Below are 63,150 nucleotides of genomic sequence, written 5' to 3' on the forward strand. Positions count from 1 at the left end.
TATGCAAAATATAATAATTAAAAAATTTTAACTAAAATGGTATATAGTAAATATAAATTATAAGTTATCAGAATATAAATATAAAAGGAAAGTTATAGATGTAGAATATAAATAGAAAAGGAAATTTTTATATTTGAGCTATATCTCAGCATTTAATATTGAATTTATGTATAGAACATTTTGTTTATTTATATGCATAATGTAGAATTATGAGAACAATTACTTAAAATATTAGCTTAATTATACAATTAAAGCACGTTACTACATTATTTTATTTCTATTTCTATTCTTATAAAACCTATTCTAAACGTATGTTTTATTGCATTAGAGAACTTGTTTATTATGAAGGCGATGTTCTTTTAAACATGGCATAGAACAGAAATAATTTGAACTGTAATTAAAAGGCACCTGATTTGTAATGTCTGTAGCACATTGAAAACATCGGACAGTATGATTTTCTTTTGTAATATTTTCTGCAACTAATGCCCTCTATAATAATAATAAAAAGAGAACAAAATTTTTTTAGTTTTATATTTTCATTTCCAAAATGTTAATATAAAATAAGATATACCTTTTCCTTATCATTCAAATTTAAAAATCGTTGCTTTGCTTCTTCTTCCCGCTTTTTTACTTCAAATTCTCGTTTTTTAATTTTTTCTTTTTCACGTTTCACTTTTCTTTGTTGTCTCTTTTTTTCCGTTTCTTCTTGTTCTATTTCATCATTAAGTGGTCCAGGTATTTGTGACTAACAAAAATATTAGATTTTTTTTATATGTATGTAAATAATTAGAACTATTTAATAATTTATAAAAATAATACCTTACTATAATCGAACTTATCAGGGTAATCAGCCATAAATCTTCTAAACGTATTTCTAGTTTCTTTATTTTTTGAAGCTGCATAAGGTGTTTGTAATTTTTTATTTTTGTTGCAAGGATTCGACCCAATTTCTAACAACGCCCTATAATAATAAAAACAAATTCTTAACAGATAATATTTGACATATTAGATTTTGATATTTTAAATGATAAAAAGAAAGTTTCTACATTATTTATAATATTTCGTAAATATATTACCATATTAATTTTAAATGTCCTCCAATAGCTGCTAAATGAAGCATTGTATTACCATCTTCATTTCCATCATTTAACAATTTGATCACACTTTCCATATTGAAAGAAGTTCGAGTATCTACGTTGCTTTCTTCTCCTAATGTTGACTCGAATTTTTTAATTTCAGTTAATAAAATATCTATTGTAGAAGTTAACAATTCATTATCACCCAATTTACATGCATTCCATAATTGATATTTAGCATTATGTAATACTTCATTTACTATAGACTCTAAAACAAATTAACCTTTCATAGAGAAATGTTTTTTTACATAATATACAAATCATTCTACGATTGAATAGATTAATAAAATAAATGTATGTTATCAAGTATATTGTTATAAAAATTACACTACCATCAGTGTGATTTTTTTTCACTTTTTTTTTTTGTTTACGTGCTTTCTTATTTTTCATATATCGTGGTACAGTATCCTGAAAAGCGAGTAAATGTTCTCGGAATTCAATTTCCATATTATGTTCAACTAGAGGCATATTTACTTGATCATTAGTGTAATCATTGTTTTCGCTTGTTTCAGACTCTGTAGATGTCAAAGCTAATTTGATAACAATATCTAAAATACAATTAAAAATCTATAAATTCTTTATTTTCATTACATATTTGATGGTAATTGTAAGCTATTATTTGACGATAAAAAAATAAAATACCAGGCAAAGGACGGCATGGACTTTTACGTGGTTTGGCTCTGTCTATGTTTCCACGAGAACCTCTATGTTGCCTTTCTGGAGATGATTGCATTATCATTTTAATGTCTTCATTATTTTTCAAACTATTGACATTGTTTGTGAATTTTACATTAGAACTTGAATTTGTTTCTTCTTCAGGTACTTCAACTACTAAATCAATTTTTGAAATCTTTTTTCGTGGTGGTTGTCGTGGTGAAATAGGGAAACAATCAGTAAAATTTGCTGCAGAACCTAAATTATATTAATATGTAAAATATTGTACTATAAAATTTATTATAAAGTCTAAAATAAATATTTACCATATATTTCTATTGTACTTAATATATCATACACACGCTTAACTTCACTAAATGTAGCTCTTCGAGTAGGAAATGGTAATGGCCTTAGTCTAGAATCATTTTTATTTAAAGGTGGATTTTTACCACCAAATAGTATAGTACGATTATATGGCCCCACAGCTCTATACAAAATTAATGATGAATTGTTGATATAATTCGTCCATAATTCCAATATTTCTTGCACATGCTAAATCATATATGAGTATATATATATATTTATACAAATGAAAATATATTATATGTAAAATTTATTTTTCACTATAAACCTGTATAAAAGATGCTTCATTATAACGACGCAAACTTGCTCCAGCACTTTTTGTATGACTGCCTAATGAACGACTGTCACGAGAAGTTTGTGCAGAACCTTGTTTGGCTCGAACAGTATAAGAATGAAAGGTTTTATGCACAATTGATTCTCCATCTGTAATTTATAAAATTAAAATACAAAATTTAAATCCCTTTTCTTTTGAAGACTGTTTATTAAATATTTCCATTTAAATTAAGAAACTTCAATTATTATATTTTTACAGATTTAAAAAAAGAACAAGCAATTTAATATTTATTTTAAATGCTTTATTATAAATCAATGTATCCGTCAATGATTTGCTAAAAATAAAGCTAAAAATAAAAAGTTAGTATAACAGCATAGTAATTAGAAAATAGAAATATATTAAAAAACGCCTACCATTAGGTAACTTCTTTAATGTATACTTTTATATATATATTACATAATTGATTAGAAACCTTGAAAAACTGCTGCTGCAAAATGTCCACCTCCAACCATGATAATGGTCCATGATGTTTTCTTCCCACTATTCATTGCCTGAGCTATCATCTCATCGTCCACCTCAGGAATTTCCTAAAACGTAAGTGCATCTCTCCTGATCTGGCAAGTATAGACACGCCAAGTGATTCTAACAAAGTAGATCAAGTTACAAGATACAATTTTTGCATTTTTACATGCAAAATTATATGTATTTAACTTAAATCTATGCTTTGTATAATAAATGAACAAATAGCTAACAAACCTTTTTGTTATGAAGTAAACATCTATATATACTAAATATATTTCCATCATCATTTTCAAAAAATACTTTGGAATGACGACTAGCAATAGCAAGTAATTCTTGAATCTTTTTTTTTTTAGATATTTCTTCATTGTACTCTGTGTCTGAACTATCAGATACTACTTCTTGAGATTTTCCCTTTCTTTCGTGTTTTTTATTTTTTATAATAGATGAATTTTCATTCTTACTCATTGATTCGTTATTTTTCGTAGATAGACTTGATGATCCTCCTGTTTCCGAAGTACCTGTATCGTCTTCATTTTCAGAATCTACTTCACTACCAGAAAGACTGGATACATCTCCTGGTACAAAGTATGGTATATAATATATATCAAAATTTATATCTTTTATAAAAATAGATAATTTTAAATAAATATTTAAATACCTTTATCTGCTAAAAGATTGAAGTTATCTTCATTAATTGACTTTAGACCATTCAAATGTTGTTTCAGATTATAACGATGCCAATCTAATTTATAATGTAATCTTTGATGCGTTTTATCCTCAAATACAGTATTACAAAAAGAACAGCTCAACGAATCTGATACAGATAATTCCTCTAGTTGAGTTAATATATTTTCTATTTCTGGAACTAAAAAATCATTTTTAATTAAAGTATCTATACAAATGTATAATTTATACGTCAATATCACATAAACATTAATGAAAGAAACATTAATATATTATGTTATTATAATTTACATTAATAAATAATAAATCTCCATGCTATAAAAAATTGTACTAAAAATAATATTCTGTATATTGATATTATTCTTATTTTAAAGTAAATATAATAAAATCTTATCATTAAGTATTTATTTTAAATACCTTAACAATTTGGAAAACTGCTAATTTATGTTAAATAAAATGTCTTAACAAAGAATCGATCTCATTAACGCTAATTCATAATCACAGATATTTCAACAAGAAATCGATTTTATTTAAAGTAAATAACAGCAACTGTAAAATGAAATATTGAATATACAAACCAGAAGATGATCGTGATTGCATGCATTGTGCTACTTTAATGCCTTTAGTAATCCGATCAAAATCTTCTTTATTGTAAATTTTAAACATTCGATGATCCATTTTTTCTGCACTCCAATTGAATTTACCTTAAAAATTTTATTTGCAATAGTTTAATTAAATGCGAAATTAATAGGTTATACTTTCTTAATAACTTTAAATACCTTAAATAGAACTGTGCAAGTTTTGGAATGTGATATAAAGAATAAATTGGAAAGGTGATCAATGGCAAATCGATATCAAAAATTACTAATCTTTTCACACGTATTTTCTACGTAACGTTTCGTATGAGAATGAAAGATTACATCAAGTTACATCATATCACCGTGTATGTACCATCTTATACAAAAAGGATTAGGAGGGAATTTTAAATGTTGACTTTCCTCCAATATATATTAATGATTTAAACATTTTTATGCTAAGAATAACATATTTTTACAATAACCGATGTACAAATTATATTATTATTTTATAAATGCACAACTATTAATTATAAAAGAAAACTACATTATATATATTTTATATATTATTATACATTATATAATATTATATTATTAGACATTAATAGTATATATTATTACGTACGTAATAATAATACAAATACTACGAGTACGTATATATATATATATTTCTATAATTGCAAAAACGAATAAATTTTTATTTATTTTTTTATAAATGATAATAGAAATGAATGATATTGCAAATAAACAAAAAGAATTAATTACTTCATGTGCTCTTTAGAAGCTACATTCATTAAGTTATACTGCTAAGGGATTTCGCATTTAATAATTGTTTTTAATCATATATGTACTCTCTTTCTTTCTCTCTCTCTCTCTATCTATCTATCTCTATCTCTATCTCTATTTATTTTATTACTATGTAATATAGACTTATATGCTATTTACATAATAGCTATAATAATTTAAATGAATGTGATATAAGATTGAAAGACTTGTAACCTCTTTTACAAATACCTCAACAAATTAACAAGTTGCACTTGTCATATTTTTATTGTAGTAAAAGAAAAATATGGTAATTACAATGAAAAATTTATTATTATATAAATATCAATCAATATTTAATCGCATTTCTCTTTTGGAACAGTTTAAAAATACTACAAGAAAGCTTAACTATGGAATATCTACCACGTGCTATCATGTTAGGCAATTATTAGTACATGATAATTCAGGTAAAAATCAAATATTTGATTCAAATACCCCAAATCCCAAACCAGTCATTTTACCTGATCAGGAACCACCTAACCAGTCTCCAAAAGGCCCACCTATGCAACCTATAATTATAGAAATACCAGGTTTTCTAGAATCTATCTATCTTTATTAACATTAACAATTATATTGTATATTTGTAATGAAGAATCAGTATAATATTATGGTCATATATTGAATCATGCTAGGTCCTATAATTGAACCTGTCCTTCCTAAAATTCAGCCAGATTCTAAACCTCCTAATGAAATTCCAGCACTTAATAAAAATACAGGAAAGAACAGAATGATGAATACAAGTACCGATAATGATGAAGTTCTCATTAAAGAGGTAAGTTAAGAATCAAATATATATTTGGTAGTTTACATAAACATTTTTTTATAAAATGTAGATAAAGGATAAGGGTATAATAACGCTGAATCGACCAAAAGCTCTCAATGCATTAAATCTTTCCATGGTACAAAAAATATATCCAATTCTGAAAGAATGGGAATCTACCAAAAAGTTTGTTATAATAGAAGGTGCTGGAAATAAAGCATTTTGTGCAGGTGGAGATGTTAAAGCCATAATTACTTCTCTAAATAAACCAAACGGAAGTTTCTTGGGTGAAAATTTCTTTAGAGATGAATACACGTATGTTTTGAAATTTTAATATCAATTTAAGTTGACTAAAACATTTGTTTAGTATCAAATTTATATTTTTGAAAATGTAAAATATTGATACAGATTAAATTATTTAATCGGCACATATAAAAAGCCTTACATAGCAATAATACATGGAATAACAATGGGAGGTGGTGCTGGCTTATCTGTACATGGAAAATACAGAATAGCAACTGAAAATACTTTATTTGCCATGCCTGAAACTGCAATAGGATTATTCCCAGACGTGGGAGGAAGTTACTTCCTTTCTAGATTAAAAGGAAAATTAGGACTTTATTTAGGGCTCACAGGACATAGATTGCAAGGTAGTAAAATAAGATCTAACAATAAAATTTAAATGATTTGAGTAAAATATACAAAAAGTCTGCTTTTAGGCATTGATGTACTTCATGCTGGCATTGCTACTCATTTTATTCCATCTGCTAGACTTCAGGATTTAAAAGATGATTTATTAAAATTGAATTTTAATGACATTGAACAAGTTTTAAATAAATATCAACCTAAAGATTTAATGAATGAATTCTCTTTATCACCTTATATACACAAAATTGAAAAATGCTTTTCTTCATCTTCTGTTGAAGAAATAATTAAAAGGTATGATAAAATAAGTATTATTATTTTCCTACCTTTACATTATTTATTCTCTTGTTTTTTTTTCTACGATTAAGATTAAATAAAGATAATTCAGAATGGGCAAGTCAAATAGTACAAATACTACTAAAAATGTCACCGACATCTCTGAAAGTTACAAAAAAATGTATAGAAGAAGGTAGTAAACTTACTTTAAGAGAATGTTTAAGAATGGAATACAGGTTAAGCTGTGCCTGTTTGCACAAAAATAGTGATTTCTATGAAGGTATGCATATACGTTTTAGCATATATATATATATATATATATATATACACTCCGCGTCCAAAAAGATATATATATTTTGAGAGCACATTGTTTTGATATTATTCATTCCAGACGTAAAATATTACATGTGCTATTGAGAAATAAAAAATGACATACCTGGGCTGTCTTTTTAATGAGGAGTGTATATATAATTGTATCAATATTATATATAAAAATGAAAAAATCATAACTATCTGATATTTTTATTAAAGGTGTTACAACTTTACTTATTACAAAAAATAAAAATCCAACGTGGAATCCAAAATCCTTATGTGAAACTACAGATGAATATATTAATCAACGATTTCAAAACCTACCAGATGATAAAGAATTGCAAATTTGATAATACTGTATTGTTTATCAATTATATCGTTGCATTAATTACATTATGATGTTTATTTTTTTATATAAATATATATTTTTATACTTTACTTAAAAATTAATAAACAAGAATATTATTAAAATAAATAATTGTTATGAACAATCTAAAATTTAAATTCTTATACATTGTACGCGCTTCTCGTATTTAAAAGCGAAACTAGCGCCAATACTTCGATTAATTGATTTAGCTATTATTAACTTTATTCTTCTTACATGAGTAATAATAGACATTGTAACATGTATAATGTATTATATAAATATATTTAACATATTATAATGTCTTAAGATAAAATTGTTCATACATATATGAGTTTATATATTGTAATGATAAATATATCAATGAGTCATTTTTGAATAAAATAAATGTGTGTGTGTATGTGTGTGTGTTGTGAAAAAATAATTAAAACAAATAGAATTGATGAAACTTTAAGAATTATTATGTGACTGGTCTCCTACAGTTAAATGCCTTGTTGCATTCGATGGCGGTTGATGGCAATGCCGTATAGTGTCGCATGTGATCGTGCATTGCATGAGTGCGCTACGTTTCACCGATATCTCTTTGAAACCATGAGCATTTCCGTGATATGAGAGTGATTCAGTGTCGACGCATCTCTGCCTGAGAAGTCATCGTGGGGTGAAAGCATGATGGTCGCGCGTGAAAGGACGTACGAACAGCAAAAGCAACGTGAGTCTAATAAAGTTTCCAAAAAATATATTTAACGAAGAATATATGTATAATAAGAGCTATTATGGCTTACACAAGCAGCTATATAATTAGTCTTCCTTCTTCCTAAGAGTTTACAAATTGCGTAGTTTTACGAATCTTATATTCTATAATGCCGTGAAATTTATCATATTTTATTTAAGTATCTTTTTTGTTAGACAGTTATGTCGTTTTCTTTGCGAATAGAAAGTTCCATTCAATGATGCACGATATGTGGGCTGCGTTCAGAGTATTGGGTGAATGCATTCCTAAGAATGCATTCACGTCCGCTCTATGTCGCGTTCCTTTTCTGCTTTATGTAATTTTCCTAGAGACACCTGCCTTTTGAAGATGTAGGACGCTCGATGTTCTCTCTTATCGGAAACATTTGCGCCAACATCAATATTCTTATTTATTAAGTATCGTACTTTTCTTCTACGAAAGTCCTTACAATAAATTTAATACGACTATATCGTTTTTAAATTTGTCCTCGAGAAATGGGGTGTGTATATACTAAGATTATAATTATGTATATATATATGTATATATGCGCGTTATCGTGATAAACATGACGAATCTGTAATACGATAATGTTCGAGTAGTGCATATGATGGACGATTGCTGTAGCTATTGTTGTCCTCGTTAACGCGCCTGACAGCCTCAATAAGAAGGAAATATCTGTTCTATTTTTGTATATCCCTTGATCACTCTCGTGTGTTCTTTATTAATTATACGATAAATACATACATGTATATTTAAGAGTTATTAAATAAATTATATATCACTAAACATTTCTCTTCTTTGTATCATCTTAGGGTACTGAGGTGGTATTAAATAGCCTTTTAAAATGGCTACAAAAACAGATGATGCAGCATCCGTTGACAATCCAAATGATGGTAAGATTAATAAGTTATATTGAATTTAATTATTTATTTAATTAAATATTAAAATCTATCATATTTTTGATTTTGTAAGGAGAAAGCATGGATAAAGAAATATTAACTCTTGCCAATAATGATGAAAGGAATCACCGTATCCCACCAACGTATATGTATAATACAAGATCTGAACAAAGTACTGGTACCTTGGATCAAGAACAAGGTGGTATTAACCGTAATCAAGCTACAGAAGATCAACTTGGACCTTTGCCACCAAATTGGGAAAAGGCTTTTACGGATACTGGAGAAGTATATTTTATAGAGTATGTATACATAGATCACTAATTAATTAAGTAAGAAAATACACAAATATGTGAAAAATACATATATTTTTAATATGTTTTAGTCATAATACAGGAACATCTCATTGGTTGGATCCACGATTATCAAAATTTCAAAAAAGATCTTTAGAAGAGTGCCTAGATGATGAATTACCCTATGGATGGGAAAAGATAGACGATACCCTCTATGGGACATATTTTATTGATCATGTAAATCGTAGGACACAATACGAAAATCCGGTTTTGCAAGCAAAGCGAGCGCAACAGAATTTAATTGATAGGAAAAGTCCAAATTTTACGAGAAATCCAGATAAATTAAAGGGTCAAAGAATAAGAACTACTTTAATAAAAAGTGCAAGAGGGTTAGGTTTTACTATTGTTGGTGGAGATGATACTGTAGAAGAATTTCTTCAAATAAAAAGTGTTGTTCCAAATGGTCCAGCATGGTTGGATGGAAAACTTCAAACTGGTATAATTTTGTGGTTCATTTATTTTAAACATATTATATATTTTTTCGTATGTTAATCAAATTATACAATAAAACGAATTTTATTTGATAGGTGATGTATTGGTATATGTAAATAATACATGCGTGTTGGGATTCACTCATAATGAAATGGTAAATGTATTTAAATCAATTGGAAGTGGTGAAACTGTTACATTAGAAGTATGTAGGGGTTATCCACTACCATTTGATCCGAATGATCCAAATACTGAAGTTGTTACTACAATAGCAGTTAATCCACCAGGTAAATTAAATTTAGAATTAATAATTAATTTACAAGTTCATAATTTTTTTGCTACATGAAATTTCTTTTATTTTAATAATTTCTTTTAGATGTTTTGACCGAAGAGCCAGGCATGTACATGGATTTAGGACCTCCTTTACAATCAAATTCACGTTTCAATTTTCTAGATTCTACATTTTTGCCAGTACATAATTTGCAAAATGGTGAAAATCTTGCTACAACGTCTGTGAATTCTATGCCTGACCTTTGCATTTCAGACAAAATAAACACAATTAAGAGACCAAGCAGTACAGATATTCTTTTATCAGAAAATAGTGAAATTAATGAATGTAAAGACTCTCCTGTGTCTTCCAAATCAGAATTTCTGAGTATTGCTATAGTAAAAGGAACAATGGGATTTGGATTTACTATAGCAGATTCTGCACATGGTCAAAAAGTTAAAAAGATATTAGATCGTCAACGTTGTAAGAATTTAATAGAAGGTGATATATTGGTTAGCATAAACGATATCAATGTAAGAAATATGTGTCACTCAGAGGTTGTCCAAGTATTAAAGGATTGTCCACGTAACGAAGAAGCGCTTGTGCACGTTCAAAGGACCACAATGAAATCTAAAGAAAATAAGGAAAAAAACACTCCAGATTTTTTCAGAAGTAAGACTCCTACTGCAGATATTTATAGTACTCAATCTAAAACAGTAATACCTAGCAGACCAAAAACGCCATTAATAGATACAAGAAGTCATCCTAAATCTCCTACAGCAGCAAATAGACCAAACTGGAATGAAGTACAAAGTGAAAATGAATTGAATCCACTTGATACTCGATATAAATATTCTGAATATAGTCATAGTATGTATTATACTGATCCATATAAAGCAAACATTACGAACTTAACAGACAACTTTGCTACCATGGCCAATATGGATGATGAATTATTAAGAAATGTTACTAAGCATGATTGGGTGACAAATGATAAACTGAATATAAATAATGATTTATATTCTATTAACATTTCGCATCATGAAAATATATTAAAACAAAATGGAAGTATACATTCCGATTATTATAAAGATTTGTATGCCGTTCAATCGCATTCCCAATATAATGAAACAGATTATAATGTTTATTCAATTGGTCAAGAACAAAATGTTGACACTGGCGAAATATGGGATAAGCGAAAGGAAACTACTAGTTTTGAACATGAACAACCACATTCCAGTTCTATAGCACGGTATGTTAATATTTTAGTCTTATTCAGCTTTTTAAAATTAATTTTTTTATAATCAATTTCACATTCTCAATCGATTTATGTTTATTTGATTAAAAGGTATCCACAGTACAGTAATGAATTGGTTTGTCCAATTGTACCTGATATAGAATGGATTGAGACACTTGTGACATTAGTCAGACAAGATACAGGGTTTGGATTTAGAATAGTAGGTGGTACAGAAGAAGGATCTCAGGTTAGTTCTAATAAACATTACAATTTATATATATGTGGATATGAAAAGGAAACTGGAACTAATAGTATGTAATGGTTAGCAGGTTTCTGTTGGTCATATTGTACCTGGTGGTGCAGCAGATCTTGATAACAGATTAAATACCGGTGATTTGATTATGTCCGTTGATGGAGAAAGTGTAATGAATTCTTCACACCATCATGTAGTACAATTAATGATAGCTGCAGCTCAAAATGGTCGAGTTACTTTGGGAATACGTCGCCGTATTAATACTCAAGAACATTTACAAGATAATCTCCAAGCTTCAAATGATATAATAATTCATAGTAGACAAATGAATCTTCAATATCCTTATGACGTGACAGTTACTAGAATGGAAAATGAAGGATTTGGTTTTGTAATTATATCGTCAGTCAATAAAGCTGGTTCTACAATTGGTAGAATAATTGAGGGATCTCCAGCGGAACGATGTGGTCGACTAAATGTTGGAGATCATATATTAGCCGTTAATCACGTTGATATAACAAATGTATGTCATAAAGATATCGTGAATTTAATCAAAGATTCTGGATATTCTGTAACGTTAACCATTGGTTATCCTCTTGATGATTGTTGTAGCAGTACATCATTATCTCAAAAGGTATTCATTGTTATTATATTAGTTTAAAATACATATTACTTATATAATATAATATATGTCTTCATTTATTGAGGTTTTTTATAATCATGAATTATTTTATATAACTTAGGATGAACCAACAGGAGAAGGAGATGGAGGCCAGTATCATGCTGTTGAATTAACGCGTGGAACTCGAGGCTTTGGATTTAGTATACGTGGTGGACGGGAATTTCAGAATATGCCATTGTTTGTACTGCAAATTGCTGAAAATGGACCTGCATCTATCGATAATCGATTGAGGGTAAGTATCTATTTTACTTAAAATATGTAACTAAATCTATAATTTATCATTTTTTTTGCAATAATTCTTAGGTTGGGGATCAAATAATCGAAATAAATGGTATCAATACTAAAAATATGACACACACAGAAGCAATAGAAATCATTCGCAATGGTGGTCCTTCAGTTCGTCTATTAGTACGACGTGGCTGCCAAATGCCATCAGTGGTAGGTGCTCCTCCACATCTCTACGATATGAACATTTGAGATTAACCATTTCAATAATAACATATTAATCATAAATTAACGAAACATCTTTTATGATGATGCTAATGCTAATTTTGCCTTTGTATAACTTCTGATGACTTGGAATCAAGCTTCAGGGTATAACATTAGGTAATGTGTTAAGTAGATAAGACAGGCAATAGACAATACAAAAAATAAGAAGAAATTCCAAAAAAAAAAAAAAAAAAAAAAAAAGAAAAGATGAAACATATCTTCTGGCACTCCGTAGATCAAATGTAAACCAGGTATATACTTGGTTTTACTTTTATAAAAAAGGAAGGGAAAAAAACCAAAACATATGTCATTATGTATAATATTTTATAACAATGATTTTCAATGATTGATATCGTATGCAATTGTCAGCGAAGGAAGAAAAAGATCTTTTGTGTCAACTTATTATCTATATTTATATTGGATAATATTGTTAGATATTAACATATATATGATCAGTGTGAAATTGTTTCATATATACATGCGCTCTTTATAACGTATTTTATATATCTACACCAAAATTTTGATCTATTTTATATCCATTTAAACTAAGTGGGTAAATTATGACGGAATTTTAAATATTAACTTATATTGAAAATTACGTATATATTAGTATTTTTCTTTTTTTAATTACATTCATTATATTTATAAATAAATAGAAAGGTTCTTTTATTTTTCGTACTTATAAAATCGTATCAAAATGATAGCTAATGTGGCTTTTATCCTGCAGCTATTATTTTAGCTTGCAAGGAGTTTAATTTTTAGATACTATGACATTTGCTCATCTTAACTAAATTGGTGCTAGTTTTATATTTTGATTGTTTGGTTTCGTAATTGATCCTAACACGTGTGATAGCTTGAAAGTATTGTGCCTTGCGCGTGTTCCGTATTTAATAACAACTACTAAGTGAATGCTTGGGCCTTCAAAATGATTATAAATTTGTATTAAAATTCATTGTAGAGTAATCTCACACTCGACCAAATAAGTATTCGACCAATTGGTGAGGGCACCCCACAAAGGCATTTATTGAAATTACACAAGATGGGTGTGCACTCTAAAAAACATCCGAAAGTTCGATTTTCCATTTTATTGAACTGTTGTTCATCTAAAAAGAGATATCTATAGTAAGCATACTTGGTATAAATATAATTGATACTTTAAATGTTTATACAATAAGTGAATATTTAATAACGCTAATATTGAGAAATTCATAAAAAGAAATTCAGACTTAAAAATTATAGTTGATAATTACTATACATATTTTTATTACAATTGCATACTTTTTAAAAAAAATTCTTAACCACGCAATTAAGATAAAGTAGTATATGCTACAGTAAATATCATAAAAGTTATAAAATATGAAGTTTCAGATTTACATTTACCAATATTATTTTTTGGCAATAGGTAGTATTTTGTGTGAATAATAATTAGAAATTAATATCAAATTTTCTAACTCTGTTTCATAAAACAATAATTTTGACACATCTTATTTAAGAGAAATTAGACTGTAAAGGTAATATTTAAAGTTTCTCTTTGTGGGTGTTTTTCTATAAATCTTGTTGTTTTTTAATAAGAATTTATCGAGACACCAACATAAGCGTGGCCTTGATAAAAAAAAACTCTTCAACTGAACATAAGGAATTTTTTAGTATCGTCTATAATTATTTAGCGATCTTTGTGACCATTTCATGTCTTAATAGCATTTAAAAGTTGAGAGGGAGTACTATTTCCTTAAGTATTTATTAAGACGTATCTGAGGTGTATATGTATGTCCATTAATATGTAAGTGCTCGTACAACCAAAGAAGCAAATGCTCTTATCCATCATTTTGTTTTGACGTACAGTTTAGAATAATAATATTAATTGTTTATTAATAACATTATTTAAAGAGCTTTAAAGTAAAAAATAGAAAATTTTTGAATGTGGGATGAGATTGAATAAAATTCTTTTTACATCAGTTTCTTCCTATCGTTTTGCGATAATTAAAAGCGTGAATGTTTAAAACAACAAAATATATATTTTTTTACTATCGATTTAGCAAGAGATAAAGAAACTTGTTTGGCCCAAATTATTGATAAAGTAAGAATAACATATTAGATTGTATTTTTAGATCTCAGCATTGATGTAAGAAACAACATGTATGCATCCAGACACGTATGTGGAAAAAATCACCGTAATTCATTATATGTTTGAATAACTAATTTCTGCCGCATATCATATATGTGATAAGAAGCAGCAGTCTATTGAATGGATCACATTTATTCACTTCATGACCATCGTTTATTTTTTATAATTATATATAAATATATATATATAGGTATACATATTTGTATATTATGTAGGATATCATATATATATCTATATATGGTATAATTGTAAATATATCTATGCATTTTTAAAGACTAAATGATAATGTTGACTATTGTTGACTTAATATCTAAAATAATAGTGTGTTAATTAAAATATGATAGATCTTCTTTACTTTGCTAAAACAATTCAGTTTATATTAAATATTGCCAAAACATTGCTTATATATTTTGAAATGTTTTTATCCACTTTAGTAATATGATTATGTATAATAAAAATATTTTCTAGCCTCATATAGTATATACATATCTTTTTGAGTAGAATGATTATAAGATGTTTTAGTCTGTTTATATTTGGAATGGGTTTACGTTTTATTATGATGTAAAAGTTATATTTTATGCATTTCCATTATAGATTAATAATAAAACAGGCAGTTATTCATTCTTTTGCTCGAAATTTATAATAAGATTTCTCTCTCTCTTTACCATAGGATTATTATATGTACGCTTTTCTCTTATATTTATTAAACGACGCTATACTTTTTTATTCTATAAATGCATTTAAAAAAATATCAATAATCGTTAAAAATAATGCGCAAAATTGAATGCAGAAAAATTGTTATTATGAAAATATTATGTCATCATTATATTGTTGTTGAAACATACTGGTATAATAAATAATACATTTAATATTCTGAAGTAACGTTACCCTTACCAATGCTTTTAAATTAAATCATACGAAGTCATGATCTTATCTTTCAGCAATCACGCAATAGAGGAAGTAAAATAATAAAAATCTAGAATTTCCAACAAATAGATAAACTGCAAGCGTTGTTGAAAGATAATTTAAAAAATAGCGCTTTCGCTTGATCAGTTCTAACAACGAAACCTATGCCTTCGTTTCTAAGAATATGGCCTTTGATGTTAAATTGTGACGTCAATCATGTAGCAATTCTTGAACGCGGTAAGTTGGTGTATCGTTAAAAGAAACTATAATTATAAGATATTATTAAGATAAATTTCTTGAATTCGTGTCTTTTATCGATTATCAAACGATGATTGGAAGTATTAATATTTCTTAATCCCTCCTAAACCGACCTATTAACTAAATGCATTTACCAGCCGTTAGATTGGCAACCCTGTTGATTGATCGCTATACTTTTACCCAGAATGTGGTATCACATATATATGTTCTCTTATTCTTGGGCCACTCTCGGGGAATGTAAACAGAATTTTTTCGTAGAAATTTAGTGACCCGGTCGATTTACACGATTACGACGTGTGTAGGAATTACGACCTGTGATAATTGCGTCCGATAAGGTTTGAACTTTTAATTAAAAAACAATAATACATTTGGGTAAGGCGTTTACTATACATCGAAGAAAGTATTAATACCCAGCGGGTAAAACGAGTTTGCTCCTTTCGTCTCTCTTACTCGTGCGCTTTGTCTGTGTACGTTTGTGTGTGTGCGCGCCTTTCAAGAAGTATAATACACGGCAAAATGGAGTGTAGCACGAAAACGGATTATTTAGATTTCATAGAATTGCAATGAGAGATAGAGAGAGATTTGACAGCGTCGAGTCGAGGGTGAGTTACTCTCTTGCTCTTGTTCCATCCAAGTTCTTGGACTTTCCCATGAGCGTGAGGTTTCACCTCCCCCTCTATTCAGTTTAACAAACCTTCCTTCTAGTATTTATACCTTCATCTCTTCCCTTCCTTCTCAATCATTTTCCTTATATTTGAATCTTTTCTTGTAATAGCATGCGTCAAATGACAAAGATAAAATAGTATAATTAGTAGATTTTTCTTTTGTTAGTAAGAAACCATCAATGGAGGCATATCTTTCCTTTACCATGAGACTCAACGCTCCTACATATGTGGTTGTGTCTATATGTGTATATGTACACGCTCGTGCAAATATGCGTACTTGAGAACGTACGCATTGTTGATCTCACGTTGTGTTCTCTTTCTCTAATGTACAACCGTATGTGCTCGTGTTTATAATATCCTCGTATTCTTCGCAGATCGGACAATTTTTTTAACCAGTTAATGTTCGCGGAAGCACGCACAATACTACGCGTCTGCCCGTACATAATACTCACGAGCGTGTAGTATTACATTGATACACAATTACTTAACATTCATATACACATACAAATATGTTTGATAAAACATGCATTACATCTACGTATATATTCATTCATTTAGATTATAAATTAAAATCATTCGTAATTTAAAAATAATGAATCGGACATCTAGCAACTCTCCATTTTCTTTTCATTTTTCTCTTTCACAATGCAATACTTAATGCAAATTATACTTCAAATATTTATTCCTTCCGTAACATGCAATGTTTATGTTAATGAATTTTAATCACTAGATGCATGCTTATAGTAATCAATTCATAATATTAATTAAATTTATTTTTACCTCATATATAGAGCAATTGTCATTATACTTGATATTATAGTAATATGAATTTATTAATACGAACGCTAATGTGTGTGTGTGTGTGTGTGTATAAATTAATTTATAATCAGATTTATAATTTAAATCTTCGGTATTTTTTATATTTTACCTTCTTCACAAACGATTCCAGTAAATAAAATGAATGAATCATTGTTTTGTGTGTTGATGGATTATGAATTTTTTTAAATTTCTTTTGATTCTTTATTTGATCTCTTATCCTATCATGTGGTAGTTGCATGCAAGCTTTCATGCATAACACATCTTTTACCATTCATAAGTTCATATTATGATAGTGGTATGACTTTCCTTGAAAGTTCTTATACAAAATTATATCATTAACTAAAAGTTCAGGTACATTTTCATTATGTTTTTTAAAATACATTTAATATAAATCAAGAATTTATTTTATAAGATCTTTCTGAGATAATTTATTTATTTTTTAGTGATGGGAGCTAAATATGTCTTCAAATACAGCATATTTTGGAAGACATCCTCAAGAAATGAATCGAGTTTCGTTAGTAAAATCAAAAACTATATTGAATCATGATAAATGTCAGTTTGCAGATGCACATAGTATGTCTAAAATTTGTAAAGACTACGTAGACCCAACAAATCATGGTTGCACAGACAGAACTTATTTGTTGTACCATAAGGACAGAACACATTTAAAAAATGAATCAACTGATTGTCCGATATACGGCAAATGTGAAAGTAAAATGTGCTCCATTTGTCAGTGTTCATTGGAAAAAGAAGTTAAATGTTTTACGTGTAAATGTGAAATAAGGCAAAGTGATCATTATGATTTAACGAAGAATTATTTGTGCACGTGCAGCTATTTCAATTTGTTAAATAGATCTTCAATAACAAGAGATTATTCCGATTATAGTTTAGATTTATCAGTTTCAAAATCAACAGATATTCAATGGAAGAGCTATACTTGGAGAGGAATTTTTATAATTATTATTGCTATGTTATGTACAAATATTTGCAATGCAGATCCCAGTAAGTGTGCAGTTGGCATAAGGACTCCTGGGTGTGAGTTTTATATATTTTTATAATACTTTTTATATTATTTTATTTCCTATTATATCATAGAGATATCTAAATAATAGAATATTACTAATTATTTTATGTATATTTCTAATAATAAGATTATCTACATATTAGTACAGTATATTTTATATATAATAGAAGAATTATATATATACAGTATATTTTCTAGCTAATATATTTAATTGATTAGTAATATTAAAAAGATATTAAAAACTATTAAATTACAATATATTAAATTATCCACTATATAAATTCATAGTCAAATTATTGATTAAGTTACAGTTTTTTTAAAGCATTACTACGATCCTGTATTTTTAGTCTTCTAGAATTATAAATAAAATATGCTTCTTATTTTCTCTTTTGGAATTCCAAAGTTGAGCCAAATGCATATATCTATATTTAATGCAGGGAAAATACAGTTCCAGATTCAGACTAAAATGTGGTACTGTTAAGCTTAAATAAATATTAATTGTAAACATTATTTTTTGTTAGGATTATGCTTATTACAATTTATATATTAAAAGCAAGCTTTGAAATTTTGAACATGTTTAAAATTTCAAAGTGATTATTGCATATCAAATAAATATTTATTTTTTCAATAAACTAATTTTTAAAATGATTATATATAAAATATATTTTTATTTTCAATAATAATATTTAAAGCATCATGCAATGAATTATTTTATTTTATTTTATATTTATAAATTTTATAGGATAATATTAACACTTTGTATTGTCATTTGATACGTGAAGCTTCGTGTCAATATCGATTTTATATTTCTTATTTCTTTTGTTTTTCCCGAAAGGTTTGTCACGAGTAGGATTAATGTTTATCATATTTGTTTATAATAAATAATATTTTTGTATTTTCTAGGGACTTGGCCACATGGTGATATTGTTCTTGAACATGGTCATTCTCTGAAAATTCTTTGTGTATTAAATAAAACATATATAGACCTTGAATATCCTGGAAAGAATTCTTCTGATTTGGTATTCTTTCGCAACATGAAAGAAATGGAACCAGAATATATTACTATTATCAATGAAACTACAATATCAATGTATGTACAGCGACCATCACCTGCAGAAGATATGTACTATTGTAAATTGAGACTATCTAATGATGATAATCAACATTTAGCAGTCTGTTTGAATAAAGTTGTTATTGGTTGTAAGTATTTATTTTATTATTATCTTCTCATATACTATAAATGCTACATAACAGTTAGAAGTTTTTCAATATGTTTCTTATTTACTTTAAATTGATTATCTTTAAAAATTTTAATAGATACTTTATTTAGTTATAAGATAAATTTTATATCTGCAATGAGTTTCCTACGAAAATGCGTCATTCATATAAGGTTATCACTCTGGGTCAAAAGATAGATAGAAACAAGACTGAGTATTGAATTCCCCCACTTATTAGTTTCCTGAACCTTGGCGCAATCCTGACACTTGACATGAGTATATCTTGGAAAATTTGAGATATCATCTTTTAAGATATCAACTTAAATGTATCTAAGAGAATAAAAAATTAAATGTATCTAGGAATTCAAATTTTATTATACATACAAATGTGGGATGAGCACCTCCATGCCAAATACTTAAGTTAGGCATTCGTGAAGAGATTGGACGGTGGGCCCTGGATAGCTCAATGGATAAAGAGCAGTCGCCCGAAAAGCGGAAGATCCGGGTTCGAGTCCCGGTCCAGTCAGTCCACAACGGCCCAATTTTTTTCACGAATCCTACACAAATATTTCTAGGAAATATTTGATTTAATATTTAATTCAGTAATGTTATGTAAGATTCAATATATTTCTATATGTCATTATTTAATTGATTAGCAATAATGAACATGTTTATTATAAAATGAATTTTTTTTGTGATTACATTTTAAGTTTGTTTATTATATTTTACTTGACAGTTAAACCCAAAGAGCCAGAAAACTTCACTTGTATATCTCACAATTGGGAAAATTTGATTTGCTCTTGGGATCCAGTGAAAAATTTTGTTACTACGAGATTTACATTATTATTTAAGTTACCTGGGAGAGCAGGAGGCCGGAAATTATTTCCTTGCCCGAAACAAAATAAACCAAATACTTGTTTATGGGATGCATCTACAAATCCAATATACAGACAACCATACGAGTATTACTTATTCATATTAAATATAGAAAATATGCTGGGAAATTTTAATGTATCATATAAATTTCACCATTTTGCTCATGGTTTGTAACTATACATTTATTTTATATAATCATTTTTAATAATAATTTCAATTAGTAAGAGTTTTTTTACTACCTACTAGGTACAGACAGTAGACATTCTAAGATCTCTATTATCTGCCTATTCATATTTTACAGTTATACCGGCAAAACCAGCAAATTTATCAGTAGTTAATAAAACAGAAAAAAGTGCAATGTTGCACTGGAGTGTGCCATTTCCGATGCAAAATTTTCCACCTGGTTTGCATCACAGAATTACTTATCAGAATCAATGGGAAAATGAAGAAGATTGGAAAGTACGATTATACATTATAAATAAACATAAAGTATTATATACAGTATTACGTTATATATTTTTGTAATTATGATGTTTCCAGGTTATCAATATTACAAATGATATACATGCGGCCAAAAGATATTACAATCTTACTGAGCTGAATTATTCTAATACTGGTTATGATATTCGTGTTTACATGAAAAGTGCACTAGCAGTAGGAGAAGATAAATGGAGTGAATTCAGTGGTATTACATTTAGAACACCAGCTGAATGTAAGATAATGTTCAGTTATTAGTTTTGTAGATTATGTATTCTTTAGAATATATTTTATATAATTATACATATATATATATATATATTTATATATAATATTATTAGTGCCTGCATTACCACCACGTACTGATATTGGAAGTTTTGAAATAGCAGAGAATACATTATATAGAGATATATATCTGTATTGGCAAACTATACCATCGCATTTGGAAAATGGTAAAAATTTTAGATATCAGATTTATTCTGTTGAAGAAAATGGACGAAAAGTAGAACTTTTACCAAATGAAACAACCAAAACATATGCAAAATACAAAGGGATAAATTTATACAGTACTTATCGCTTTGAACTTGTTTCAATGAATTTAGTGGGTATGAGTAAAGGGAGATCTCAAATAATTGTGCCAAGCAAATATGACAGTAAGAATATAAAAATATATTTTATATACAAGTAGAGCTTAATACAAAAATATTAATATTGAATTAATTTTAGCTCCACCTGAACCTATAGCATTTACTAAAATTGCATTTGACGGAGGTTTATATGAATTATCATGGAAACCACCTGTTACGAATACAGAAATTACAAATTACACTATATTTTGGTGCAATAATGAACGCGATCGACCTTATCAATGCACTGTATGTACCGTTTTTTATATTATAAATATATTAAAAAACAATTCTTTATAGCTAATAATTTAATAACATATATAGGGTTATTTGGATTGGGTCCATGTATCAAAGAATACTACAGTTTATAATATGACTGTACCTAATGCAAAACTAGTGTATCAGTTTGCAATTTCGGTAAATACAAAAAAAGGCAGTAGTGGAATGGTTTGGTCATCGTGTACAGTGATTCATAATAAAGTTGTAGGTAAAATGAAATCTGTATGGATAAATCATATTGATTCTGACTTTATTGATGCTGGATGGAAAATGGATTGTTCTGATCGTATTGGCATTATAGAAAAATATACTATTTATTACTGTCCTATAGTATCTCCATTAAACATTAATTGTAAAGGTCCTAAATTAAATAAAACAATTAAAGCAGATCCACAAACAATACGTGGCTCAGTGCATGGATTAAAACCTTATACTACATATATGATAGCTGTATCTGTAACAACAAAAAATGGAGAAAGTCTACATAGTGATCCTTTATACAACACAACTCTTGAAGCTGCACCAAGTACACCGCCAAAAGATGTTACAATTGTTAATGTTACAAACACAACAATGTTTATAACATGGAAACCACCTGATGCGATGAATGGTGTACTTAGATATTATAAAGTTTATTACAATGGTTATGTGCAGAAAGTTGAAGAAGCTAATCATATTGAATTAAAAGAACTTTTAGCATACAAAAATTACAGTGTTAATGTTGTTGCTTGTACTGTGGCTTGTAGTGTAAAATCTCCAACAATTTATAAAGTCACGGAAATAGGTGTACCTGGAAAAATTTTTATACCAAATGTACGATTTATGAATTCGAGTCAAGTTATGATAAAATGGTCTAAACCACAAAATTCAGCTGGTCATTTAGATTATTACGAAATATCTTCTAGTGATGGTGAAATTCAAAATAGTACAAAAACTGGTAAGATAAATTTAATATACTTATATAAATTAAACAAAATATCATATTGTATAAATTAATCATATAATAATCAATACAAATTGCAGAAGCCCAGTTACCTATTCCTAATTGTAAAACTGTAGGTAAAGAAAAACTTTACCAATTTCGTGTAAGAGCAGTTAATATAGCTCCAAGTAACACTTATTTGAAAGGACCTTGGTCAGATCCCGGAGAAGGAAATTGTTACAGTGATGGTAATTATTATTTCTACTATATTATCAATCTATTGTTCGACGTTTTTAATGTTATCTAATGTACTTCTTTATGTTACAGGACCATCGTTTAAAGTTTGGGTAGTTATATGGATGATTGGTATTATAAGTGCTGTAGCTTTTATTTTTGGTATCGTATATACAACTAAGATGTAAGTAAAAATTCTTGTTTGTTGTTTATATAATTATTCTATTTTTAGTTTATCTATATTTTTTTATACGATGTAGGTTACTTTTTTTTTAATATATTGCATTTCTTAAACTTTTAATTATAGAATGTGGCGTAAATGTAAGGCTATGCAAGATGTTGAAGTCCAATTACCACCAGGACTTGCACCAAATATGGTAAGGCATATTTCAAATATATGGTAATATTGATATAATTAACTTTTCTTTATAATAATCTTTATTATTACAGAAATTACTTCAAAAAGGAGGAGAGCAACATATACGACAATCTTCTGCCGATTCAAGTGGATGTTCAAGTGGACAAGAATCTGTTACATCTTCTCTTACATCAAATTCGCGAGTTTCTAGTGACAGTGGAACAGAAATAGATCCAATACCAATCACACCTAACAAATTACTTGAAACCTTACCAGTTTGGGAAGGTTCATCTAGCCTTCGTCAGAGAAATATTAGTGTTACTAGACCTGCGCTAGTAACAGAAACTGCTCGTTGGGATTCTTATGTGGCAAAATCTGGAGAACCAATAATAGGAGACACATCATCTTTAGCAAGATCAACTCCTAATTTAACTGATACTACAGGTTACACTACTTCTCAGCATACGTGGTCCTCAACAGGGTATATTAGCATGCCTTCATCTGAAGAATTATCCAGTAATCCAAGCTTGGTTCCCAAAGAACCTTTTAATGCTAACAGTTACATTACAAATGAAGGAGCTTCTAAACCCATGATATCTGAATCAGAAGAAAATGCAGAAATGATTGAAACTGTTAGTAATAAACCGGAGAAAAAACTCATTAATCCTTATACAGCTTTAGCTTATCTAGAACAGATAGAAAAAGATAAAAAAGTTACAGACTCATTTCGTGATCTCGACAACATGGAATTTACGGAACGAAACAAATTAACATCTGAAACTATAACGCCACTTACTATTTCAGATAAAACTTATAAACCATATGTACAAACAGGTATAATAGATATGTTAAGACAACCTCTTAATATAAGTAATACGGATCCTAAAAGAAGTACGATATCTACTTCATTTGCTACGACATCTTTAACAGATTCTTGTAATAAACCATTTGTTTCTTCTTTTATAAGTCCAACCATGTTAACACAAACTCTGATTGATTCATCATCAAAATCATATGTTGCTGTGGCATCAGTATCTGAAATTATAAAAAAGTCAAATACTGCAATTAGTTCATTAAATTCCTCGAAAAAATCATGTGCTCCGTGTACTACCACAGATGGAACATCAAAACCATATGTTCTTGCAACATCTGTTCTTCAAATGCTACAACGGCAAAAAGAAAAAATAGAAACTCCAAAATCAGAAATACACGAAAATAAAAATGATGATTCTTTGGCATCATTTCCTATATACTGGCGATCAAGTGAAAATTTAAAACCAAGTAAAGAGTTGGGTACTGATAAAATGATACTTGAAACTAATAAAAGCTCTGGATACGTAACCATAGCAGAAAATCCTAAATTAGATCAACAAATAGTACCATCTACAACATCGTCATCTTATATACAACATGACAGATTTAATAAGCCATTGCCACAAAATATTGTTGGCCAGTCATCAGACGAACAATATTGTAAAGTGACAGTTGTGCCAAGTACAATGCAATGAGAAGAAGTAAATTAACTTTTGATGGTTATAAAATGTATACTTTGTGTTTCAAGACTTCCTTTATAGTGGAGATAAAATGAAATTAATCATATGGTACAATAAAACAATGTATTCATAGGTACTTGAAGAATGCAGTTGAACATAGTTTATTTATAATTTAAAAAATGCAGTAATTTTTATGACTGGTTAGCACTCGAGGAAGCATTTTTAAATTTCCGTCAAAGATGAAGATGGAAATATTGTGCGTCCTGATAAAGATCCTGATAGGAAGCACAATATTTTGTATAAATAACACAATATTAGTGATTCATGTACATATTAATTCTTTTTACCACAAAAGAATAATGCAGTGCGTGGGTCAAAACAAACAACGCAATGGCTCGCGAAACAAGTTCAAGCTATTAGCGTATCTGAATGTTTGCCTGTAATTTGGTTCATGTATCAGATTCCTTGTTCTTATGCTTGGCCTGTAATTTGTACCATGAATTAAACTCGTGGTTTTCACATTTGGTACCTCATCGATACCACAAGTCAGATTCGTGGTAATAGCAGAAAGGATTAAATACTAAGTGCCCTCACTTGTGAAAATATGTACAAAATGTATTACTTTTGTATCATATATTTTCTGATGAAAGGGTCTTTTAGATATAAGACATAATAATATGAATAAATTAAGTAAATTATGTGACACAATTTTATTGATAGTTTACTGCTATCACAGTAATCAAATTGTTATTTAAGCGTCAATATATTATCATAAGAATGATGTTTTTCAAGTAAATTAGATTAATAACATTAATCAGTATATTTTAAAGAACTATACAATTTTAACAGAAAAATTACTTTGATGTTACATGAAATTAATCGAAAATAATTAATCACAGATTTATATTATCCTTGTTATGGATAGTAATGTGCATACTAATATTCTTCTTGAATCATATACTTCCAACAAATACTGAAGCAAGCAAATATGTAAAAAATATTTTACTTATTCTTCAACAGTGCAATCCATATATAGAGATGTTATTTTAGAATAAAAGTTAACAATTTTTTATTCGTATTATTGTCCATCAAATAAATTATATTAAAACTCACATTACATGCTATTTACATATGTAAATTGTTCAATTGTAGATATAACTTTTATTGTTTTTCTATGATATTTTATTATCATTAATAGCAATTAGCAAAGTTAACAAAACAAATAAGTAAATATCTTATATAAATAAGAACTAATTCAAAATAAATGAAAAAATCAATTATACACTGTTAATCATGAAAAAAATCATTTAGTAGAGATTTTATACATTATAATCAGCAATGTGATAAGAACTCTATTCTAACAAAGTTTTAAATAACGCAATGCCATTAAAAGTCATACAAAACGAGCAAGAATATATGTATGCATACTTTAAACTAGTCATTGACAGAGTACGCGAGTTTTTACAACCAGGTCTTTTTTTATGTCATTATATATATTACTATTACTGCTTTTCAAGAAAAACGTATTATCAGTAAATACTTTGCTTTGTATATTATTTACATAATGATACGAATATTGGAAAAATAATTATTACATATATATATATAATTATTTATATATAGTATATTATATTATATATAAATACATTCAAAAAATTGGTAATATTTTATTAAGACTTACTTTGCATAAATATTTATTTTTTATATTCATTGATATCATTACAAGTTTGAAATATAAATTTATTCCTATTGGGCACTGTATAAAATATAATTAGCACAAAATCATATTTGAATAAAAAAAGGCCTGGAACTTTTATAGTTGAGCAATTTTACAAGTTCAAACAGTATAATATTTTACAAAAATATTGTTGTGACTGTTAAATATATTTGAACTTGAGAAATATATTGTTTGTACTTGTGAAATATGATCTACTTAATTACATAGATGAGTTATCCATTTATGTAATTCTGACAAAAACGAGCTTATGTGCACTCGTATGTTGGTATTATTAACGAGCTGCGAATGTGTAATTCAATATGTGTATTACGCAAATGCTACTTAGTTTTTAATCATGTTAAGTGTATAGAATATAATGCCCGACTTTTAAATCAAAGAATGTATGTTTCTATATGGTTAATGAAAAATTGGAAAATTACAGCATTGGACATGAGCTATAAATGAGAAAAAAAATCATAAAAAAACATTTGACTTTCGATACAAGTGGATTATAAAGATTTGTACATTTTTATAAACATCGAATGGTTTATTATATTATAATTAATACTATGCTGTCCGCATGTTTAATCGAAATTGTTTTGTTTGGCGCAGGTAGGACTGACTCAGATCATTTCGCTTGTCACCGACGGTTTTTGAAATTAAATTTCTTTTTAATGTTTGTCATGTGTAATTTAATTATTTATTTTGTTTGTAAAAGACTTTCTCGCTATTTCGTACATCTTTGACATATTTTCTAAGTGGACTGTTTTTTTATGCGGTCTCTCATGGCACCATAATGGTGTCATCAAAGCTTGCCCAATTGTTTTGTGCATGGCCCCAATATGGGACTACCGGACGGCATAGTATTAATATAAAAATGATATACAGTATAATTAAAAATCGATAAATGATATTTATGTATCACATGTAAAATTAATTAATTCTACATTAAAACCTTAGGAAACGATTTTATATATAAAATGTGTATAAAGAAAATTAAAAATGTATGCTGTTAGCATAGTAATTTTACAATATTTTAATAAGCAATTTGTGTGTGCAAATTATAGATTTATTTCTCTACAAAAATTGATCAATAATCTTTTTGAGAAAAAAAACCAGACAAGAGATTATATAATGAGCTATTTAAAAGAAGGTATATGCATAATATTGCAAATACCTACAGATATTAAATTAAATAAGTATTTTTTGCTGTCTGGGGTTATAGATTAAGGACATATTCAAGCTTATATATTAATACGTTTCACATATCCGCTCTGTACATATAAATATCTATTATTATCTATTTTTGTTACATATTTATAAAAAAGAAAATAGTACATTATTACACAGTAAAAATATACACATTAGGCTAAATTGAAAAATGTTTGGACTAAACAAAATATAGAACTACTGACATGCTATACATTTTTATAAGATGTATTTGTGTCAATGTTTTTATTTTTATTAATTTGCCTTTAACAAATCAGGCATGTATACAATGTCTATTATAATATTTTATTTTTGTATGTAATAATACGATTTTTCTAGAATTTAGTTAAATACTGAATAGATCTTTAAGATTTTTAATGTTTCTTTTCATTGTCTTATGGGGAGCTCCGTGTTATGAGAAAAAAATTAATTATAGCAAAATTGAATAGTTCTATGACTTCAATCATGATAATTTATAACTGCTATATATATATGACACATTTTCTAATATGAAAATGATGATAATTAAATCTTTGTGTAATCACCAGTGAAAGAATCTATTTATGTAAATATTATATATCTTTTACACTGTAAGTAAATCGCGCGCGCGACGCGTCACGCGACAAAAAATAACAGAATTTATAAATATTGTTGAGCTCCCTATATATAAAGGAGTCGAAATGATAGTGCGTTGGATTGTTGGATTGTTGAATTAATTAACCAGATATTATATATATTGTATACACATATATAAGTATATATATATAATATATATATATATATATATATATTGTATATTATATATTATATTGTATACATATATACGTATATATATATAATATCTATATGTGTTTAAACTATTTGCCATTTCTTTTATAAAGTATTCTAAATTTTCTGAATTGCTCATCTTAAAATTAATCTTATATCATTTTTTATTCAGATAATTCTAATGAGGTCTTGTACAGAGTACTGTAAAATATATTTTTACTACTTTTTTGGTTTTATTATTTATTTCTTATTACATAGATTGTGGTTATATTTAGTTTAATGTACTACAAAATAACAATTATGCCATTGTCTGTATGCCATGCCGTTAGAACTTGCCATTTTATGTTCTTTTAGTGTGTATATTCCAAAGTTATTTTATTTTCAATACTCGTACAGGAATTGTTTTAAATATTTACAAGAATTCTTGTAACTTATCTTTAAATATAATGCTGTCAATATGTGCTTCGAAAATAGTTACTTTATAATGATTATGCTGAAATATATCGACTATAATATTTGAACATTACGCTTTTGTTTTTGATTGCATATTGATTACCTCAAAGTAACAACTTGCTTGTGTATATTCACTGTGCTAATTTTTATAACTTTTAGTGAAGCAACAATTTTGATTCGTATCATTTTTTAGCATTTCAAATTTACATATCATAATGATATATATCTATTCAAGGTAATAATTTAGGTATCTTTTTAATAGCGTAAATGTTAAAAAAATATCAATAATGGTATTATAATCAGGATGTTTAATAATTTGAAAGTATGTACTTTTATTGCATGACACTACGAGATGTCTATTGTCAAAAATGTAATCACAGATGCTTTCTTGCTTATTGCTGAGATACTGTAAATTTATATTTTATATTATATTTTTATTTTCTATTATTTTTTTGGTATGTATTATAATATTGGGATGGTTAGCAACTATTATTTTATTCTATTTTTTACAGTGTTCATACATATATGTATATATGAGGTACTTCCGTGCCTTTCCTATTGTGGTGTGAACATTATATATTACTTATTATTTTTTTAATTTAATTGAAGTTAATTATCTATTCTAAGACTTCACTTATTATTAACAATATTGAATATTATTGTTTTTAATTTACTATAATATTAATATAGCAAATTTTCAATTGTCCATTTCATCGCCTAATGATCAATATATCTTTCTATTCCGATTTTTGGCAAAGAATAAATGAGTACATAATTTATAATTTATTACATAAGTTGCTGTCATTGTATCTATGCGTGTATAAAAATTTATTTGCAGATCATACAATTTTATAATAGACTTAGACCATTCTAGAAAATTTTAGTAATACTGTTACTTACATGTTCCACAATGATATTACTAATTATTGAGTTATTGTATTGCATATCGATCGTTTAATTGCTTATTTCTATTAAATTTCACGTAAAATTACCTAAAGTAATAATATAAATAATGAACAATTATATTCGTGCATAAATGAGGTATACATCAATCATTAGACCAATAACATTAAGTATTTTTAAATACATTTATCATGATACATTATTACTTACATATAGAATAATGTACCATGTATCGTGTACATGTAAAAACTGATAATAATATTGCATATTATTTGTTCTATTTTTTTTAATATTATAGCTCTAAGATATATCAGAAAAATTTAGCCATTTTATTTTTACAAATTCTAACAACCGGCAGTTGTATATAAGAACATGTTCTATGTTCTTTTTTAATAATTTAATATCATTTTCTAAGCAGTTGAAATACAAACATTTATATATGTAATAAGAAAATAATTCAAGAACAAACGATAAAAATAATTAATGTATTAAATATGATATTCATTCATGAATCAAAGAATATATTAATTGTAAGACTGTAACTTCATAATCGTTCATAATAATATTTTAGCTCTGTTAACTAACCCTTCTGCATATATGAAACTAATTTTACATTTTGTTTTTACAATAATTTAATAATTAAAATTATGAATTCGATAAGTTTTTCAATATTCAAATGAAGGGCTTTCTTATATTATAAATTTAAAAATTGTAGTTTATCTGATATACTTAATTTTATTTCTATTATTATTACATCAATCGATAAAAGCAAATTAATTTTTTCATGCATATCTTTGCTTATTAAAATTATATCTTTATAAAATCATTATAATAACGATTTTCACTGCATTTACTGATTGAAATAAATAGTTAATAAGATCCAATTGAATTATTATTATTGGAAATGTTGACAGAGCTACAAAAATTCTGATAATACATTAAAATTTGCGAAATTTACATCTTTACAACAATTTCACAATGTATACTAAACAATTTTTTCCATTTGTAAAGAAAAATTTACACTATAGTGTATTGTTAGACAACATGAACCTTCATATTAAATTAAACAAAATTAAAAACAGTAAAAGAAGATAGTTTCAGTAACTTCAAGTCTAATTTCTTAAATAGTTAGTAAATACTGCACGTATTTTCCAAAGAGAAATTCTTAATTCATTTTTAGTAGCTGAAACAAATAAATTACAAAAATCAAATATTAATTTTAATATGATTGATTACAAAAACATATTTTCTCTAAACAAACTTAAGTTTGTAAAAAGGAAAGAAAAAAAGAACTTTCTTTTAAAATTACATCTTTATAAAACTACGAACCGGTAATAACTGGGCTTGAAAGGTCCAGCCTTATTCAAACCCATGTATTTTGCTTGTTCATCCGTCAATTCTGTTAAATGTGCATCGAATGTTGGTAAATGTAATGAAGCAACGTATTCATCTGCAAAATAATATTTTTTTCATTAATTATTTTTTCTACTAGAAAAGTCACTTCATATTATAGTGTATCTGAGTGTACATATTTAAATTTTTACAATACTAACTGCTTTTTAAATTGTAATATATTTTTCATAAATACCCATTTTTTTAGGAAGCAAGTAAACATCACTCTTATAACGGCCTGGTGGAGCATTAAATAGTTCGATGAGAGCCAGTGCTTGTGTAGCAGCTGTAATGGAGACTACAAAAGAAGGAATGCTGGAACAAGACAAGTTGACCAAACGACCTTCCGCTAGGAGGACGATACGCTTTCCATCTGGCCAGATTACATGGTCCACTTGAGATCTTACTTTTTCCCAAGTTAAATCAGGGGTGCGTAAACTGTTCTGTTAAGAACATATTAAAGGGATCTTAATCTTTTACCAATATATTTCTTTTTTGTTCTGAAATAGAAGAAATACGAGTTCTTCCTCCAAAAAAGCCAAGATCAAAGCATTTTGAACAATATAATTTTACATTACTATTAGTTAAGAAAAGAACTAAAACATACAATATCTATTTCTGTATTACTATGTCCCATATTGCATACTACGCATCCATTTTTCATCTTATCCATGTGTTCCCGAGTGACTACATTTTTGTTGCCTGTTGCAGTAATAACAATGTCAACATTTCTAATCACTTCATTTAGTTTCATTACTCTAAATCCATCCATACTGTAAAACAGAAAATGCATATATATTAGAAATATATTTATATAGTCAGGTGTGAAATTAAGTTTACTTACCTAGCTTGCAATGCACAAATTGGATCAATTTCAGTAATGTATACAATACAACCCAATCCTTTAAGAGCTTGACAACATCCTTTGCCAACTTCTCCATAACCACAAATTACAACTTGTTTTCCTCCAAACATAACGTCTGTGGATCTCTTTAAACTATATAAAGCGAGCTTACAAAAAGAATTTATAGCAGCATATATATAAATATAATGCTGTTTTTACAATAATTCTATCATAATTAATATTAACATACCTATCAATAATACTTTCCCGGCAACTATAAAGATTGTCAAATTTGGTCTTTGTAACACTATCATTTACATTCATTGCAGGGACGGATAATTTGCCTGCCTTGGACAATTGATACAATCTATGGACACCCGTAACACTTTCTTCGACAATACCTACAATTCGTTTATATAATGTAAAAATATTATTTCCCATAATTTCAAAAAATATTTTAATGAGGACAATAGAATAAAAAATTCTATCCTTAAAAAAACAAATATTACCTTGAATCATTTTAAACATAGCATTATATTTTTTAAGCATTAAATGTGTTGCATCTCCTCCATCATCCAATATCATATTTGGTTGCCAATTTTCAGCTGCCACACACTTATCGATACACCACCAAAAGTCCTCTTCTGTTTCACCCCGCCAAGCAAAAATTGGATATCCAGTATGGGCTAAAGCAGCTGCTACTTCATTCTGTGTAGAATAAATATTACATGCAGCCCATCGTACTTGTGCTCCAAGTTCTACTAAGGTTTCAATCAAAACTGCTGTTTGAGCATTGATATGAGTACATCCCACAATTTTGGCATTCTTCAATGGCTGTTAAAATTATTTAAACATCAGAATTTTATCTTATAATTAAAAAATATATAAATTAATACATGGATAAAAATATGTTAATAAATTATATAAATAAATAAAACAAAATAGTGTGTGAAATACCCTATCTTCTGCTGCACGCTTACGAAGTGCCATGATCCCTGGCATTTCTTGTTCTGCGATTTCAATTTCTCTGCGCCCAAAAGCATGTTGATTGATGTTCCGCACACAAAAGTCAGTAAAACCTCTTTCCGTCTTTTGAATTTTCTCACGTGGTGATACATCATCTTCATCTGATGAACTTCCTGTATAAGATGCTAAGATAGAACCAAAATACCATAACATTAACAGTTAGTGCCACAAAAAATGCAAGTGTGAAGTTATCATGTTCTATATAGTTTTGAAAGTAAAAGTAAATGAGTTATACTTGAATAGATAAATCATGCATAATAATGAAACACATTTGCATTAATTATAATCAGTTATTATTTTTTTTTTAATATATAGACACTGTAGACTACATATATATTTTAAGTAAATTAATAATGGAAATATTAACACAAAAGCATATATATATATAAAGGATGTTTCGTAATACGAGAGGCTTATTTTTAGTAATGAACAGGAAATATAAAAGCAATCTAACAAAATTCATACAAAGATGTATCCTATTTGACCTTGTCTGAAAGTTATACTTACTTTCATGTTTCAATAATTCGAGATAGCTTATATTACAATATATATTACGAAACGCTCTGCATTTATATATATGTGTGCCCATAATTATGAAAGTGGTCTAAATCATATATCTCTCGTTTCGAGATATTTAAAGGATTACATTTGAACACTAAAAATGAATTCTATATAATATTGAAATAACAAACACTATCTAACGGTTCATTTTTGACAATATCGTGAAAATTACATTGAATTAATTTAGTTTAAAATAATGTGGTTTGAAATAACTGTTAAACCCATTTTTTTTTATTTTGACTTAGACCAGATCATAATTATGGGCACATATGAGACATTTACTTGTTCAAAAAATGAATTTGAAGAAAGCTTAACAAGCACAAAAGCAACAAATAATCATTATATCCATACCAGAACTATAACTGTCAGTGCTGCTAGCAGACAAGGACCGGCTGCGATACCGACTAGATTTCTTTAAAGCCCCAGATTTAGAATCCTAGAAATGTTAAGCAGATTAAATATCTTTAACATTCATAGATACTTAATAGATTGCTATGAATTAAACAATATTACGAACTCAATGGTGCGAATGAAGTTATTTTGTTTAATATAGATACAGATTAATATAGACGATTTATACCAGTATATAAATATTTTAAACGATCTCTATATATATATATATATATATATATAACTAAATCTAAAAAATTTATGATATATGATTTATCTACGTGAATACTTTCTGCATCAAAAAATTTGGAGAAAATGAAGATAAGTAAATCATCTCTTTATTAGTCTGTATTCACTGATAAGGAGATAAAAAATGACAATTCCATTGGCGTGGACCACCTTTAAACAGTTGGAAGGAATTAAAGCAATCCTGAGGAAGTGACAAGAGATTGTTTATGGCAGAGGGTACAATTTACTTTGTCTTTGATACACATATTCTTACTTACTAATTTTGTTCTCGGGCCGTGAAAGGCATTATTTGATGCCTCAAGGCTCTGAAATCACAACAATCACCATTTCATGATTCAAATGCATTAGATTTTCATAATACAGTCCGTAGCTTGGTACAAAGCTCCCAAAGGTTATACTTTATATGTAAAACAAATAAAGCATCAATCAATGTTTATGTGTGTAATGCAAAAATTATTTCATAATAATGTCTTCTAAATGACATTATCTAAAATATATTTCAAAATTATATAAAATAATGCAATAAAAATGATTACAATTCTAAAAATAATACAATATATTTCAAAATTATATAAAATATAATAATATAATTTATAAAATATAAATTATTTTATTATATCATTGCAATTATACTTAATATATGTGAAGTACAAGTTCTATTCAATAATATAATGAATTAATGGATGGTACTGATTAATTAAATTTTTTGTTATACATACATTAGTAATAAAACCTTTAAATATTCCACAATTATTTTAATTATACTTGAAAAAGATTCATTCAGAGTTAACTGTGCCACGCCCATGTAGTGTATTTAGGCTTATAAATGAGCGATGGATGAGTGATTGGTACCGAACCTACGGACTACTGTGAAAATAACACTATATATATATAAAACAACAAAAGCAGTTTAATGATAGACTACAAATATATAATAATTAACATGCTTTTAAATTTATAAATTCTATTCATAGATAAATAAATAATAATAATAATAATATATTAAAATGTTGAAATAAATTTATATTTAATATATAAATCAACTTAATGATACACACAGATAATATAATGTTAAATTAATGTTATCATAAATAAATAAAATAAAAAACAGAGAAACTTGGATTTTATAAATATAATTAAAAAGTTGTCTTTTCCTATCTTTTAATTACAGGAAATAATATCTATATCAGTTACTAATATATTTAAGAGTTATTAAACTGAAAAAATCAAACGGTTCCACTAAAGATAAATATACTTATTATATATGCATTAAAATTTTGTACAATAATGAATCATTTTATAAAAAAGTTATATTGAAATAATAATAGAAAAAATATATCTATATAAATGGAGTAAAAGAGAATTCATATTGTAATAAGAAGTATAATATAGAAAAAGTATTTACATACAATTTTTAAATCCTGTTTAGATTCTGACAATTCCTTCTCTGACAATTCCTTCTCTGACATTTCTATTTTTAATAAAAACACAAAATTCTGAACGTATAATTGTAGTTAGATCTATCACTTTATACTTAATAGTATAATAGAGACAACTTATGTGCTTGAAAGCATTCGAAGAACTGTTAGAATAGAATTATAGAAGCTGTATAGCAGCTGTACCAAGACAGTCTTTTTCCAAACCAAATGTCTTCTATTTCAATTTAGATTATCAAACCCACTATACAAAATGCGTTTCCATGTTGCATAACATTAATAGATAGTACATCTGCATCCTTCTTATTGTGTAAACATTTGTCATTATCATAGAAATTCATGTATATTGCATTAAAACACTTACAAATACGTAGTAATTCTATATATATATATATATATATACCTATTTGCAAAGTAATTTGTTTAACAAATGAACTTTATATAAATGATAATATCATATATTGCTAATATGTATTTACAAAGTCCTTTTAGATTAACATTTAAATATAAATAAAAGCTGTAAAAAGTATTTATAAGCAATTTTTTTAAAGGTAATTAAATATATTATATATATTTAAGTATTCAAATATATTATTCTACTAAATAGTTTGGTATTAAATATAAAAATATAATAAGCACTATTATAAAAATAACAAATTTTATATATCACATATTATCTTGTATTTTATTGCTTCGTTTAACATAACTTTAAAAGTTTAACTAAGAGTAAACAAATTAACATAAAGTTACATTTTTGTGTCAATATTTGATACAAAATTATATAAATTATAAAAAATTAAATAAAACTAAAAAGAATTACTTCAATAATGAAACAACGAACAATTCAAACATAAGATATGAAGAAACACAAATATAGATATATAGAACAAAAATAAATGACAAAAAAGAAACTAAGCACACACACACGTATATACAATACACGCTTTATAATTATACAGGTTTTTTGAAGGATTTTTTTTACCCTTATATACACATATACATACACACAAATCATATACACACATAATGTTAAAAAAATATATCTTTCAGACATAATATAATATTAAAATGAGATTCTAAAAAAGTTGTAAAAATAAGATACCAAAAATATCCCTATAAGACTAGTCATTAAATTTGAGTATGACCATGAATGGTATATAAATGATGATATTTTCAATGACATATCGTTCTAAATATAATTTACCTTAGTACTTGAAGCAGGATCAGTAACTGGACCATCGCTGACGGTATTTCTAGCTTCTTTTCCTGATAAAGTATTTAATGCATCTCCCCCGTCAGCCATTTTTCAATCAGATACATCTATATACAAGAAGACCAAAGCATAGACTAACTATAGATACTGCAACTACAGTGTACTGTGCTGACAATTTACCAGAAGTGAATTACAGCGCTAATACTTATATGAACTAATAACTGTCAATTATGTTATTAAGGTTTTGTTCAAAATAATGTGTCTATCGAATGCATACAATGAATTAGATGTAACTAATTTGTTCAAAAATATTTATATTTTACTATGTATACACAATAATTATAAAGTATTCATATCCCATTGTTATTAATAATATTGAGTTAATATACGACACATGCAATTAAAAATGACTTTATTAGAAGGTCACGTAATTTAATTAAACTTGATAATCATATTATTAGACAAATTTTACAAATTTATCGTTCAATCAAATTGTTAAAGTTTGTTAATTAAATGCCAAAAAAGTGTTGATATTCTACAAAAAGTATTTTAATTCTACTACCTGAGACTTCTTTGTATACGATTATAATAAAAATTATAAGATATCAATAATCGAGAAGTAAAAAATACAGAAATGATTATAATCATTTATCAAATTTGAATGCTGCGCAAATGAAAGTAGCGAACAATGTGACTATAATGCGATTGGATACCTAATTACCCGCGGTGATCACGTGATTTTAAATGCATTTGTCGTATATAGTGTGTAAATATTTTAACTTATTACAAAAAAACATTTTAAATATACTATATATTTTATATAAACTTACAAACTTTTTTCTTATAATGTGAAAAATTGATTTAATGTCCATTTAAAGAAATATATTTACATAAATATTGTCTTTATCCAAATAATTGAGCGCATTAACATTATTAATGTATTACTATCGGCATATTTTGAATTATTAGAGGGCGATACTATCGTTTGATAGTTGGGATCATTTCTGCCGTAATTTAATACAACGTATTTTAAAATATTGCTTTGCTGTTGAATTTATATATTTAACCTTATCATTAATTTAATAAAACGTCTGTGTTTAAAAATTTCTTTTAAAACATACAAAATGGTGAAGAAGCAAAGATACACGAAAGTTAACTTTGCTGAATCTGAATTGGACAATCTTACATTAGTTGGTCCAATCAGAATCTCATATAAAACCTTACTCAAATATTTTTTTATATTACAAAATTTATTTCCAAAAGAATAAAAACGTTCATTTTTTACGATATTTAATCAAATTCGTTTTTTTTTCTCTTCATCGAAGTGATATAATATATTTATTAATTTTTATTTATTGCTCAATACAAGAGAATAGAAGATTTCTTTATTAATATGTAATAATACTTTATTTCAACAGATAATATTTATAATATTTCTATTATTTTTGTAATTCTTTTCTTAGTTGTGCAAAATTAGTAGTTAAAATAATTTAATGTTGATACGATCCTGCCCAGGATAGCATATTATATTGTCGTTATTAAAAACATCAGTCGTAGTGTGCCCACCCACCAAGATGGCTCCTTTACGGTGCAGTACTCGAAATTTGACGTGAAGTTATTTACACGTCTGGAATTTAACATTGTCCAGAAAAGTGTTAGACATTTTTTGGTGCGGCGTGTATGGAGAAAGAGAAGTTAAAAGAATATACGCATGGTAAAAAACGACTAAGGTTCTATCGGATTTTCAAAAAGTATCAACGAAACGGCCGGTCGGCTCGTGAGTTAGCTCAAAGAAGAAATATATGTATCTGTGTCTTTCATGAGGGTATAGCACATCAATTTTAAGGTATTCACGAAAAAAGTATTTTCATATGAAAAAAAATTAATTAAAAAAAAAAATAAGATAAAAATAATCGTCTTCCGTTGACGCGTGACGCGTACACGATGATCTTAAGAATATAAAGTTGATCTCGTCAAGTGTATAACTTGGCATATTAAAAACGTATGTACGCGCAATCGTCACTATCAAAATTCAGCGCGGATGTGTACATTGCATATTGATCTATTCATAGCTGTCAATCATATTTCGAACAAATCCTTTTTCGCGTGTGTTAATTATTTTTTTGATGTGTGCGTTTCGATGTAACGATTCAATGATTGCACGTAATAAGCTTGACGAATGGCGAGGACCGTTCACGACTTAGGCACGCAGCAACGTGTAACGATTTATTTTTCTATTATTGCTTTCTTACGTTTAAAAATTCGATTTATTTTGATATCTAAAATTTTGAAAAGACTCGTCTTGCGAAACATATTGGACTTTTTGTTTTGTTTCTTCGAAATTATCCTTCTGCCAAGATATCGACTATTTTACTTTTTAACGCGATAGATATAGTATTTTATTAATACTAACGCAATCATCGTTATATTTTCAGTTGAAAAGAGAACAGTTAATTTCTATTACATTTACATGTAGGCGTTTAATAGATATTTCATTTATTAATAATTATTCGTATGTGATTGTAAAAATAATGAATTGTTAAAGAGTTGGTTCATGTGTGTTGGCCTTTATAATAAATTTTAATAGAAAAAATGAAATATTTAAAATATTGAAAAAACATATGAATAATTGGTCTAGAACATTATTAGTGTTTGATTTTTTTAATCAGATTAGGATATTTTGTATAATTGTATTTTGCTTCTTTTTTTCAAATCTTTTTATTCTATCTACTTTATTATCTTGGTTAATCATTGTTAGATATATCCATCCTTTTGTTTTTATAATTTTCAGATATATGTCAGCAATTCTAATACGTACCATCATTTATAAAAGATAATCATTTCTGAAATTATACCGATATTGAAACTCACTGTTTCATACATAGAATTTTTAAAGCTTGAGATATGTATATTATCAAGGAATGATTATATGACATTATTACTGGCAAATGTGGAATAAGAATACCGTGTTGATAAAGTGTAAATGAAATCTTGGCAAATGTTATTTAAACATATATGCTCATACAAATTTTTTGATACTATATGTGAAATTGCGTTGTTGTGATGACATATAAGTATCAAGTGCGAAAAAACAAATTGAAGTAATAGAATATATTAATGAAGATGTTACCTAAAGAAAATTCTTCTGGTTTTCATGCATGTTTGTAGATCTAATATTATGATCAAAAATATGCAAACAAATTCCTAATAAATATAAGACATAATACCATTTACTTTTAAAACATATAAATATGTCTTGAGTAGCATTACTTGAGAAAAACATAATTTATTTTCAAATTTGAAAATTGTCCAAGTGTTATAATTGTACATTATTCCAAAAATGGCAAGAAAAGGTGATAATATCAAGGCTATAAATATTGCGGTTGTTGGACTTTCTGGCACAGAGAAAGATAAAGGACAAGTTGGGGTTGGAAAGTCATGCTTATGCAATCGTTTTATGCGCTCTCTCAGCGATGATTATAATGTGGACCATATTTCAGTATTATCACAGGTATTGTAATATATATAATTATAATTTTATATAAGTTCATTGATTATATTATATGTTTTGCAGTCGGATTTTAGTGGCAGAGTCGTGAATAATGATCACTTTTTGTATTGGGGTGAAGTAATGAAGACTCTTGAAGATGGTACAGAGTATCAATTTCAAGTAATAGAGCATACAGAGTTTATAGACGATGCATCCTTTCAACCTTTTAAGGGTGGTAAAATGGAACCTTATGCAAAAAGATGTGCAGCCACTAAAATTACTAGTGCTGAAAAACTTATGTATATTTGCAAAAATCAATTGGGTATTGAAAAGGAATATGAACAAAAAGTTTTACCAGACGGTAAACTAAATATTGATGGTTTCTTGTGTGTATTCGATGTAAGTGTTGTGCCTAACAGATTAATTGAAAAACAAGTTGAAATAGTAGCTAACATACTAAATAATTTAATGAAAACGAAAAAGCCTATAGTTCTTATCACAACTAAAAACGATGATGCAAATGAGCAATATGTTAAAGAAGCAGAAAAGTTGGTAATGCGCAAAGAATATAAAGGATCTATATTAATAGTGGAAACTTCTGCACATGAAAATATTAATATTGACCTGGCCTTTACGATCGTAGCACAATTAATTGATAAAACTAAAACACGCAGTAAAGTGATTCCTTTTGCGGAGGCAGCTAGAGCAAGGAAAGAATTATTAGATACATCTACTGAATCTTTGCAAAGATTAATCCGTATACATGTTACTGATTTTCGTGCACTATGGTCACAAGCATCCAAAAAACTTGCACAACATAGAGAATTCTCAACTTTCATAGAATTATTTGGAATTGATGCGACGCAAAGATTATTTAGAAGACATATTAAAAAGCTAAAAGATGAGCAAGTGGCAAAGAAGATTCAAGGATACTTGGATATGCTACCAGGAATTCTTCATGAATTATGTCCCGATATATCAAGTTTAATTAACGAGTAAGATTTTATTTTTTTATCTCTAACTTTATTTTTAAGCAAGGTTAAAAAAATTAATATAATTTTATTACAAATATTTGTTCACTAGGGAATGGTCTTCTGTACAACAATGTATAAAAGAACATCCTGACTTTCATCGATATTTTTATGAGTGTCCCGAGGACATACCTTGGATTGATTATGATTTTGGAGAAAATAATAGCTCTAAAATTCCTTATGACGTTTTAGAAACACCAGAGGCTGAAACTGTTTTTAAAAATCATGTTAATGCTTTACAACAGGAACAACGTCGATTAGAGTAAGTATTGTAATGTAATGGAAAATAATGCTTCGGTAAAAAAATGTGGAGCCAAATATAAAGCTGATACATATATTCTTAATCTTATACATCATTGCTTAATTTTGTATATGCTTTTGTTGTGATTATACAATCATTTAGAATTTAGACAATAATATTCATCCGTAATATATTAATGCTTTGCTTCATTCTGGGTGGCGTTTCTTTGTGCAGACTTCCAAAAAGGTAATCTATGCTTTAATTTACTGCTTATTTATGTACTATATAGTTATAAGCAGATCTTAACTAGCATAATGACAATAAAGATGTTGCTATTTTCAAGTTCAATTAAATTTGGTTTTGAATTTAATTGGATCTTATGATATATAATTATTTTATTAGATGGAAGAAACAATTTAAACAGTTATTAGAGGAAACTGGTTATGTTACCCCTGGAAAACAATTATCTGAGGTTCGAGTACTATTTATGGGTAGAGAATGTTTTGAAGCTCTTTCTCATCATGATTGTCAGGAAATATATGATCAACATCAAAAAGAAATAATTGAAAAAGCAAAACATAATTTTCAAGTATGTATTGATATTATATTATATGATCATAAATAGTAAAATCTTTTAACTCTAAATATCTGTCTCTTTTTCTCGTTGTAGGAGTTATTGTTAGAACATGCCGATTTATTTTATCACTTCAAGAGTATAGCTCCTTCTGAAAAAATTACACAAGATGATGTAAAAGAAATTACGGACGCTTTACTAGATGATTTTAGGTTAATAATCAATTTAAATATAATAGTATTTTTTTAAATTCTTTTTGAAGAATTTATGGTAGAAAACATTTATTATTATTATTATTATTATTATTATTATTATTATTATTATTATGACATAAACATTATCATACAGGTATAAAGCTCTAGATAGATTACATCAAGATAGGAAGTTAATGCTATTCCAACACTTAGGATTTGTACACTTTCCTATAAGAGAACATTGTCCAGCATATCCAAATTGCATGGATGCACTTATTGAAAGGATACTTGGTACAAAAGCTCACAGGTAAAATGAATCTATCACATACAATATAATTTTCTTTATATAAAATAAAGTTTATTTTAATATATTGTTATATTATTACAGACCTTCATCTTGGAATCATAGTAGCCAGTGGCAATTAACATCAGATAATAATCAACTGAATTTAGTTATACTTGGGTGTAATGGTTTAGGCGAGGAATTTGCCCGTGAAATAAGAGCTCAAACAGATGACGATGAAGTAGAAATTGATTGCCAATTATACACTTTGGGATATAGAATTATCGATGGTGATGTAGGATTACCACACAATTCTTTTACCACATCAGATTTCATGCCACATGGTATACAATAATTTCGTTATAAAATTTTGTTATACTTAATTAATAATATTTAAAATATGTGTTTTTTTATATTTGATTTTATTGCAGGATCATTTTGTATATATTCAAATGAGGATTCGTTCGAATACATCCGTTCATCATTAGAGAAAACATTACTTTCAAATTTAGAACAAGAAGATAGATTACCATTTCAAGGATTACCTATTGTTATTATGTTTTTACCGGAATCAAGTATCGATGATATTGAAGCATTGAGACTCAGGGAAGAAGGACAAAATCTTGCTGATAGGTATATGAGCTTAGAAAAGTTTCTTTTTCTAGTATAATTGAATAATTAGGTTGTTTATCCATATTTTTGGTATTTATTATTTATGCTATAGTTTGCAGTGTCCTTTTATCGACGTTTGCATAGATTTAGAACAAGATAAAAGATTTCCGACAGCTTTGGTGAAAGATGCGCTACAACAACTTATACAATCTATAAATCATCGAGCTGGATTTTTGAATATTTACCAAAGTGTTATAGAGTGTTTTGAACCAGATATTAGGTAATTTATTAATTATAATAATTTAAACATATATATAATTTTATAAGTTACAAGTTATATATATTTAGAGAGAAAGAAATTAGAACTAAAAGTAAATTACTTATTGCAGAATAATAATGTGTATGTTCTGCGGAGATCCTTATTCCGTGGAAAATGTTCTTGGACCTTTACTCAGTCATCAGTGTTGTTTTCTTAGCGGAGAAAGATCTATTGTATTGGAAACGTTTTTAGGGGAATCTAAACGTAGAGTTGAAGTTACTATTTTGAGTTTTCATGGAGCAAATGCATTTAGAGACGAACTTGTACATGGTTTCATATTGGTCTATTCAACAAAGAGAAAAGCATCTCTTGCAACTCTTAAGTGTGTATTATAATTGATTGAATATTTTTCTGCAGTTATTATACAGTTGTTATTATATCTATTAAAATTATTTTCAGTGCATTTTCTATGAACATACCAAATTTACCAATACAAATTATGGCTGTGACTGATACTGGAGGAGCCAATGCCTTTTTTAGTAATGATCTGAGTCATTTACTTATCACAGAAGGAAATGCAACCGCAGATAGATTACAAGCACACTTTATGACATCTGCATCGAGTTGTCAACAGAAAAGTATTATTTCATTTAAATAATATAATTTTATTATTAACATTATATATTTCGGATAAAATGTAAATTTACTGATTTTATGATTGCAGCTGCTTTTTATACGCCTTTTTTTAAAGAGGTGTGGGAGAAAAAACCAGAGATTGAACAAGCATTTAATATGGAGGAACCTGGTAATATAAATGATAGTGGTGAGGGTACATTAGAATATTCCGCTTTACATCCAATGCCACCGCCGCGACATGAAAGCTATCATCTTCAAACCCCAGATGATGGGTAAGTAATCTGAAACCTTTTAAATTATCATATTAGTTATATCTTTTCTATAATTCTCAAATCTAATGTGAAGCAGTATGTCTGTAACTTTCAGAAGTGGTTCGGATTCATTTGAACAATTAACGCCAGATGGTGATCTTGGAGATCCAGGATTGACTGAAACATTTTCTGATAATAGAGCTTATCCAAGTGATGATAGTGATGTTTGTGTTGATGTTTTTCAAGAAATGTTGAAAGCAGCGAATATTACTAACAAGTTTTCTGGTTAGTACTATAAGAGAATAACAATATACCGGATATCACAGCTAATTTTGAATTTTTTATTATTTACATATACATTTTCTATTCATATAGGATGGAAAGATGTAAAAGAAACGTTCATGCATCAAGATGGAGTAACAAATAGCTATCCTCATAGAGCTTTTACAACAGGTAGACGCCATATTTCACAAGCGAAACCACGACCGAAAGGAAATAGTCAAACGCTTAAGCAGCCTGGAAAATTAAATTTAAAAGATTTTTCCAATGTAACAGATGCTATAGCTAGAATGACAATAGGTGAAAAAGATGAGCATGGTCCTAAAGTAAATTTGGGTCATGCTCCTCTTGCTACTCCCGAGTTGGTAGATCTTGGATCTGAATATGCCCAGGTGAAAGATGTTGTTCCTAGTTTATATTCTACTTACGACGGTGATTATATGTATGCATTAGTACAAGATTCTGTTGGAAACAACAAATCTAAATTACGACATAGACGTGAAAAAGGACAGCCATGTAAGCATTTTTTTTCTTTTAATGCATTGTATACATGATAATATATAAAATAGGTATATTTATCTTTGTTATTTATTTTTAGCTTACAGTGATTCTGATTCTGAGTGGAGTTCTTTGGAAAGACAAAAAGTAGTAGATGCTTTAGGAAAAGTTAATAAGAAACCATTAACGCATAAAAGGATACGTAAGAAACGTATTGCTATACCAGTTGCAACTCCAAAAGTTCCATCATTGGCAAGTATGGGAAGTGGAGATGGTATTGCAGGAATGAATTATAATCTCAAAGATGATAAACATTGGAGAATAGATCCAGTAGAAAGAGGTACGTTTACTTTTTTACGTTCTATTAAATAAATAATCTGTATATTGCTATATTATGACGATTTAATTTGATGCATCAGTATCCAGTGAAACTCCAGATAGTTCTGAATCAAGTGATCCAGATCAAGCGATGAGGGCCAGGAATAAGCGACATTTACATGCGGTATATAGTACACGCAGATTTGGTAATTCATTACAGCAACAGCATTCAGCAGCAACACTGCAACATCCTTTTAATGCAAAACATATGGCTCAAGATATGTTTAGTGCTTCTTGTAAGTAATTTATAAAATTCATCCATTTTATTTACTTTTAGAGAAATTTTAAATAAAGTTTTAATTTAATAATTTTTCTAACGTTATAGATGATGAATCGAGTCTAGATGTTTCATCTCCGCGAGAAATAAATTCTCCTAGTGTAAGTAAAGTGCAACAATATAAAACGGTTTTAATTTTAAATATAAAAGTATATTTATATATATCATATTTTTGTAGTTTGGAATACTCAATAAAGGTAAAGAAGGTGATAAGTCAACACGAAAAAAAGATAAGCAAAAAGCAAAAGAGGATGAAAAATTAGAGAAGCGTAGGCAAAAGGAAGAAAAACTGAAGAAACACGCAGAAAAAGAAAAAGAAAGGGAAAAGAAAAAGCAGGAGAAAATAAAACAAACAAAAGGATCTAGTGGAACACCAATTTCAGGTCAAATACAACCAGTGATAGAAGATTTTGCCCAAAGTGAAACTAATCGGATACCATTGTTTTTGGAGAAATGTGTACGGTTCATTGAAGATGAAGGGTTAGATTCAGAAGGAATATATAGAGTTCCTGGAAATCGAGCACACGTTGAACTTCTTTTTCAGAAGTTCGAAGAAGGTATTTATAAAATAGATTTAATGAAAATATTTTCAGTGGAAATCCTTATTATTTGCAAAATTCATGGAATTTTTGTTAATTACAGATGGAAATGTGGACATTCATTCTTTAGACATTCCTGTAAATGCAGTCGCAACAGCATTAAAAGATTTCTTTTCCAAGAGGTTACCACCACTCATTGATAAAGAGCGCATGAGTGAACTCGAAGACATATCGGGTGAGTAATTAATTATTGCAATATTATATGAACAAAACGATTGGTTGATTTATAAGAAAAATATACTTAAATGTTATTTGATATGAGAATGTAGAGCTATGTGTGTGCTTATATTAGGTGCACGTGGCATCAGTAAACCAATGTCAGCGACTTGCATGAATATGGAAGGTTAGTATCGCCTTTTTTTTGGAATATTAATATACGCGATTGTTATAATTATTATGCTTCTCTAAAATACGGTTAATGCAGAACAAACATTGCTTGTTCTTTCTTTCCTTTGTCTTAATGTCAATATTATTATTATAATTATAATAATTATTATTACTATTACTATTACTATTACTACTATTATTATTATTATTATTATTATTACTATTATTATTATTCTATTACTACCACTATTATTGTTACTGTTATTGTTATGGTTTATTATTATATACTAATTTTAGGAATACTATAATACAAACATATTTATGGTTCCAGATCGTAGTTGCAGACTGCTAGCTTTACGTTTGATGCTTAATAAATTAAATCCAGTAAATTTTGATGTACTGAAGTTCATATTTCAACATTTTGTCAAGTAAGATTTTTTCTAAAATTATTCTGTATGTTCGATGTATTTCTTTTTTGTACACGTTTATTTATAATTATTATTTATTTATGCGATTACAGAGTGGCAGAAAATTGCAAGTTAAACAGTATGGACAGCAAAAATTTGGCCATCTGCTGGTGGCCCACATTATTACCAATAGAATTTAATGATCTTGGTAGATTTGAAGCTATGAGGCCATATTTAGAAGACGTTGTGCAAACAATGATCGATCAATATCCTTTTCTTTTCTGTGGAGAAGAGGCTATCGTAATGGTGTAGTGAAAGATGTTATTGCAGGAATTTTTGGTTGTGTAAACAAAACCGAATCTATTTAAAAGTTAATATTATAGTTCTCCTCGGAGCTTGTTGCTTCTGAAAGAACCTGATGCATGCTAACATGTTATCAGTGACAATTACACGGAATGATTGGTTTCATTATAGTTTATAATATTCTTTTCGATGTAGTACACACATAATACGATTAGTTTAAGTAATGCGACATAAAAGACCGAATTTATTTAAATCTTGATTTATATTGTTTATAATATATGACCGAACGGAATAATCGAATAATGATCCTAGGACGGCTGTTTATACATCGGTTAATAATGCAAGTAACTATGTCAATCCATGTGTCATAACAGTATGCATGTATCATGTTGGATGTATCCAAAACGATGTATTTATTACTACGTATTAGATATAAGACTTGATATTTAATAATATCACATAATTGTAATGTCAAAATTGATGTTGCTTTTTCATGTAGTTTAAGTATCATATTGAATTATTTTACTAATTTCATAGAAAAAAAAGGAACTGATATTTGTCGAGAAGGAATTGGGGACGCACTTTTATTAGACAGAGTACTTATATCATTTTTAAGCGCATTATTTATTATAATATGACTTTTTTTTCAGTAATATGGTATCATGTTCAACATTCTCATGTAACGTTCTTTCGATTGTATTATGAAATTAATTTTACTTTATTTGAACAAAAATGACTCTCCAAATGGTATTTCAAATCATATAAATTTGATTTCAAGTAATGTTCAATAAGCTGTATGGTGATATAATCAATATATCTATTCCGTCTAATTGAAAACGAAATATTACATGAGATTACGGAATTTATAAGTAAGCAGTAATAATGTCATACAAAAGTGTTAAATTGTTAACAGTATACTTATACGAGGCAGACTTTGAAAATTTAAAAACTAGCAGATTTACAGCAATGTTCTTTAAATAGATTTAAAGTTATCTAGGTAATTATCTCATTTCTTCAAACAGAGGTGTATATAGAAATATACTAATGTAAGATATTAAATTACGAACAACCAAGGTGAACTATAGAGAAATACTTTTAAAACGAAAAATAGGTTGAATAATAGACTTAATTTTAAAATTATTACAAATTATAATTTTTGTCAGTGATACTTATGAAATGTATCAATCTCTTTAAATGTTACTTACGTTATTTGACAAAGTGTTGGTCAATAAGTACCAACATATTATTAATGAAACACAGAGAGTAATGATTAATTGATTCGCTGATTCTGACAATTTGATAATATTAATTAAAGATATATAGGAATTATTTCTTTCATTTATCATTTCATTTTTTGTTGCTACAATTGTGCCATAAATAAATCCGTATGTTAGGAATTTTAATAATCATACCTTTTTGGCGAGCCATATTTCGAAGTTGTACGTCGTTTAAGTATATATAAAATCGAACGAAAATAATGAAATATCGTTAACGTTAAGGTTTAAGCTCATTGAATGCCAACATCAGCACAATTTTTCTAATTCGAAATATTTATAAAAAAAAAAAAAAAACCAAGATTTGCATAAAGAGCATCGAAGATAATTCATTGTTAATTTTTAATTCGTAGACGTAAATTTGTATCACGGCCGCGATATTATAAAAGACACGTTAAATCTTTTTTGCAAGACAAAATCGCGACAAATGGCCGCATGTTTCAAATACACACGTCTGACGAGTGCATTTATAAAAGAACATTTTTAATGATAATTCTATAAATGTGTGTGCATGTATGTCTCGCAAGCACACCTAATGAGCAGCGAATCGTACATTCCCATTTAGTAGTAATCAAATTTTATACATTCGTATGTACTTAATTATATAATGTTGTGATAGGAAGCAAGGTGTAGTTGGTACGCACGAGATCAAAAAAGCATGGTTACAAATTCACAAGTGATCATTGCATATCGCAAGTAATAAGATAGATATTGAAAAGTAATCATCCATCTTAGCGATCATGAACATTTTAAAGATATTTGACGAATACTCCTTTATACTCATCAAAATAAGTATTCGATACGTGTGTCCATCATCATCTTGTTTTGTGACCGAAATAAACTCACTTTTCTACGATAATGTCCGTTTAGGATTCTGCTTTAATAATTCTTTCGCGCAACTGGACATTCAGTCACGACGCGTTTCGGATGATGGGATATAGTCTCATTAAAAGTAAAATATTAAAGGTAAATAATTATCAAACTGTCGTTGCCTGTAATATAACATGGAAACGAACGAATAGTGATCGATTTGTTTTATTTTATTATTTGTTTTTTTTTTTTTTATTTATTATGTAGACTGATGATGATGTGCGAATGTATTATAATTGTACAGTTGCGCCGAACGTCGAAACTTAAATATAAAAAACAAAGCGTCTGAGTCCATTTTTCTTCTTGGATTTCGATCTTTCGACAATCTGTTTTTTTTTATTCTTTGACTTCTCTTTTTTCTTCTAATCACATATAGACAAAGCAATTATTATTATTTTCCTGTGTGAAACATTGTTTAATGCACGCAAATCGATTTTCTTTCATCTACGATTTATCGACGATTACGTTTTGCGATGCGTATGTCGGCCTAAAGCGTATACTTTAATCGCTTTTTTGCAAACGGTCTGATTTAATATTAAATTAGATTGCGATTAGATATACGAGATACATATATATATAATGTGAACAAAACGATTCAACAATCACAACGAGTATCATGTAAATCGTAGTTGCATTCAATCGCCGATTTAGATTTGTCGCACTGTTTCAACAAGTCTCCAAGTTACGATGAGTACGTTTTCCTTCTTTCAAGAAAACTTGTGTATTTATAAATGTCATCGTTATAATAAATTATAACGATTTTTGTAAATAATCCATATACATACTATATAAATATAATATTATACATAACGTGTAAATGGACGCAACCCTGTCCTCGTTGTATCAATAGCTATATTATTATTGTATATGAACGATGGGAACCTTTGCCAATTAAAAGTTTCCTATACTATATGTTCCGCTTTGTCTACCTGTGTGGGATCACTGATATTGTTTCAGCAATTCTTTGCTAAATGGTTCCATCCAAAATAGAAGAAAAAAAAGAAAAGAAAAAATAACGCGAAACGATAACTTATTTAAATAAATTACTTTTTCATGCGCAGCTTCGCGTTGCGTTGGTTTACCGTCAATTTAAACTCTTGCAGGGATTCGTATGGGCATCATAAAGAAAATCATTTTGCAATTCGGGTTTTACTGTCAGGAGATATATATCATACATAAAAGAAAAATAGAGAAAAGAAGAGAAAAGAAAAGTAGAAAAAGAATAACACGCTTAAAGTGAGGCGAAAAACACGTTTCAATTCTCGGACTCATTTATAAAGACATACATTCGAAATCGATAAGCGATCGCACGGATCGTCTATGTGGTTGACATATAAGAAAATCTAAGCGTATTATACATAGCGTTAATAGACATAGGTATAGGATTTCTAATTTGCGCGAAGTTATGAAATTTTATACTGACGACGCTGCTGAAAACTTCGATATGTCTTAAATATAATGTTTAGCGAACGATCAAAAGACGCAATCACTTTTTAAAGTCGTATTATATAAGTTAACAAGAAACAAAACGAAAAAAGAATGGAAAACTGTGTGATTAGTGTGCTTGCGAATGAGTTATTTGAGGTATAATGAGAAGAAATGTGAATGTAAGTAAATGTACGAACAAAAAGGAAAGGAAAAAGGGTTAAATAGTTTTGAGTGTTCATTCTCGAGTTTATATTAACGCTAAAATTTAATATAATTATTTCACCATATATATTCTCCTTCGTTTCACCTGCTTCAAAAAATCTTCGTTTTATGAATATTTTATGAAACGAGCTCAAGCGCCGAATTACTCGAGTAACATTTACATAGAAATATTTGCTCAAATTTACATTCCACGTCACTTTACTTCCGATGAACACTTTTTCGATCTCTATTAAACATATACAAAACGTATAGCGATACTGACAAATATTTCGGTAATTTATAACGAAACAACGATCGTAATCGTTTCGCATGCGATCTGCGAAAGAATCGATCGAAAACTCTAAAGAAAAAGAATTTTACCAACATATTATATATAACGTAATTTCAAGAAGTTATATGTATATGTATACGCATATACATCCAACATGCTAAATATTATAACAGTCAAGTCTTTTCTTTCCTTACTTTTTATTTTTGTAGATTTATTTAATTAATGCAAATATTATTATTGATCGTGGATTATACATTCATAAAAACAGAGAGGAAAGATGAATGAATTGAAATCTGTATTACGATATAAGAAACGATATTTCTCGATTCTGTGCCACGATGGTATGCGAAGATATACATATATCATATATATAATAAAGGACACACGTTGCAACGAAAATCGATCGACGAAAGATGCAGCGACCGGATGATTGGACAGGAATAAACAGCTGTATCCGTTTGAATGATCAATTTACTCGAAGATACATAAACTATGAAAAGCTATACAAACTATATAGTCTTATAAGATCGCGAACGAACGATGTATCTGGATGTGGCATGTAATTTAGTAATCCACGAGTATTCGCAATCGATAATTGTAATGACGCTTTTTAATGTGTATATAATTGTTGCTTATGCTATAACGGTTGTCATTCATAATCGACGGTTGACACGAATTATTGACGCTATTTACGAGATGAGAAAGAAAAAGGAAGAAAGATGTCGAGGGGAAGAAAAGAAAAAGGAAGACAAGATCTGTGAGAAGAGAAGTCTGGTGGTTCTAAGAAGAAATGGAAAAAAACAGGAAGAATAAAGTTTTTCGATGTGCTTTCATCTACCGGTCGTACTGACCTTTCGTATTGACTTTATGAATGCAAACAATTTTGGAAGAACGAAAAAAAAAAGAGTGAGAACGGAGCGTTGCCGTTTTCGACGCTCGTACATATAACCAATGTACAAAATAATTACGATATAAAGTATCGAGCTTTACGATAGATTCGTTATGTGACTTCATGTGACGTTTTTTAATGAAATAGAATAGGTTAAAGCGAGAAGTATGCATTATGTTATATCACTTGCTACTATTAAAGGATTATCGGTTTTCTTTTAGTATTACGAATTGTAAGATGACCAATCTCTCTCTCGATTTTAAGAAAGACGTGAAAAGCTTCGGGGGGAAGAAGTTATTTCATATAGATGATTATTAATAAAGTTTACCGTCCTCTTTTTTTTCAATAATCGGCCTACTTTTCCTCCGCTGTGCTATCGTCGTCGCAATATCATTTTGGTTTTGACTCTTGCTCTTACTTTCATAGATTAGAATAGGCAAAAACATTTAAATATAAGTTTCGCGTTAAATAATAATCGTGAGAATCTTTCGTAGAGCTCGACGAGTATTTAATATGTATGATCGACGCGTCGTGTCATATCCGCGTACACGAGAGGAGAATGAAAGAATCGAATGCATTACGACATTTGCGAAGATTTAAGAAGAAAATGAGAAGTAAGCTGAAAATACCACAAAAAGTATCGATGTCCAAAAAGTATTTAAAAAAATAAAAATCGTCTTTATGTACAATTTGAACAGTAAATCTAGTTATTTCTTCGCCATCATTTTTCGTTATACAACACGAGACGAAATTAATTTTATTCCTAATCCGAATTTTCGTTAATTTTTATTCGCATATAAATTTATTTTCGCGAAAGATAAAAATCGCGAAATTTAAAGTTTACATCGCTATGACTTTTTTTCCCGTTTTCCATCTTGTCGATTATATACATACATACATACATTCGGTACTTACAATCCAATCTTTAGCAACGTACAAGATTATGTGTAATATGCAAAGATTAATTAAAGTTTTAAGTCTTTGGTAAATTGTTTTTACTTCACATTTTGCTTATAATATCGTGCAAAGATTATCAAGAAAGGTTTAAATTACCTATAAATCAAAATTGCATAACAGCCGTCTGCGTTACATTATACTTGGTTGACTAAGGCGGTCATTATCTACTTCCACTTTTTTTTCGCAGTGTCGGTCGCATAAAAAAGTAATTTTCTATTACCAGTAGGGGACCAGATATATTTTCTTGTACACGATGTTAATTTCCTTCTCTCTCATCGCGTATAGTCTTATTTTAAATTAATTAAATAAAAATACTAAGTTCCTCTCTCATCTATTTGTTGCATCCACTAAAAAAATGTTAAAAGTAACTTGACAGACGATTCCTATTGCCGAGTATATTATAAGCTTTTTTCAATTAACGTTGAGGTTACCTAAATATATCACAAGTTATTAAATAATTTCTAATATGATTCTTAATTATGGTACATACTTACAATTAGAGCATTTTTTCAAATGTAACCGCGAATTTTTCTTTGAAAGAAATTTCGATCTAATGAAAAATTTCTGTCACCTTTTCCACAATTTATGTCATTTATGTTTTCCTCGTGATTTTTTATCTTTAAAGATTGGCGAAAAATTAAGAACACAAAATTATTCACCGAATAAGATCCAACTGATTCACATACGTTGGCCATGCGAAGGAATTGGTAATTAGACATGTCAAACGTAATTAAAAAATCAAGTTTCTCTCTTCCTCTCTCTCTCTCTCTCTCTCTCTCTCTTGAATTTCTTGACAAAAAAACTTAACAATCATCATTAATAAAAATTAGATTTTTTTTTAAATTTCTGAAAGTCTATTTTATAATACATTTAAAGGGATATCTAAATCAATATTAAAAACAGCGCAGTAACACTTATATTTTCTTTTTTTAATTTTTATTACTATCAAAAGTCCATAGTTATACGGCACGTTCTCGTTTAGAAAAAGAGGCAAGACGGACGGAAAAGTGGTTGTAACTTGTAATATTTTGCAACGGTGCTCTTAGGGGACGTTACCGACGTTGTTACGGGAGTGTACACTCACATTTTGAGGCTGCACTCTTTCGCACGTTCATTAGTGGCGTAAATTTACCTGGCGGCGAGGCATAGTGCTCTTCTCGTTGATTTCAGTCATCCAATCTGGATATACCGACGTCACCTCTTTTTTCCCGTCTTTCGTCACTTGTTTTTCTTAGTGACACCGTTACGTAAAGGGAGGAGAGAGAATGAAAAAGAGAGAAAGGGATAGAAAAAAGAGAGAGAGAGAGAGAGAGAGATACGTTTTCCGTTCAGCGGAGATAGTTGATGAGTAGAATATAAAGGAGTACATACTACACTATGAAAATTACATTCAAAGTTGATTCGTCGTTCGTTCGAGCGAGTACATATGTAAACGGCCATCGAATACCAATTCTCTTGGTTGCAATCGTTTTCCCTCTAATGAATGAAGTCAAGGAATAATTGGCTTGTCTGATGCAGAATGTCATCGAGTTGGAAAGAAGCGCGCTCGCTCAAACGTAGGTTTCTGAGATAGAGTGACGGGAATAAAGGAAGAATGACTATTTAAGAAAGAAGATATCGAATTTTGCGCTTGAGATAGATCCTCGAAAAGGAGAGAGAGAAAAAAAGAAGGGAAGAAGGTGTTGTTAAGATCGGCGAAAGCAAGGGCGAAGCAACCAACGAAAGCTATAAGAGGAAGAGAAACAGGGTGAAAGGAGGGCTGGATAGAGGGTAGTGTGACGTCATCGTTAAGGGGTTGCCCGGGCAACGAGAGTCGTCCGGCGCTTTTGGAAGCCGTGGCGCGTCGCCACCGGCGGCGTACCGTAAAAATCAATTTAGATGTCGGCTAGGAGAACAAGCAAGCTAGCGAGCTAGCTAGCTGGCTATCTAGCTATCTAGCTAGCTAGCTAGCAAGTACTTGAATAAGAAAGCGAGCAAGGAAGCGAGCAAGGACCGACAGACAGAGTTAACGGTAATCATCGGCTCTAATTGTAAACTACATTTCGTCGTCACTCGAAAAAAGTCAAACCGAGTCGAGTTTAGACGAAGTGAAGCGAGGCAAGAAGAGCCTAGGCGAGTGCATGGTTCTCGTCGAGGCGTCGAGCTTTACGCGGCTTTACCACCTCCCTCTTTATTTCTCTCTCTCTCTCTCTCTCTCTCTCTCTCTACATCTCATTCCCTCCACCTTTAACCTCCACCATTGCTACCGTCAGCGTCAACCACCACTGTGCCGCGCCACCGGCACCAGCGGTAGCAGCGCAAGCACCGAAAGCTCGCCGAGTTCGGAAACGTTCCGGCAGTCGCGAGTGGTCAACTCGTTCGAGCGGGTTACACAGAGAGAGAGAGAAAGAGAGAGAGAGAGAGTGAGAGAGAGGGTGAGGGTGGGAGAGGGAGAGAGCGAAAGAGGGAAAGAGAAAGACAGAGAGAGAGAGAGAGAGAGAGAGAGAAGGAGAGACTCGTGCTTGCGATCGTGCCGCGCACTAAAGCACGTATTTCCGAGAGCGTGAGCTGGGACGCGCAAAGACGAGAATTAGAACGCAAGAACGAAGAGGAATAAGGACCAAGACGATTTTACGAGAAGAGGACGAGACGTGACGACACGAGACCAGACGAGACAAAATGAAAAGGTGTCGGTGACGCGGACGATAAATAATTTTTCTAATCGAAAGACCGTACGACGACGCGACGACAAACGTATGGACGTCGAGAGGACAAAGAGGAGGAACGCTTTCACGATGCTTTCGGGCATGCGGAGCTTTCAGCTCTGACATGCGTCGGGAGAGGACTCAAGCTCGCCGACACTCCTGCCGCCGCCGCCGCCGTCGCTGCTGCTGCTGCTGTTGCTGCTGCTGTTGCCGCTGCTGCTGCTGCTGCTACTACTATTGCTGCTATTCTTCTTCTATTACTAATAATACTACTACTACTTCTACTATTACTACTTGTGCCGTCAAGTTTTCCTTCTACGAGGGTTTTCTTCAAAGGCAACGACGACGACGACGACGACGACAAGACGACGATATATCGTCGAATGAGAACTTCCTGGGGATATTCGGCTCAGTCGGAAATTCACGCGAGTGCTCGAAGACGCTTTATCTAGGAGTTGCCCGATAGATCTAAACGCGACGTCGACAGAGAAATTGCTCTTCTTGTTTTAATTATATACTTATTATTATATTTTTTCCGCGATAACCAGCAACGTCTTTCGATACGCCGATAAGTTAATTACGTGAAAAAACTACGATTAAAGAGAGAGAGAGAAAGGGAGAGAGAGAGATAAATATTGCGCGCAATCCGTTTGAGCACTTTACGATTGGAAGCTTATTACTTTTCGTATGACGAACGGTTAATAAGATCGTTAGAAAGATAAAGATAGAATGAAAGAGAAAAAGAGTAAGAAAGAAGGGCTCTCGTAATTTTAAACACACGCGTTTGAGCCCTTCGACTATCTTTTTTCATTGTGCTACCCGACGCCGTCCTTCATCGTCGTTCTTCATATTTTGTATCCGTCGAGACACGCCGAATTATATATCGACTGGAGGAATTAGTTTCAAAGGGTGCATAATATATAGAGATTTGTTCTTCTTATCGGTGATGATCCCAAGAGTGTTGCTCTTAAAGAAAATACGCTACGTAAATATTAAACGACATTACGTATCGTACGAATCTTGTGCGATCTGCAAGCTTTCTCAAGCATGCTCTTGACGAGATCGAGGTGATGAGCGATATTATCACGAGTGATATCCTGGTTGATCTTCGAGATCTTTAAGATCTAAAGATCTCTTCGTCCTGACGGAAGTTCAATGTGAAACTTTGAGTATTAAAAGACGATTCGTTCGAATATGACGTCCGTTTTCGTTACTATTATTTTTACGTGAAAAGAGAAAGGTGAAAAAGAGAAAGATAGTTGAGGAGATTGCAGCTTGCCAGCTCGGTAATAGAGAATGTAGTCGAGAAGAGAAGTATAGTAAACTATCAATCGAGGAAAGGACTCGTTTCGAGAATGCTGGAAGACGAGTTCCTCCAGTGTTTTCGAGAGTTTAGCTGGCCGAGTCTGTTTAGTTTAAGGACGAATCTTCGTCAAGTTCGGTCTTAATGCCTGAACGGTGTGACGATCGAAGAAGAAGAAGAGGAAGAAGAAGAAGAAGAAGAAGAAGAGAAGAAGAAAGAAAGCAGAGGAGGAATGCAGTGGTATGATGTTGAGTTTCGAGGTCGATCTCGAGTATAATAGGATAGGGAATCGTGATATCGTCGTGGACGGCGTCGTTTTTGACGTTGTTCTCGTCGTCGACGACGGACCCTTACCTTTGGGAAGAAAACATTGGCAGCTTTCGGACGCTTCCATTGTCGTCGATAACCTTGGTGAACGAGGAACGGCGAGCGAGAAGCATCCTCGAGCATATGATGTGTGTGAGCTTCGTTAAAGATTCTAGAAAGGATTTTTTAATAAAAAGCAGCAATTTTGGTGAGTTCAAGAAATAGTGATCGCAGGTGGTAGGTGATAATAGGAAAGAAAGAAGGAAAGAAGAGCGAAAGGGGAGAGAGAGAGAGAAAGAAAAAGGGGTAGAGAGAGAGAGGAGATAGAGAGAAGAGATAGAGAGAGATAAAGTGAGAAGGAGTGAAATAGAAAAGAAAGATTCCACCGTCGAGCATGGCCTCGGTGGCAGCGTGGCTGCCATTCGCCCGTGCGGCGGCGATCGGTTGGGTGCCGATCGCCACACACCCACTGCCACCGCCGCCGATACCAAAAGATCGTCGTAAAGCAGACGACGAAAAGCTCCTTATCAATGTAAGCGGCCGTAGATTCGAGACCTGGAGAAATACCCTTGAAAAGTATCCGGACACGTTGCTCGGTTCGAATGAGCGCGAGTTCTTTTACGACGAGGAGAGCAAAGAGTATTTTTTCGATCGCGATCCGGACATTTTTCGTCACATATTAAATTATTACAGAACCGGTAAACTCCATTATCCAAAGCACGAATGTCTTACGAGCTACGACGAGGAGCTCGCTTTCTTCGGCATTCTCCCGGATGTGATAGGGGACTGCTGTTACGAGGATTATCGCGATCGCAAACGCGAAAATGCGGAACGTCTGATGGACGACAAATTAAGCGAAAATGGCGATCAAAATCTTCAACAGTTGCTCGATATAAGACAGAAGATGTGGCGGGCCTTTCAAAATCCGCACATTTCAACCGCGGCATTGGTTTTCTATTACGTTACTGGTTTCTTCATTGCCGTGAGCGTGCTGGCGAACGTCGTGGAAACCGTACCATGCGGCAATAGACCGGGTCGCGCGGGTACACTTTCATGCGGCGAACGATACAAAATCGTGTTCTTTTGTCTCGATACAGCCTGCGTTATGATATTCACCGCCGAATATTTGCTCAGGCTTTTCGCCGCCCCTAGTCGTTGTAAATTCGCGCGATCGGTGATGTCGATCATCGACGTAGTCGCCATACTGCCCTATTACATCGGTCTCGGTATAACTGATAACGACGACGTTTCCGGCGCTTTCGTAACATTACGTGTATTTCGCGTATTTCGAATCTTCAAGTTCTCCAGGCACTCCCAGGGACTCAGGATTCTTGGTTACACCCTCAAATCCTGCGCATCCGAGCTTGGCTTCTTAGTATTTTCCCTCGCCATGGCCATCATCATTTTCGCTACCGTCATGTTCTACGCAGAGAAGAACGTCGACGGTACCAATTTCACTTCGATACCTGCTGCCTTCTGGTACACTATTGTTACGATGACTACGCTGGGGTAAGTTTTTCATATTTTTCTTCTTTTTTTTCTTTTACATCTTTTTGACTACCAATCTTTCGGATTTTTTATTCATGAAAAATTAAGAATTCTTTCCTCCAAATGGGATTAACCATTAGTTAATGAAGTATTCAACGTATTCATATCGTTTGATGATATTCCAATGAAAATGTTTCTTTTTATTTTCGTACAACAAGTGACATTAATTATATACGATTTGAGATCTTTATATTAAATATCGCGATCATGATATTAGTCCAGTAATAGAGTTATCTTTAAATCTACGGAATCTACATAATGAACAAGTAATTAATATTGTGATATTTGTAGAAAGAATTGTTGATAAAAAATAGATCAAGTATAGGTTTTTAAATTTGATTGAAGTAATCTAAGTGGATGGATCAATAGGTTCTTGTTTATTTCTAAAAATACGAATCCTTTCGCAAATATATGTCCGAGCGTATGCGTTTCATGGGAGAGAATGTACTGAACTTTAAAGTAATTGGCTCTGTGCAAAGCGCCTGAAGGCACCGCAAGCCGAGGTCTCAGAGATAATTTTAACGGAGTCTATTGTCAACCCTTTTATACCAAGGGGCTTTTGCATTTTGTTAAATTCTTCTAGAAAAAGCATCATTTCTAAAAGCTGTGAAGCGATTCTTTTTTTTTTTTTTTAATTATCACGGTCAATTCTTCTTTTTTTCAATTCTTTTATTTTTTTTTTCATTTAAATTTACTATAGGTAATTCTACATTTTCGACCAAAGTCGTATCTCTTAACTGACACTTTATAAGAAAAAGACTGAAAACTACTTTCTACTTTTTCCTCCAAGTGATCGTTAACTATCCGTTCTTTTCTTTGTAAGGTAAAGGGTAGATAAATGAAGAAAGGGAAGAAAACTAGTTTACCTTGGTAAAGTAATTTCTTTTTCCTTGCTCATTTATTTTCTCGAAGTAAATTTCATGCACTTGGTCATCATATTGAAAGAAGAAAGAGAGAAATAAAGAAAAGAAACACCGTTAATTTCTTCAGATGTACACACTTTCGATTTGAAGAGTTCTTCTAATCTTTATTGACGAGTCGATAAAGTCTCTCTGGGAAAGCTGATCGCTTGAGCGCAAGTCTGGCCCTTGATCGGCTTATTTTAACGTTGCAACGAATAAAAACGGACGACGAATTTACCCACGGCTTCCATTTATCAATGATTTAATATAATGGATGTTTTCTTTGATTTCAGAAAAATGTTTTAAGATAGTGAAGAAAGACAAATTCGCAACACTTTATTTTACACAATATTTTTCCTATTATATATATTTCTTTATTTTACACATAGCTTTAACATTAACTTATATCTTATTTTATTATAGGAAACTTTTATTTTCTTTACGCGATTTTTGAAGGAACGTATCTAACGTATAAAAGAAAAAACAAGAATTCGGTATACTTCTTTCGTTGTCCGTTTCATTAACAGCGGAAGTACAAATTTATTTAACATACATATATATAATGATGTATATATACATATAAACACACAAGTCTGATTCCGTGTCGTGAAAATCTATGTCAATGGCGTTTTGTTTCGTTTTCGCATGGACAGCTGACAATCAGACGCAACTTGAGTCATGCTGACGACGGCTTGCACCAACGCGTTTCAGAAATAGAATTTCTCGATGGTCTATTAGTCTATCGGTAGGTAGCATTGTTCTGCCTCTCTTACCAAGACACGGTTTATTTATTCTAATCTCGTCGTAAAGATGATGAGTGAAATATTGTTTTTCTTTGATTTTTACTGATTATTTCTTCGTCTTTTTATTTTCGAGTGTTTATTCGTTCAAAAGTTTGAACATTAATAACATATCAAATAATTGATGTCTATAGACATGAAATTTTGTCTCGAGTAGATGATTAGAACATGAAATAGTACTCTGATTGTAAGAATAATTTAGGGATAATATATTATATGTATATTTATTACGTGAGATTGGATTTCCATTACCGAGATGTAAGACATTTGTTTTCCCAATTCGTATTCGTTTACTCGTCACAAAGTTTCATGTTAATTTATGGCATTAAAGATTAACCGATCAGTTTATACTTGACAAATGATACAGGTAGCACCATTTTTCGCGTGTTGGAGTATTACTTAGCTATCTTTCAGCTTGCGTGTCCAGCGGTGGCCAAGTTATTTCCTTCAAACTTTAACGAGGGCTATCAACAGGTGCCTCGGATCTTTGCTAGTGCTATTCTATGGTTGTGTGCTAGAAAAAACTATTATTTGCTCGATATAATCCGTGTTGTTCAATTTAGTTTCTCAACTTATCAACAAAAAAATACTATTATCTGGCTCTCAAAATTATTGAAACTGAATATTTTCATAAATTCGTTTACTAAACATAAACGTAACGATAATGGCCGAGTCTTGATTGCAATTGAATTCTTTGATCAAACGATCTACCTCGTATATGCACTATCTATATGTGTACGGATGAAAAAGATATTGAAGAATAATTGATTATACACCAAGCGAAAATGCATGCACGAAAGATTATTCAGATTCATATAGGTCGTAGTGAGAATAATCCACCAGGCGAATACATTGTCTCGTCTATGTACTATGCATAATTTGTCTGTAAATTCACTGTCGTACTTGCTTTAGCAAATCGACTGGAATTTCGCTTCTGCGCGCACCCATGTTCGTACACGATTTTGCTTACAATATCGAATATTCTCAAATGCATACATACATGCATATATTTATATATATGATATTTATATAGAATATTCTCAAGCTTACTAGTTGTTATATGTGTGATCGATACGAAGAGCGATGTTCATTTGCTTACTAGAAATGTATATACTAAAGGGGTAAATGATAGTAGAAGGGTAGTTCATTGTAAGACGCGAAGGAATAAAGACGTATTATATCAGCCCTTAAGTTCTAAGTAATTTACGCGCTCTCGCTTACACGGTTATAATAATTTAATAGTCTAATTATGCATCTGGATTGTATACTGTTAATATGTATCTCTTTAAAATATTTTAAAGAGATAATTAACAATGATTTATTTACTAAAGAAAGGATAAAAAAAGATGATATAAAAATTTTGCTATGAGATTTCCCATTTCCTTTGTAATATTTAAACATACGCGAAACTTTTCTTATTGATAAATAACAAACGAATTCATGAATGTGCAGCTTTGTTTTATTCGTTCGTTTGAAAAGCTTTCGCGTAGCGTGTTTACTCTTTCGTTGATTTTTAATGCACTATATTTGGTAGAAGTGTGTGTGTGTGAATATACTTATATGAAATACGTCGTTGCATTGCGGTCACTCGGCCAAAGCTGTGCGGAGGCATGAGTTTTTACCGCTATTTTCTCTCGATAATCTCTCCTAGGGGAATTATTGCGTCCCCGTTGCCCCGCAGGGGTAGATAGATAGATAGATATGTTCACGTACTTCTGCATAGTAGAGATAGAGAGGTAGATAGAGGTGGATGCGCTATTACAGATAGAAATATTTTTCCTTTTTCTTTTTTTTTTTTTTTATATATATCGTCTTGTACAGTGCCAATACCCACAGGAGCGAGCAACGTGAAAGCTATCCTGACTTTATCGACGAAATACGATGCATATACTTTGT

General features: G+C 29.6%; 7 protein-coding genes across 19 annotated transcripts; 5 read left to right on the plus strand and 2 right to left on the minus strand.

Annotated features, from left to right (window-relative positions):
- Nucleotides 1–183: 183 nt before the first annotated feature.
- On the minus strand, nucleotides 184–6,996 carry LOC106792279 (ankyrin repeat and zinc finger domain-containing protein 1-like). 3 transcript variants are annotated; one of them, XM_014758592.1, is made up of 14 exons: nucleotides 6,918–6,996; nucleotides 5,492–5,539; nucleotides 4,212–4,337; nucleotides 3,608–3,814; nucleotides 3,184–3,524; nucleotides 2,900–3,014; nucleotides 2,422–2,576; nucleotides 2,117–2,342; nucleotides 1,779–2,048; nucleotides 1,469–1,684; nucleotides 1,077–1,344; nucleotides 820–961; nucleotides 572–745; nucleotides 184–489 (listed from the first exon to the last, which is right to left on the minus strand). In XM_014758592.1, exons 3-14 carry the CDS (start codon nucleotides 4,309–4,311, stop codon nucleotides 325–327), a joined length of 2,379 nt encoding a protein of 792 aa, XP_014614078.1. In that variant the 5' UTR covers nucleotides 4,312–4,337; nucleotides 5,492–5,539; nucleotides 6,918–6,996; the 3' UTR covers nucleotides 184–324. The 3 variants fall into 3 exon arrangements, with proteins under 3 accessions (XP_014614078.1, XP_014614077.1, XP_014614080.1); XM_014758591.1 differs by lacking the exons at nucleotides 5,492–5,539; nucleotides 6,918–6,996 and adding an exon at nucleotides 4,413–4,589; XM_014758594.1 differs by lacking the exons at nucleotides 184–489; nucleotides 5,492–5,539; nucleotides 6,918–6,996 and adding an exon at nucleotides 4,413–4,588 and having other exon boundaries at nucleotides 641–745; nucleotides 825–961.
- LOC106792282 (3-hydroxyisobutyryl-CoA hydrolase, mitochondrial) lies at nucleotides 5,118–7,483 on the plus strand. The gene is made up of 8 exons (XM_014758597.1): nucleotides 5,118–5,280; nucleotides 5,353–5,437; nucleotides 5,729–5,802; nucleotides 5,864–6,105; nucleotides 6,199–6,440; nucleotides 6,510–6,729; nucleotides 6,804–6,991; nucleotides 7,243–7,483. Exons 1-8 carry the CDS (start codon nucleotides 5,278–5,280, stop codon nucleotides 7,371–7,373), a joined length of 1,185 nt encoding a protein of 394 aa, XP_014614083.1. The 5' UTR covers nucleotides 5,118–5,277; the 3' UTR covers nucleotides 7,374–7,483.
- A 318-nt stretch (nucleotides 7,484–7,801) lies between these two features.
- On the plus strand, nucleotides 7,802–12,989 carry LOC106792277 (membrane-associated guanylate kinase, WW and PDZ domain-containing protein 1-like). 5 transcript variants are annotated; one of them, XM_014758585.1, is made up of 11 exons: nucleotides 7,810–8,096; nucleotides 8,930–9,010; nucleotides 9,090–9,315; nucleotides 9,399–9,802; nucleotides 9,894–10,082; nucleotides 10,172–10,735; nucleotides 10,814–11,315; nucleotides 11,412–11,547; nucleotides 11,627–12,184; nucleotides 12,294–12,464; nucleotides 12,536–12,989. In XM_014758585.1, the coding sequence occupies exons 2-11, from the start codon at nucleotides 8,962–8,964 to the stop codon at nucleotides 12,707–12,709; spliced, it is 2,973 nt and encodes a 990-aa protein (XP_014614071.1). In that variant the 5' UTR covers nucleotides 7,810–8,096; nucleotides 8,930–8,961; the 3' UTR covers nucleotides 12,710–12,989. The 5 variants fall into 5 exon arrangements, 4 of the variants coding, with proteins under 4 accessions (XP_014614071.1, XP_014614072.1, XP_014614068.1 ...); XM_014758586.1 differs by having other exon boundaries at nucleotides 10,844–11,315; XR_001382271.1 differs by having other exon boundaries at nucleotides 7,802–8,096; nucleotides 10,172–11,315; nucleotides 12,307–12,464.
- A 2,672-nt stretch (nucleotides 12,990–15,661) lies between these two features.
- On the plus strand, nucleotides 15,662–26,265 carry LOC106792276. Its single transcript, XM_014758581.1, has 13 exons — nucleotides 15,662–16,612; nucleotides 17,938–18,529; nucleotides 19,422–19,718; nucleotides 20,472–20,777; nucleotides 20,913–21,070; nucleotides 21,152–21,323; nucleotides 21,430–21,741; nucleotides 21,815–21,963; nucleotides 22,039–22,930; nucleotides 23,017–23,163; nucleotides 23,243–23,333; nucleotides 23,457–23,526; nucleotides 23,600–26,265. Exons 2-13 carry the CDS (start codon nucleotides 17,953–17,955, stop codon nucleotides 25,013–25,015), a joined length of 4,587 nt encoding a protein of 1,528 aa, XP_014614067.1. The 5' UTR covers nucleotides 15,662–16,612; nucleotides 17,938–17,952; the 3' UTR covers nucleotides 25,016–26,265.
- A 3,361-nt stretch (nucleotides 26,266–29,626) lies between these two features.
- On the minus strand, nucleotides 29,627–37,301 carry LOC106792278 (adenosylhomocysteinase 2-like). 4 transcript variants are annotated; one of them, XM_014758588.1, is made up of 11 exons: nucleotides 37,153–37,301; nucleotides 34,770–34,817; nucleotides 34,225–34,309; nucleotides 33,244–33,425; nucleotides 32,796–33,120; nucleotides 32,537–32,687; nucleotides 32,287–32,439; nucleotides 32,050–32,215; nucleotides 31,639–31,885; nucleotides 31,380–31,500; nucleotides 29,627–31,233 (listed from the first exon to the last, which is right to left on the minus strand). In XM_014758588.1, exons 1-11 carry the CDS (start codon nucleotides 37,249–37,251, stop codon nucleotides 31,227–31,229), a joined length of 1,584 nt encoding a protein of 527 aa, XP_014614074.1. In that variant the 5' UTR covers nucleotides 37,252–37,301; the 3' UTR covers nucleotides 29,627–31,226. The 4 variants fall into 4 exon arrangements, with proteins under 4 accessions (XP_014614074.1, XP_014614073.1, XP_014614075.1 ...); XM_014758587.1 differs by having other exon boundaries at nucleotides 33,244–33,437; XM_014758589.1 differs by lacking the exon at nucleotides 37,153–37,301 and adding an exon at nucleotides 35,922–35,996 and having other exon boundaries at nucleotides 33,244–33,437.
- A 1,423-nt stretch (nucleotides 37,302–38,724) lies between these two features.
- On the plus strand, nucleotides 38,725–53,455 carry LOC106792286 (rho GTPase-activating protein 190). Of its 4 annotated transcripts, none has more exons than XM_014758600.1 (24): nucleotides 38,725–39,007; nucleotides 39,953–40,672; nucleotides 40,736–41,646; nucleotides 41,735–41,944; nucleotides 42,158–42,169; nucleotides 42,326–42,512; nucleotides 42,594–42,709; nucleotides 42,846–42,998; nucleotides 43,080–43,318; nucleotides 43,406–43,607; nucleotides 43,699–43,866; nucleotides 43,976–44,227; nucleotides 44,305–44,483; nucleotides 44,570–44,753; nucleotides 44,830–45,017; nucleotides 45,108–45,527; nucleotides 45,610–45,849; nucleotides 45,929–46,123; nucleotides 46,213–46,265; nucleotides 46,343–46,721; nucleotides 46,807–46,938; nucleotides 47,056–47,106; nucleotides 47,422–47,518; nucleotides 47,611–53,455. In XM_014758600.1, the coding sequence occupies exons 2-24, from the start codon at nucleotides 40,502–40,504 to the stop codon at nucleotides 47,807–47,809; spliced, it is 4,938 nt and encodes a 1,645-aa protein (XP_014614086.1). In that variant the 5' UTR covers nucleotides 38,725–39,007; nucleotides 39,953–40,501; the 3' UTR covers nucleotides 47,810–53,455. The 4 variants fall into 4 exon arrangements, with proteins under 4 accessions (XP_014614086.1, XP_014614088.1, XP_014614087.1 ...); XM_014758602.1 differs by having other exon boundaries at nucleotides 44,848–45,017; XM_014758601.1 differs by lacking the exon at nucleotides 42,158–42,169.
- Nucleotides 53,456–55,937: 2,482 nt separating this feature from the next.
- Nucleotides 55,938–59,533, plus strand: LOC106792287 (potassium voltage-gated channel protein Shal). The gene has a single exon (XM_014758604.1). The coding sequence runs from the start codon at nucleotides 58,399–58,401 to the stop codon at nucleotides 59,515–59,517; it is 1,119 nt and encodes a 372-aa protein (XP_014614090.1). The 5' UTR covers nucleotides 55,938–58,398; the 3' UTR covers nucleotides 59,518–59,533.
- The last annotated feature ends 3,617 nt before the right edge of the window (nucleotides 59,534–63,150 follow it).

Source organism: Polistes canadensis, unplaced genomic scaffold (assembly GCF_001313835.1).
Source record: "Polistes canadensis isolate GaletaPanama2010 unplaced genomic scaffold, ASM131383v1 scaffold_401, whole genome shotgun sequence".
NCBI classification, from domain to species: Eukaryota; Metazoa; Arthropoda; class Insecta; order Hymenoptera; family Vespidae; genus Polistes; species Polistes canadensis.

Coding starts and splice junctions, on each gene's coding strand:
- LOC106792279 (XM_014758592.1), bottom strand. CDS start 4,311: ATGGATCATCGAATGTTTAAAATTTACAATAAAGAAGATTTTGATCGG. Junction 2,343..2,421: donor ATGAAGCATCTTTTATACAG/GTTTATAGTGAA, acceptor TATATGATTTAG/CATGTGCAAGAAATATTGGA. Junction 1,685..1,778: donor TCCATGCCGTCCTTTGCCTG/GTATTTTATTTT, acceptor ATTGTATTTTAG/ATATTGTTATCAAATTAGCT.
- LOC106792282 (XM_014758597.1), top strand. Junction 5,803..5,863: donor ATGAAGTTCTCATTAAAGAG/GTAAGTTAAGAA, acceptor TATAAAATGTAG/ATAAAGGATAAGGGTATAAT. Junction 6,992..7,242: donor AAATAGTGATTTCTATGAAG/GTATGCATATAC, acceptor TTTTTATTAAAG/GTGTTACAACTTTACTTATT.
- LOC106792277 (XM_014758582.1), top strand. CDS start 8,962: ATGGCTACAAAAACAGATGATGCAGCATCCGTTGACAATCCAAATGAT. Junction 9,316..9,398: donor GGAGAAGTATATTTTATAGA/GTATGTATACAT, acceptor AATATGTTTTAG/TCATAATACAGGAACATCTC. Junction 12,185..12,293: donor GTACATCATTATCTCAAAAG/GTATTCATTGTT, acceptor TATATAACTTAG/GATGAACCAACAGGAGAAGG.
- LOC106792276 (XM_014758581.1), top strand. CDS start 17,953: ATGTCTTCAAATACAGCATATTTTGGAAGACATCCTCAAGAAATGAAT. Junction 21,964..22,038: donor ATCGACCTTATCAATGCACT/GTATGTACCGTT, acceptor TAACATATATAG/GGTTATTTGGATTGGGTCCA. Junction 23,334..23,456: donor ATCGTATATACAACTAAGAT/GTAAGTAAAAAT, acceptor TTTTAATTATAG/AATGTGGCGTAAATGTAAGG.
- LOC106792278 (XM_014758587.1), bottom strand. CDS start 37,251: ATGGCTGACGGGGGAGATGCATTAAATACTTTATCAGGAAAAGAAGCT. Junction 34,818..37,152: donor ATCCTGCTTCAAGTACTAAG/GTAAATTATATT, acceptor TTGTGATTTCAG/AGCCTTGAGGCATCAAATAA. Junction 32,216..32,286: donor ATTTGTGCATTGCAAGCTAG/GTAAGTAAACTT, acceptor TCTGTTTTACAG/TATGGATGGATTTAGAGTAA.
- LOC106792286 (XM_014758600.1), top strand. CDS start 40,502: ATGGCAAGAAAAGGTGATAATATCAAGGCTATAAATATTGCGGTTGTT. Junction 43,608..43,698: donor GGACAAAATCTTGCTGATAG/GTATATGAGCTT, acceptor TTTATGCTATAG/TTTGCAGTGTCCTTTTATCG. Junction 46,124..46,212: donor AGATATGTTTAGTGCTTCTT/GTAAGTAATTTA, acceptor CTAACGTTATAG/ATGATGAATCGAGTCTAGAT.
- LOC106792287 (XM_014758604.1), top strand. CDS start 58,399: ATGGCCTCGGTGGCAGCGTGGCTGCCATTCGCCCGTGCGGCGGCGATC.